Source organism: Bos mutus, chromosome 8 (genome assembly GCF_027580195.1).
Source record: "Bos mutus isolate GX-2022 chromosome 8, NWIPB_WYAK_1.1, whole genome shotgun sequence".
Lineage (NCBI taxonomy): Eukaryota > Metazoa > Chordata > Mammalia > Artiodactyla > Bovidae > Bos > Bos mutus.
In genome coordinates this window covers 104,554,722-104,626,810 of record NC_091624.1, presented here as the reverse complement: position 1 = coordinate 104,626,810, position 72,089 = coordinate 104,554,722, and the positions used below count along the sequence as shown (strand labels likewise).

Genomic DNA, 72,089 nt, shown 5'->3' with positions numbered 1-72,089 from the left:
GTGGTGTCATCTGCATATCTGAGGTTATTGATATTTCTCCCAGCAATCTTGATTCCAGCTTGTGCTTCTTCCAGTCCAGCGTTTCTCATGATGTTCTCTGCGTATAAGTTAAATAAGCAGGGTGACAATATACAGCTTTGACATACTCCTTTTCCTATTTGGAACCAGTCTGTTTTTCCATATCCAGTTCTAACTGTTGCTTCCTGACCTGCATACAGATTTCTCAAGAGACAGGTCAGGTGGTCTTGTGTTCCCATCTCTCTCAGACTTTTCCACAGTTTATTGTGATCCACACAGTCAGAGGCTTTGGCATAGTCAATAAAGCAGAAATAGATGTTTTTCTGGAACTCTCTTGCTTTTTCCATGATCCAGTGGATGTTGGCAATTTGATCTCTTGTTCCTCTGCCTTTCCTAAAACCAGCTTGAACATCAGGAAGTTCACAGTTCACATATTGCTGAAGCCTGGCTTGGAGAATTTTGAGCATTACTTTACTAGCATGTGAGATGAGTGCAATTGTGTGGTAGTTTGAGCATTTTTGGGGATTGCCTTTCTTTGGGATTGGAATGAAAACTGACCTTTTCCAGTCCTGTGGCCACTGCTGAGTTTTCCAAATTTGCTGGCATATTGAGTGCAGCACTTTCATAGCATCATCTTTCAGGATTTGAAATAGCTCAACTGGAATTCCATCACCTCCACTAGCTTTGTTCATAGTGATGCTTTCTAAGGCCCACTTGACTTCACATTCCAGGATGTCTGGCTCTAGGTCAGTGATCACACCATTGTGATTATCTGGGTTGTGCAGATCTTTTTTGTACAATTCTTCTGTGTATTCTTGCCACCTCTTCTTGATATCTTCTGCTTCTGTTATTCCATTTCATTTCTGTCCTTTATCGAGCCCATCTTTGCATGAAATATTCCCTTGGTATCTCTAATTTTCTTGAAGAGATCTCTAGTCTTTCCCATTCTGCTGTTTTCCTCTATTTCTTTGCATTGATTGCTGAGGAAGGTTTTCTTATCTCTCCTTGCTATTCTTTGGAACTCTGCATTCAGATACTTATATCTTTCCTTTGCTCCTTTGCTTTTCGCTTCTCTTCTTTTCACAGCTATTTGTAAGGCCTCCCCAGACAGCCATTTTGCTTTTTTGCATTTCTTTTCCATGGGGATGGTCTTGATCCCTGTCTCCTGTACAATGTCATGAACCTCAGTCCATAGTTCATCAGGCACTCTATCAGATCTAGGCCCTTAAATCTATTTCTCATTTCCACTGTATAATCATAAGGGATTTGATTTAGGTCATACCTGAATGGTCTAGTGATTTTCCCTACTTTCTTCAATTTAAGTCTTAATTTGGTAATAAGGATTTCATGATCTGAGCCACAGTCAGCTCCTGGTCTTGTTTTTGCTGACTATAGAGCTTCTCCATCTTTGGCTGCAAAGAATATAATCAATCTGATTGTGGTGTTGACCATCTGGTGATGTCCATGTGTAGAGTCTTCTCTTGTGTTGTTGGAAGAGGGTGTTTGCTATGATTAGTGCATTTTCTTGGCAAAACTCTATTAGTCTTTGCCCTGCTTCATTCCATATTCCAAGGCCAAATTTGCCTGTTACTCCAGGTGTTTCTTGACTTCCTACTTTTGCATTCCAGTCCCCTATAATGAAAAGGACATGTTTTTTGAGTGTTAGTTCTAAAAGGTCTTGTAGGTCTTCATAGAACCGTTCAACTTCAGCTTCTTCAGCGTTAGTTTACTTCATGGCAAATAGATGGGGAAACAGTGGAAACAGTGACAACTTTATTTCCTCGGGTTCCAACTGCAGATGGTGACTGCAGCCATGAAATGAAAAGACACTTGCTCCTTGGAAGAAAAGCTTGACAAACCTAGACAGCTTATTAAAAAGCAGAGACATTATTTTTCCAACAAAGGTCCATCTGGTCAATGCTGTGGTTTTTCTAGTAGTCATGTATGGATGTGAGAGTTGGACCATAAAGAAAGCTGAGCACTGAAGAATTGATGCTTTTGAACTGTGGTGTTGGATAAACTCTTGAGAGTTCCTTGGACTGCAAGGAGATCAAACCAGTCCATCTAAAGGAAATCAATCCTGAATATTCTTTGGAAGGACTGATGCTGAAGCTGAAACTCCAATGCTTTGGCCACCTACTGTGAAGAACTGACTCATTGGAAAAGACCCTGTTGCTGGGAAAGATTGAAGGCAGGAGGAGAAAGGGACAACAGAGGGTATGATGGTTGGATGACATTACCGACTGGATAAACATGAGTTTGAGCAAGCTCCAGGAGGTGGTGATGGACAGGGAAGCCTAGCCTCATGCAGTTATGGAGTTGCAAGGAGTCGGACATGACTGAGCGGCTGAACTGACTGATGCTTATGTTTCAATGATACTGTCTCTGTCCCAACCTCTCCTTCTTGGCACTCTGTCCCCAAACCTGTTCTCTGTTTCCATCTCCATTGCTGGCCTGCAAATAGAATCATCAATACCATCTTTCTAGATTCCATACACATGTGTTAATATATAATATTTGTCTTTCTCTTTCTGACTTACTTCACCGTATAATAAGCTCTAGATTCATCCACCTCATTAGGACTGACTAAACATCCATGAAAGGTCCCCCACTGCCAAAATAAATTGCAGATCACTTAGAATGAAACACAGGATGCTTCACACCAGCTTTCAACCCTATGTTTCATCCTGAACTCATAAGGAACTGCTTACAGTTTGTTGAACCAACTATGCACTTTCCCTCTCCTTGGAACATCTTCTGCCAAATTCTTGAAAATCTGTTAAAGTTGGGCTCAAGAGTCTTCTTTGTTACAAAGTCTCTCCTTTAAACAGTTTCCATTATAACTTCCTCATCTATCTGGTACATAAATCTGTTACAACCTTTATAATCTGGAATTGTAATTTTTTTCCTCTGCATGCTTGTTTTCCAAACATGATTGTGAGCCCCTTGAAGGAAAACACGCAATTTATTCATCTTTGCTGGCTTGCTTTTTAGGGCTGTGCTTGAAACAAGGAAGTTATCCAATAAATATATGTAACTGAGAGTAGATCTATTCATATTCTTGGCATTTACTATATTAAATGTAATTTAAATTTTAAAATTCACTCAGTGGATATCCTATTTCAGAGCTCTGAGAAAATTATTTCATTTTCCTTACAAATTTCTCTTTAACAGAGCATTATATTAAAGTAAAACAAGTTTGTCTCTTTCTTGAGATAGAAGGACAGGGAAGAATAGAAAAGTCCTTTACTGCTTTAATGTTTAACATGCAGGTTGAAACATCTTTAAAGTAAGATTTGTCACAAGCTGAAACACAACAGGGTTGATTGACTATAAGTTAAACAGGAGAGAGTTAAAGAAAGATTCGTTTTTCACTTTACTGATATTCGGTTTTGTTGTAGAAGGGGAGAAAGGGCTTCCCTGGTGGCTCAGCGGTAAAGAATCTGCCTGCCAATGCATAAGATGCAGGTTGGATTCTTGGACTGGGAAGATCTCCTGGAGAAGGAAATGGTAATCCACTCTAGTATTCTTCCGGGAAAATCCCACGGACAGAAGAGCCTAGCGGGCTACAGTTCATGGCGTCACAAAGAGTCGGACACTACTTAGTGACTAAAACAACAAAATGGGAGACCATCAATAGGGATGGACTTAGGGAAGCTTTAAGAATTCCTCTGGGGCTGACTCAGCCTCTTCTCTTCTATAAAATGCTTCAGGAACCAAGAGAAGGTCAATGAAACAAAGATACTAGCATTTGCCTTAGAAACCTCTACAAATGAGTAGCCTTTTAAAAGAGAAAATTTTAGAACTAGTTACAGATGTAGAGAACAAACTTATGGTTCCCAAGGGGGTGGGAGTGATAAGTTGAGAGATTGGGATGAACATATATACACTAACACATGTAAAATAGATAATAATGAAGACCTATTGCATAGCACAGGAAACTCTATTCAAGAATCTAAGGACCTATATTAGAAAAGACTCTTTTTAAAAAGAGTGAATATATGCAAACTGATTCACTTTGCTGTACATCTGAAACTAACACAATATTGTAAATCAACTACACTCCAATAAAAATTATTTTTGAAAAGGGTTGGAAGTCTGCCATTTCTCTTGGTTCTGGCTTTCCGCCCAATCAAGCCACAGGTTTGCGTGTCTGTGCATGAAGAGCTTGACAAATAGTGTTACTGTTCTTAGTTTATTTTTTTTAAGTTTTAAATATTTTACAGCAATGACAAAAAAAAATAGGACTGTTTGGAATTTGGTAATTGTTGTTAGTCACTCACCACAACTTATAATAAGAAGAAAAACGTAATGGGAAGCAGAGATCACACAGGGCTCTGTCGTCTGTGTGTGAAATGATGCTGAGTGACAGAGCAACCCCGCAACGCTGGCGCCTGACTTGTTTTAGATGTTTTAGGCACAAGAAGAAGGAATAGTCAGGGATCAAGTCCTATCTTGGATGGAACATATTGGATTATGACTGATAAGCCCTCGTCACTAAACAGGTCAGGTAAACCAGCAAGTATTAACAGTAAGCACTTTATGTGATAATCATCTAACCAGTGAGGTATTGGGAACCACAGAAAGGTATTCAATGCTGTGATTATAAGAAAATCTTATTCATTGTTCAGTTGAATCCCAATTCATAATGATGGCAAACATCTGTAGGCAGACAACTAGATTCAGAAATCTATTCCTTATGTTTTTATACTAGGCTAAATATGGAAACCATATTTTTCTGAAATGTATCCAAAAATTTTCCCCAAATTACCTTAAGACTTCCATTATTCCCTCCCTCTTTTCCCAATTTTAAAATTCTTTCACTTGCAGGAATTCTATCTGAAGCATACCCCTGGCATATTCTTTTACTCTCTTCAATATGATGGAGATTTATAGATGAGGATAAAAAGGAAAGAGAAGAAGCAAAAGCCAGGGTGGGGTCGGGGTGGATTTGAGGAAGCCTATAATTTGATAAGGATGAGCCCAGATAAGGCAGGACTGATTAGTAATGGTTTGATTGAGAAAAGTCTGGAATGTTCAGCTGGAGATCTGGATTTTGTGCCTCTGGAAATAGGAGGCAGAAGAGTCTGAGCTGGGAAGTGACCCAAATGGAGCATGTGTTATGTTACACACTCAGTATAGGACTTTGGAGACTTGAGAGCAGTTAATGAGAAAAATAAAAGTAAATTAGCACATGTAAGATATTATGAGAACTTGATTTGGGGCAGTTGAAGTGAATCAGAGGGATGAGAGAAACAAAAGATCATAGACTAGAAAGATCCAACTTTCTGACTCAATTTCATATTCATCCCTATAAAACCCTAGGGGTCTGTGCTATTCCTACAAACTTACAACATCCCCTCATTGATAAGATACAGGAAGAGGAAGCAACCAAAAAAGATCATTTTGCCATAATACTTGAGCAACCATCAGATAAGGATGATAAAATTTCCTTAAGAAAACCGATGCTCAAAACATCCTTCTTTCCAAGGAACCCTCCCATTCCCATGGGCAGGAAGAAGGGAGCAGGCCATTCATCAACTAACATTTTGTGAGCCTTTTGCCACAAAATCTGAATAAAATAATCTTTGTATTTATCCAGTCAGGTGGCCATTATGACGTCCATTTAAGAACATCCTGCCAGAAGCTGAAAGTAGACACTTGGCTGTATGATGGGGGTAGGAGCCACAGAAGCAGCCTGTGTGTAGGGCTACAGAGTTTTGGAAAGCCTCCGTATGTGAAATAAATAGGGGAAACCAGACATTTAAAAAAAGTTAGAAAGGAAGCAAACTAGTGCAGGAAACTCATAACAATCTTTTGTGATTAAGAAAAGTATTACCACGGATCATATTTACTTTGTATACACTTTACTGCAAAGACCATTGCATAGTGCACAGAATAGAAATAAAGTTTAAAAGAGATATAAAACTCTTTTGGTTCAATTTCTCACTTAGGTAGAAATGCTGTGCACGAGATTTATAATGGGGGGCTAGTGGGCATCAGCTTCAACCATCTCACTGAGGAATGAACTGTCTGCTTCCAGGGCAAATGCATTCGATTTGCTATTGTTGTTCAGTCGCTAAGTCGTGTCTGATTCTTTACGACCCAAAAGACGTCAGCAAGGCAGACTCCTCTGTCCTTTGCTATGGCTCAAAGTTTGCTCAAATTCATGTTCATTGAGTCAGTGATGCTATCTAACCATCTTATCTTCTACCATCCCTTTCTCCTTTTGCCTTCAATCTTTCCCAATTTTGAAACAGTCAGGTTCAAACTGGTTCTATGTCTGGTTCTGTTACTTCTTGACTCACATACAGGTTTTTCAGGAGACAGGTGAGGTGGTCTGGTATTCCCATCTCTTTAAGAATTTTCCAGTTTGTTGTGATCCACATAGTCAAAGGCTTTAGCATAGTCAATGAAGCAGAAGTAGGTGTTTTCCTGGAATTTCCTTGCTTTCTCTATGATCCAATGAGTGTTGGCAATTTGATCTCTGGTTCCTCTGCCTTTTCTAAACCCAGCTTGTACCTCTGGAAGTTCTCGGTTCACATACTGCTGAAGCCTAGCTTGAAGGATTTTGAGCATAACCTTGCTAGCATGTGACATGAGCACAATTATATGGTAGTTTGAACATTCTTTGGCATTGCCTTTGTTTGGATTGTAATGAAAACTGACTTTTTCCAGTATCCTAATTCTGATGGTACCTTAAATCGCGTCCCTTAGACTTCTACTTATTTACAGTTCTGTTCCCTGGAGAAAACTTTGTCTATTCTATCTTCCTGACAATAACTCAAGTGAGAATTTTGTCTTAACCTCAGAGGGGAACCAATGGAGGTTGTAAAGAGAAGTGTAGGATGACATATTAGGATTTGCACAAACACCTAATATTGTTCTATTGGGTTCACCATTATATGTACTGTTTTTTTCTTCTTTTGTTTGGACTTATCAAATAATTATTATTAAAATTTCTTCTCAGTTAGATTACCAGTTATATATGATTTATCATATTTTACCCTAGGCATGCTTGATTTGATATCTAATATTAGTGGTTTTAGCAAATTTTAGAAAATATAAATACCTTAAATCTATGTACTCCTTAACATTTGTGCTTTCATATATTTTCATTACAATTTTAATATGATAATTTCACTGATTTAATTTAAATATTAGACCAGATTTAATTATTATACTAACCAACTTGTTGATTTCTGCCATTGTTTTGATGTGGAAGAATTTTTTTGCTAACTCATTGAGAATTTTTGTGTTTATGTTTATTACAGAAAAAGTGTTATTGGTCTATGCTTTTTAAGATAATATCTTTGGCAAGTTTTGGTGAAAATTAATAAAGAAAAACCTCAGGGACTTCCTTGGTGGTCCAGTGGATAAGACTCCATGCTTCCAAAGCAGGAATGCAGGGGGCAAGGGTTCAATCCCTGGTTGGGGAACTAAGATCCCACATGCTATGTAGTACGACCAATAAATAAATAAAACAACAATAACAAAACCTCCTATTAAAAAAAATTAAATTAAAACATAAAGAAAAACCTCACTAAGTCAGAGTCAGGAAGCTGGGGGTGGGGTGGGGTGGGGTGGGGTGGGGGGGTGGAAACTCTCAGGCAGTACCACCGGATGTCAATTACAGGAAGAATCGTTAATCACACATCCCAACAGAAGAATCACCAACAGGAAAGAACCCTCAATCACAGGCCCCAACAGGGAAAGATGTGTGTCTCCTATAGGAAACTGACAACCCCAGTAACTCAGTCAGTGAGAAACCGTCATCACCCTAAACATTCACTTTTCTCCAATAGACTTTTGTTCAAAACAATCCCTTTCAACTTGCCCTTTTCAACTTTCCTTTTCGTTGTGTTGGACTTGCCAACAGCTTTTGCCATAGCTTGTTTTTCCCAAATTGCTGTTTCTCTGATATTCCTGAATAAACCCAATTTTGCTGGTAAAATAATCAGCTATTTCATTTTTAAGATCAATATTTTGAAATCAAGGTTAAGTTGGAATTGACCTCTGGAAGAATCAGTGTAATGTTGGAATTGCTTCCTCCTTAAATATTTGAGAGAATTAACCAGTGAAGTCATCTGAGTAAAGACTTTTTTTATGGGAAATATTTAATTATAGATAAATAAATTGGCTAGTTTGTGATCCCTTTAGTAGTTATCTGACTAATCCAATTTTCTTTCCCTTCTTGTGTCCATTTGAATAAGTTGTATATTTCTAGGTGTTTTCCCATTTAATGTAAATATTCCAATTTACTATTGTAATTTGTTAATAATATCCTTGTACTATCTTTTCATTTTCTAAAGAACCTGTTTTTATTCCTAAAGTTTTATTCGAGAATTTTCATTTTATTTTTAACAGTGTGAAGTGTTTTACTCCCGTTTCACCTAATTTAAACTTCATCGACAGAGTGCTATTGAGTGAAAGAGTAACAGCTATAGCTAACAGTCTTTTGATAAGTTTCAGTTTATTAGTAATAGTCCTGGCAGGAAAGAAATGGCATTCTCTCAAACTGGGCAATTTGAAGTGAGTTTAGTAAAACAATTATTTATAAAGTTATCTGTGGTGTTCAGGGAAACCACAAGGGGTGCGAACTGCAGTGGATTGTTACCAGCCTTAGGCCTGGAGGAGAAGGAAGAGAATGGTCACCAGGACCCATGCATTGTGTGGAGCTGGGGGTGGCGGGGTGGTGGGGAAGGACTCTCTGACAGATGCTGACACCAACAGCTCAGGAATGAAGCCAAGGAAAAGTAGCCTAACCTCACTTTCTTTGGTCTTCCAACCTGTTTTGAGAGCCTCCTGTTGACTGGACCAAATCAGGTGCGGACAGGCAAAGGGTTGTTAGTCTTTATATATATCAGCAACCTAGGATGGCAAACAAGACATTCAACACATTTTGGATAGCCATTCTGTTACACTTCTCAGCAATTGGGACACTCACAGACTCCAAGCAAAGGATAACAAATCCTTTGGCAGGAAAACTGACCTTTCTTTACTTTCAATACAAATTGAAGGAGGAAATAACTGAGTTGTCAGTTAATAGACTTCAAAACAACACTTTTTTGAGGAGAGATTATTGCATGCTTTTGGAATAAAATTCAGAGAGAATTCAAAGACAACAAAAGTCCTTTTATTCCCAGCTATTTATTTACAAAGTTTCTTAAATCTTGAAATTATAATAGGAATAGATTTGATACTGATGCTTATTTTATCTACAAGTACTGTTTATATCTATTCTTGCATACATGAATAATTTCGGGGAAAATCTCAGTTTCCATATACATTTCTAATGTATTGTATTTTTTGAAAGTGGACTTGGATTTTTAATATTTTTTAAAGATTATATATATTAATAATGATGCATTGTGCTTTTAAGAATAATTATTACTTATAAAAATTTAATATACTTGTTATTAATAATTTTAATGTTACCAAATCCAAAGGAAATTTTTACCATCTAGAGCCTTATATGCAAAACAAAAATTAATTTTTAATTTGTGTGTGTGTGTATTTACACTTGTTGCAAAGAGTGATGATCATATAATAATCCCCAGGAAAGAATTCTTTAGGATAAAATGCTATAGAAGATATGAGTATAAGCTAAACAATTAAAAAAAACATAAAAATTATGAAATTTCCAAAAATATTTATTCTTGAATTTTAGAGCAGATGATATGCATAAAGTGGTCATGGTGCTTATTTTTCCCATTGGATATTTTTAAATGCCAATATTTAAAATATGCAAAAGTACATACTTTGTAGTGATTTAAACTTGTATATTTATTCACTTAATAATAATAATAAGAGAATAAACCAATTCACTTAATAAACCAATAAGAGAATTGGTTTATTATAAAAAGATATAACTCAGGAACAGCCAGATGGAACAATGCACAGGACAAGGAAAGAGAAAATGGTGCACAGCTGTTGTGACCTCTCCAGCCTTCTCTCTTCACATTTCCATGTGTTCACCAACCTGGAAGCCATACATCATATATTTTAACTTAAAACTGAGAGCAATATGGCAGAGATGGCTAGCTCTTTACCAAAGATTTATACCCCTCTTTCCAGGGAGTAGTGTTTTGCTGGAAAGTGGGTTCTCTGGCCAGGGTTACACTTCTCAGTTGCACCCCCACCTCTTGCATCTGGAAGGGGGTGTCTGAGCGAGTCTTCAAATGGTTTGTGGCTTGGAGTGCATAAGAAGCAGGTGCATCTGGCTACTCCATGAGTAGACTCTGAGGCTCCGAAAGATGCTGGAGATGGAGGATGGGAGGAAGCTGAATCCTTGACTCAGCCCCTTGGAAGGCTGCCCACTCCACAGTTGTATTAAATCTTTCTGAGAGGAACTCTATCTTATCAAGCCCCCCCCCAGTTTGGGGATTTATCCCTTATAGCTCTGAACACTGCTGCTGCTGCTGCTGCTAAGTCGCTTCAGTCGTGTCCAACTCTGTGCGACCCCATAGACGGCAGCCTACCAGGCCCCGCAGTCCCTGGGATTCTCCAAGCAAGGACACTGGAGTGGGTTGCCATTTCCTTCTCCAATGCATGAAAGTGAAAAGTGAAAGTGAAGTCGTGTCCGACTCTTAGCAACCCCATGGACTGCAGCCTACCAGGCTCCTCCATCCATGGGATTTTCCAGGCAAGAGTACTGGAGTGGGGTGCTGTTGCCTTCTCCAGCTCTGAACACTACCTTAGCTAATTCACTCGGTAGCAGAAGTAGAGCTGCCAAACACAACAACACTAATCAAACAAACCCGAAACGTGTGTCATTGACTTAGCAGGTAGATGGTGCTGCTGCTCAGCTGTGCTCAGCTGTATCCCACTCTTTGCGACCCCATGGACTGTAGCCTGCCAGGCACCTCTGTCCCAGGGACTGAACCCGTGCCTCCTGTGTCTCCTGCACTGGCAAGCGGATTCATTACCACTGTACTACCTGGGAAGCCCCTAGTAGGTGGATACTTAAGACTACAAAACTGAAAAATCCTGTGAAGCAAAGATGAAGCATCTGACAAGTATTTTGTCTTCCCTGACTCCTCAGGCCGATTTCTAGATGAAGAGGTCAGGAGATGGAATGCTAGTGATATCTTTTGGTGCATTCTGGTTACACTTAGCAAGGAATAGAACTAGGAGGTAAGTTCAGGTTGGTTTAGGTTGGTTAGTTTATAGTAAAAACGAAAATAAGGGAGAAGAGAGAATCCAGAAATGTGGAGCCTTTTGGGTTGAAAACTCAACTAGTTTTAGACTCCGAAAATGAAAAGGTCCGATTCAGAAATGTTTTCTGCATTAAAGATCCATTAATGCGGAGTTCTGCCACAAAATATAAGTGTTGAGTTCCCTCCAAGGTGGCTTACCTCAATGTAGCTGCACTTATATTGAAAGAAGAGAAGGAATGGGGAGAAAAAAAAATTATCAGGCTGGAGAATTATGATTATTAATTATGAATAAATATATTTGGGCATTTTTCATACAACTGAAATCAACTGGAAGCAAATAATCAGAAGCCTACACAGTTTTTCAAATTGCTCAGCTAAAGAAATCACAAGCCAGACTTTTTCAACCTTTAACTATTTAAGACTGAAAAAAACCCCTCAGGTTTTGAAACTTGCATTGACAGGATAGCATGAGTGAAAACTATACCACTTCCTAGAAGATCTGGTACCAAAAAAAGAAAAACCAAGAAGCCAAAAAACAAACAAACCATGGAGGATAATACAGGAAAAAGAACTCCCCTTAGGGCAAAGCCAGAGTCCACCTCACTCTCCCCCTTTTCCAGCACAATGATAAAATCATTTAATTACGAATTGACTTGTGGTTTTGGGGTACGGGGAGGATGGGGGGAATGGATAATTAGGGAGTTTGAGATGGTCATGTACACACTGCTATATTTAAAATGGATAACCAACAAGGACCTATTGTACAGCACATGGAACTCTACTCAATATTATGTGGAAGCCTGGATGGGAAGGGAGTTTGGGAAAGAATGGATACACGCATATGTACGGCTGAGTCCCTTCGATCGTATCACATTGTTAATCAGCTCTACCCAAATACAAAAATAAAAAAATTTTTAAAAAATTGTTATTCTCAAATTGAAGACTGCAGTCAAGTCAAGAAAGTTCCCCACTTTGGGGCAAAGATTTCACAGTGCCTGCTTGCAGGGTTTACCATGCCTACTGACCAGTGATCCCATTCTTCCCTTTTCTAAATGAGAGATTTGACTGTAGATTTTCTCTCTGCTCATGACTATAGCGTGTGTGCACAGGCCAGATAAATTGTCCCAGGATCATGAGAAGCCATAGAATCTTAATGGAAACATCAGTGCAGCTACTGGAGATCTGAATTCGAGTTGGATACAGTAACTGCATAGAATTTTAGGATGTTTCTCTGGAATGGGAGTGAATGTATTCAATGTGAGGAACAAGGGATTTACAGACATAGCAGATGTGGCAAAGACAAAAGATGTATTTGTCTCATAAAAATTCATGCTCCCTTTCTATGGTGTAGAGTTGTTTCTGGGAGGCATGCGTGTGTCTGCATCTCCCAGCATCTTTCGCTTTCAGGCAGGGCTTTTCCATTAGTTCTCATCAATGGGCTATGAGTAAAAATAATCACTCTTATTTCTGGGTTGAAATGTTTAAGAAGCAGGGATACCTTCTTCATTTTTTCTTTTCCAGTCCACTGGCTGGATTTGAATGACTCGAGTCCTACACGGTGGGGCGACAAGGCAGAAGCAGTCTAATCCACCTCATGGAAACATGCTTACTGAATATCAACACTGGACTCTTGTGTGACCAAAGGAAAACAATTCTATTATGTTAAATCATGAGCTTCGAGGTTTATCTAAATCCGCTGCTACTCATACTAGATAATTATAATGGACACATAGTTCTAAAAATTATTTTGTGGCTATAGGAACAAATATATATTTATATGTCTCTCCCTGTATATTTCATACACATATGAATTTAAGGACAAACAAAAATTTACTTAAATTTATACATTTAGATTTTAGAAAATGGTGCCTGACTAGCATGCAATTACTTCAGGGCAACCTAAATCTAAGAATTTACCAGTTTATCCTTTTAATTTAAACCCAAGAGGTTAAACATAAAAAATGTGATAGGATTTAATAAGGCAGGCAATGTGTTTTAATTATCATTGTATCCTTGGGGGCTTCCCTGGTGGCTCAGATGGTAAAGAATCCACCTGCAATGCAGGAGACCTGGGGTCAATTCCTGGGTTGGGAAGATCCCCTGGAAGAGGGCGTGGCAACCCACTCCAATATTCTTTCCTGGAGAATCCCCACAGACAAAGGAGCCTGGCAGGCTGCAGTCCATGGGGTCACAAAGAGTCTGACATGACTGAGAAATTAAGCACAGCATAGCACATCCTTCACAGCATCTATACAGTGATGGAAAGACAGTATTTTTTGAGTATAAGATAAAGAAGACAAATGCTTTTATGGATTGGTGATAGGAATTAGTAGTAAATCCATACATCATGCAAGATGACTGCAGGGTCACTAGCTATTGTGGAGCTAGGCCCCAGAACATCACATCATTATAGTCTTATAGAGTTAGTGATATCTTTGGGCTTCCCTAGTGGCTCAGATGATAAAGAATCTGCCTGAAATGCAGGACACCCAGGTTCTATCCCTGGGTTCCGAAGATCCCCTGGAGGAGGGCATGGCAAACTGCTCCAGTATTCTTGCCTGGAGAATTCCACGCCCAGAGGAGCCTGGTGGGCTACAGTACATGGGGTCGCAGAGAGTCAGACACGACTGAGCGACTAACACTTTCACTTTATTCATGGCTCTTAAAAACAACTTTTAGTTGGTGCTAAGTGACAAGCTCAAGTCTATAGCAGGGACAATATCAGGGAAAATATCAAATGTATTTCATGCCTGTCATTTGTCTATTTATTCTCAAATCCATTCCTTTCCACTACACTGCTCAGTTCTGTATCACCAGGGGCTGACCCTGCAAACTACGTGCAAGAAAAAGCTATTCATAAATGATACTTAATTTGTGAAATGCCTTAAATTTTTATTAAATACGTACACTGTCAGACCTTTTCAGTGTCCTAAATTTATACACAGGGCAAAATTAAAAATTATCACATAATCACTTCTATTTTAAATGTTACTGCTGCTGCTGCTGCTAAGCCACTTCAGTCGTGTCCGACTCTGTGCGACCCCATAGACAGCAGCCCACCAGGCTCCCCCGTCCCTGGGATTCTCCAGGCAAGAACACTGGTGTGGATTGCCATTTCCTTCTCCAATGCATGAAAGTGAAAAGTGAAAGTGAAGTCGCTCAGTTGTGTCTGACTCTTAGCGACCCCATGGACTGCAGTCTACCAGGCTGCCCATCCGTGGGATTTTCCAGGCAAGAGTCTGGCGTGGGGTGCCATTGCCTTCTCTACAAGTATATAAAATTATGTTTATATGGGACAACTAAGTGTGTGAGACATTTCAGAGTCATTATCCAATCTCTTAATCTTTTTTCAGTACCCATACATTTTTAGTTTTGCTACCTTGGGAGCCCTACTTCACTTACTAAGAAAAATTTGTTCAAAAAATTTATTTACATTAGGGTTTTCACTGAAAAATTCCATTTAAGATTTCACCACTCCCTTCCCTGGAAATTTAATATTTATTTTTCTTAACCAGTATATACAGCACCATATAACATTATGATTTATTTAAAGTTGTTTATAGAATAAACATTTTAATGTAAAAATAATCTTAAAAAATAGAACACATTCTTTTCAGTTTTACTCAGTATTTGGGTTTAAATGTCTGCATAGTTTATTGATTTAAAAACAATAATTCAAAGCACAATGTATAGTGAAGGCCACCAGTACAAAGACTTCTCCATAAATTAAAAGCTTAAGCTACAGCTTTGAGCATTACAGTGGAAGACAGAGTAAGATAAATGATATTCCTCATACCTATATCACTAACTGGTTTGTTACCGCCACAAGTTATGAACACGATTGTGCCTAATTATACAACTTAACTTTTCTTAGATTTTCACTGATGTTCACTTCTTGGTGTTTTTCAAGTATGTGGACATCTAGACAACAGTTCCTCATATTCAATCCACTCCTTAAAAGTGAAGGTAACAGATCTCTATGGCAGAATTAAAACAGAGCCATAATCTGACAACTCACCAATATCTCTAAGAAATCCATACTAATCTCACATGGATGGATTTTGCTCCACCTGGGAGCTTAAGAGCTAGCAGGCAGAATGAGGTACTTTTCAATATTTCTACAAGGAAATGATTGATTTGGAAATCTTGCATGTCATTATTATTAGCATTAATTATTGCTTGCAAATAGCATTACCCGAAGCAGGTGCATTTAATGATCCTGTCTTAAAATACCTGACAGGGAAAATGGCAAAATACCACAGCTATTTTTACCTCTTGTTATTATGGCTTTGAAAACACAAAAACATCTTCAGTTGAGGCTGTCACAAAATTGGTTTCTTCTCAACATCTCTACATAGAACACTGAGTGACTCATGAAGATTAGAAGAAAAAAAAGTTTTACTAAAAGCAGGCATTTTTGAAATTGGCACAAATAAAGAAGGAATCTGAAAAAAATTACATTTGTATTTCTTTCTTAACAAGTGTGTCTTAAATACAACATTTTAGGAGTACTAACTATGCTTTTTTGCTATAGCTATTAAAAGTTTCATTCCTGAGATTTTTGGAGTCAAAATTTTTAAAGCAAGCACAGAGGAAAAGATGTTTTCACCAGATGGAAGGGTGAACTGTAGATCAGCACCCCAGCCAGTTATTTTTTTTTCATTTTTCCATACATTAGCTTTTTCATTTGGGATATATTCATACAATAATTTACTCCTTACCTACTGGGCCTACATATGCCATGTTCTCAAAGAGCTGAAATAGTCAGCTGAAAGATGGTGCATAAGTAAAAGTTATTGTTACTAAATATTTGCCATTGTAGGTACCTTCCTTCTTTTAAAGTGTGAACATAGAGACAAAATGAGCTTTTTACATCTGCTTTGACTTAAATAACAATTCAAGTATCTCCTTTAAAATGAAGTTCTGAAGAAATTAACATTTATGAATCACAAATTTAAATATATCTTCTGAAAGGCAGAATATTCCTGGAATATCCCTTGTTTAGACTATAAAGATCAAAACCTAGCTTTGGTTCATGTCATATTTTTGATAGTTCCTCATTTTTTAAAGTCTATATACTTAACTAATCATTTAGAGAAAATGAACATCACATGCGTGAAAGGAAGGCTTAAAACAGTAACATTTCACTTAAAAAGCTATATTCAATAGAAGATGGAGTATGTCATTTGTGCTTATTTTCAGTTAAAGCTGACATATAAGATGTTCACTGCATTTTCATGTGAAATGGGCTTGTGTCGTAATCTTGAAAATGAATTCCCTTAGAAGTTGTGATCTTCATAATAGCACCATTCAAAGCATCATCCTCGATGAGTGTTATTAATCCATTGGCAATCATTGAAGGGCTAAATATAAAGGGAAAATCAATATTTTAAAATTAAAGAATAAGCCATAATTGTCACATCACTTTGAGTTATTTTTGAAGTATCTATTACCTTTAACGAATAATTGGGAAATGTATGTTATGCAGCACTGTTACCTGAGTTTTTAATTCAATGAGATATTCACTGAATTATAAATTTCTGTAGATGTCCACACCTAAACTTCTGTTATTTTGATAAGAAGGATTCATAAATTTATCCTTATTATTTACATTGAGTAAATGATTATTTTCCCAACTTTAGCCTACAGAAGAATTTAGGCCTATCAGAAATATTCTTAGAGTAGAAATTTAAAGAATTGTCAGTTTAGTTACTCAGTCGTGTCTGACTCTTTGCCGTCCCATGGACTGCAGAATGCCAGGCCTCCCTGTCCATCACCAACTCCCAGAGCCTACTCAAACTCATGTTCATTGAGTCGGTGATGCCATCCAACCATCTCATCCTCTGTCATCCCCTTCTCCTCCTGCCTTCAATCTTCCCCAGCATCAGGGTCTTTTCCAATAAGTCAGTTCTTCGCATCAGGTGGCCAAAGTATTGGAGTTTCAGCTTCAGCATCAGTCCTTCCAACGACTATTCAGGACTGATTTCCTTTAGGATGGACTGCTTGGATCTCCTTGCAGTCCAAGGGACTCTCAAGAGTCTTCTCCAACATCACAGTTCAAAAGCATCAATTCTTCGGTGCTCAGCTTTCTTTATAGCCCAAGTCTCACATCCATATATGAAGACTGGAAAAACCATAGCCTTGACTAGACGGACCTTTGTTGGCAAAGTAATGTCTCTGCTTTTTAATATGCTGTCTAGGTTGGTCAGAGTTCTTCTTCCAAGGAGCAAGTGCCTTTTAATTTCATGGCTGAAGTCACCATCTGCAGTGATTTTGGAGCCCAAGAAAATAAAGTCACTCACTGTTTCCACTGTTTCTCCATCTATTTGCCATTAAGTGGTGAGACTGGATGCCATGATCTTCGTTTTCTGAATGTTGAGTTTTAAGCCAACTTTTTCACTCTCCTCTTTCACTTTCATCAAGAGGCTTTTTAGTTCTTCTTCACTTTCTGCCATAAGGTTAGTGTCATAACATATCTGAGGTTATTGATGTTTCTACCAGCAATCTTCATTCCAATTTGTGCTTCATCCAGCCCGGCATTTCTCATGACGTACTCTGCATGTAACTTAAATAAGCAGGGTGACACTATACAGCCTTAGCGTACTCCTTTCCTGATTTGGAACCAGTCTGTTGTTCCATGTCCAGTTCTAACTGTTGCTTCTTGACCTGCGTACTGATTTCTCAGGAGGTAGAATTGTAGAAGGAGAAAGAATTTTAGAAGGAGAAAGAATTGTAGCCAACATTTGTTGAATGTCTATTATTTATCTGCTGCTGTTTTAAGTAACTTCCATTTATCAACTTGTTTGTAGACTTTTCAAAGTCCTGTAAGCTTGTTTTACGATCACTCCTATTCTACATGTGGGAAAACTGAGGTACCCAGAGGTTGACAGGTAAGTTTGTGGTCGGTGGTGGAGTCAGGATTTGATACCGATGACTCCATCCTGTGAAATGTCAACTGCTCTAACTCAGACATGGTTAGGAAAGTGGTTGAAGTTAGGGGGCCACATGAAATGTCACAAAGGGTATATTTAAACATTGCTTGAATTCAGGCAGATAAGGTATCACTTCTTCGAAAGACAATTAAACATCACCTTTAAAAAAAATACTTCCTTATGGCTAAAGGTATTAATAATGCATTCTCTACATCTAAAAACAAAATTCATGATATATAACTAAAGTCTATTCAGAAACCCAGAAAAAAGTTTTTTTGCAGAGATTTTGCCAAATCAAAACTTTGAAGCTTGCATGAGTTTCTCAGATGTAAAAGCTAATTTTTTTCCCTTTTGATTGCTCATGTTTAGATAGCCCTTTGCTTTGTCATATTAAAGGAAGATAGGTATAGCTTTACTTACTCCAAAATTCCATAGTATTTCATCATATCCTTGATAGGACCCATGTATTCTATATATTTCCCCATGTTTTCTTCTTTTTCAATGGATTTGAGGATGGGTGTATTAACAAAGCCTGGGCAAATTGCGTTCAGTCTCACACCACTGTTCATGAGATTAGCAGCCATCTGTTAATTGGAAGTAGAAGGTTGCAGGTTTCAGGAGTTTCATAAATGTATCATGTAGGATAAACTGATAATTAAAGCTAGTTAAAAGACTCTGATGTGAAAACCGCTAAACAGCTATCCTTCTAGCTCTATAAAGATGGCTCTGGTAAGGCTGATTGATGGCAGAAAGTAAAGGAATACAAAACTAAAGTGGTAAACTAATTCCCAAAAGCCTCACTTGATTACTTTCTAAAAAATTCAGTATTGTGCACTTCTGAAAATACTTGATTATCTAAAGTACTCTTACCTACTGAACACTGCAGGAAGCTGAAGGTAAGAAGCTAAGGCTTAGGTGGAAAGATGTATCTGTATGACTGAGCCCCTCCACTGTCCACCTGAAACTACCACAACACTGCTAATCAGCTATACCCCACCACACACATAAAAAGCTTAAAATAAAATAAAAAAAGAAGCTAAGGCTTTAGAATTGATATCCCAAGTTTTCTTTGAAATGGGTTGTATTAAAGTATTCTTACTTGCTTAAAAATACATTTAGTGGAAAATTTTAGGACTTTGATTATTCTAAAGACATTTAGTAATTGACACTATCTGGAAGACAATTTTTAAGTATTTTCAGACTAACATCTTTTGGCTTAATTTTCAACCTATAGATTTTATCTGAACTATTTGTAAAACAAAATGTAAGTCGTTTGTAGATTCTTTTTTCTTCCTTGCTAAAATTTACTCTTAAGACCTCAAATCAATACTCACAGCACTTTCAAGTTTATCTGTGGACAAACACAGAGTAGAAAGAAATCTGAGCTGCCTGATGTGGACTAGGGTCAAACAAAACGATGCTCTGCTTTCTCGTTTCAGCTCCTCTACCATAAACACGCATCCTTTTCAGGGTACTTGCCCAGGTTTTTCTCATCTTTATGCTTTTTGTTGGTGATTTTACTATTTGAAATGCCCTCAAGGCATAGTGCTGAAGTGCTGTCTAGTATTTCTAAGTGCAAGAAGGCTGCAATGTGCCTTATGGGAGAAAATACATACATTAGAGGAGCTTCCTTCAGGTGTGAGGTACAAATGCTATTGGCCATGCTATTAATAATACAATACATATTACACACAATACATATTAAATAAGGTGTCTTTAAATATAAATATACTTAATGCTATTGAACAAGACATTGTGACAAGTTCCTTGCAGGAACTTAACCCCAAATTTCCCTTAAAAGCAATAGTTCAGTATCCTCTAATTCAGTGTTTGCAAGTGATTTTACAGAACATAACTAATGAATCATGAGCATCAACTGTACAAGTTCCAGTCTTGTAACTGTAAATGCAACATTTCTGGTCTTTGCTTTGATTTACTTTGCTTCCCTGGTGGCTCAGCAGTAAAGGATCCACCTGCAATGTAGGAGCTGCAGGAGACATGGGTTTGATCCCTGTGTCAGGAAGATCCCCTGCAGGAGGGCATGGCAACCCATGCCAGTTATTCTTGTCTGGAGAATGCCATGGACAGGGGAGCCTGGCGGGCTACAGTACATGGGGTCGCAAAGAGTCTGACACCAGTGAAGCAACTTAGCATGCATGCATGAATGTACTTTGCTTTGTAATGTGTTCATTAAAAGTTGATTTAAAGATTAAGACTTTGCAAGGTAAAATTTCCAATCAGTTTCAATTAACAGTGTGACAGCTGCTCATCTTCCTTTTTTACTGAACATTTACCATTCACCATCTGCTTTCTCTATGCCTATCATTTCTTGCTATTAATGATTTCCTCGTCATCAGGCCCCTCTCTCTGTCTCAACTAGACTAACCACTGCAGAGGTCTCTCAACTGCTCTTTCGTCTTCTACTTTTGTCCTCTCTCATACATTTTCTTTGTTTTGTCTTTTGGCAGCACCACATGGCTTGAGGGATCTTAGTTCCCTGACCAGGGACTGAACCCTCACCCCTGGCAGTGAGAGTGCAGAATCATAACCACTGGATCACCAGGAAATTCCCATACATTCTCTAAATAGTAGCAAGAATGATCCTCTTCACATGGAAATATAATCTTGTCTCTCCTGTGCAGAAAAGACCCAATGACGGCTATACTTAGAATAAAGTCCAAGTTCATGACTTTGATCCATAAGTCGCCTTTGGTCTGGTTCTTGCTTACACCTCCGATCAATCATCCTTCTACTTTACCCTTGTTCATCAGGCTCCACTTAAGCTGTACATTTGTTTTCAATTATTATAAAAAGGTACATCATACTATCAATGCATGTGGTCAGTTACGGCTAAAATATTTTTCTAAGCTCCTCACACATTTACCCTATATCTCTATGGGGAAAGAATCCTTGACAATGCTACCAGGTAAAAGCTAGCCTCACCCCTTTCTCCATCCTCCAGGCTCTGACTCATTTTTACCATATCGTCAAGATAAGTAATGCCTTGAGCATTTAAGGAAGTCTTATAGTTAATGGTTTTTTAATTTGGAGTCAATTTCAAAAATAAAGGCTATCTTTTTGTTTTTTTAATCCTTAAGGATTTTTTCAGTAACCTGTGTTTAGAATCTACTTCATGTTAAAATAATCTACTCTATAGTTGGTCCTTTATGTTACCTGGAAACTATTTTTAATAATAAATAAGGATGAGATGGTTAGCTAGTATCACCAACTCAAAGGACATTAATTTCACTATTTCACTAGTATCACCAACTCAAAGGACATTAATTTCACTATTTCTGGGAAATAGTGAAAGGCCAAGGAAGTCTGGCATGCTGCAGTCCATGGGATCACAGAGAGTCAGATGTGGCTTAGTGACTGAACAACAACACTGAAGTATAATTTACTTTTCTATCTTTAAATGTATCAAAAAAATTTTTAAAGCAAATTTTGTTGTTTTTTTTTTTTTTTCATAAAAATGTAAACATACAACACACTCTACCTGCACTTTTTCTGCCCCCTTTTTTTTTGATCATACCATGCAGCATGTGTGATCTTAGTTCCTTGACCAAAGATTGAACCCATGCCCCCTGCATTGGAAGCGAGGAATTTCAACAACTGGACCACCAGGGAAGTCCCTAAATGTACTGAATTTTAACTCTGTTCCCCTCTACTTTATAGAGCTCATCTGTCACATTTGCCCAGAAAGAGAAAGAGAGATTGTGGCTGTGTTCTCACCGCTGCCGAGCGTGTGAATCCAACTATGCCATGTTTTGAAGCACAATAAACAGGCTGCTGTGCAACAGGCATGAGCCCTGAAACAGACAAATAAAAACCAAAAACAATTTTATTTAAAAAAAGCAGACAAACCTCAACAATTGCTGTGAAAATAAATAATCTGTGCCTGTTCCATTTTAAGATTAATCTTAGAGAATACTCTAAGGTCATCATTGGACAACTTTGTAAAACTCACTAGTCCTAGCATCATATACTTCTAGCATGACCTCTGCTCTATTGTTCTGAATTTACAGTTGGTAAGTTACAGCCTAGAGATACAGGCAAGGGTGATATAAAAGTTTATCTGCCTCCCTGACAAAGTCAAGAAAAGTTGACCTTATCTAAAACACCAAAAGAATCATCTTGAAATCCAGTAAGTTATTATCTAATTTTCAGTTTTTAAGCCTGGATTTTAAAAAGTGTATATTCTACATTTTTTAAGGCTGAAGGAATTTAGATAGCTTAAGCAGGATTTGGAGGGTTTTATTTGTCTTCATTTTAAGTTGGTCAGCGTTTCTCTGCCCTGAACTGCCCTGAAAGATGCCTCTAAGTGTTGAAGAAAATTAAAAATTAACTTCTTTTGATTCGGAGGTAGCAGATGCCTAGATCTCATTCCATGACTTAGGAAAAGAAAACCAGAAACAAAAATGTTTGATCCTATTTTATTTCCTTTCATAATTACATGCTCAACAACAGAATTCAAGCAATTTTACAATTGGCTTAATTTTCCATAGACATGCAATAGTAACTGTTCAAATATATGATTAAATTCACAGTCCAGGAAAAGATAGCATTGTAGCATATATAGTATCTTTTCTCGCCTACCTCCCAGCCCAACAGCACCTCCCACCCAAAGAAACGAAAAAAGAAAAACAAACTTTACTGTAGATATTTGTACTATCAAACATTTTTTTTTGAAAATTTTTTTTCTGTTTTATGGGAGTACAGCCAATTAACAATGTTGTGATAGTTTCAGGAAAACAGTGAAGGGTCTCAGCCATACATATACATGTATCCAGGAGAAGGCAATGGCACCCCACTCCAGGACTCTTGCCTGGAAAATCCCATGGACGGAGGAGCCAGGTAGGCTGCAGTCCATGGGGTCGCTAAGAGTTGGGCACGACTGAGTGACTTCACTTTTACTTTTCATTTTCATGCTTTGGAGAAGGAAATGGCAACCCACTCCAGTGTTCTTGCCTGGAGAATCCCAGGAATGGGGGAGCCTGGTGGGCTGCCGTCTATGGGGGGTCGCACAGAGTCGGACACGACTGAAGTGACTTAGCAGCAGCATTCTTCCCCAAACTCCCCTGGATGGGAGGGGATTTGGAGGGAGACAGTAGGTCCTTGTTGGTTATCAATTTCAAATATAGCAGTATGTACATGTCCATCACAAACTCCCTAACACAGGGAGGCCTGGCATGCTGTGATTCATGGGGTTGCAAAGAGTCGGACACGACTGAGCGACTGAACTGAACTGAACTGAACTATCCCTTCTCCCATCCTTCCCCCGAGCAACCTTAAGTCCGTGCTCTATGTCTGTGAATCTGTTTTCCAAGTAAGTTCACTTTTATTTCTCCTAATTGTCAATTCTCTATCTCAATCAACAGTGAAACTTAATTACAGCCATTTTTCTATCTTGGCTTTTAACTTCCTGAGCTAACGTGCTCTATCATTTTTAAAATTTGTGCCTTCTCCAAATCAGGAAGCAGTAATCCCTGATTACTATAATGTTATTACTATCAAATATCATGCTACTACTACTAAATGATTCTGCTGAGACGTGCTCACCTCCACCCAGCTAACTAGTCCCAGAACACGACGGATGGATCATGAGCCGGTTATGCCAAAGTTCAGCGAACCTTAACCACTTCCTGGGTGCCTGCCAGGTCTCAATTTATGAAGTATGTTTGCTCAAGAGCAGTTTAAATCCCTGGGATGGTAGATCACACAGAGTGCATCCACCCAGTGATCTCAAAGCATGGAACATGTGGTTCTCCTTTTCGTTTTGTTTTTGTTCAGTAACATGTGCAAGTTAATTAAGGTCTTCAGTGTCAGTCAACAAGAAAGAATTAATGATTCTTTCACAGATGTATTAGGCATTCAGGTGTATTAAGAGATCAAGATAAAGCAAATAAACAGGTACAGTCAGACACTTCTTCTCGTTCTTGTAAGTTAGTTACTGTTCTACTGTCTCCCTCAATGTTTATGAGGCCAAGGCAATGGTTGAAGGTGGTGTTCACAGACAGCAGGAAATGCAGAGTGAACCTGAATCAGAGATGAGCTAGTTGACAGCCACAAAACCCAGAAGGACTCTGTTCACAGATGTTGTCAAAGATGAAGGTGGAGTGAATTTCTGTTACATATGTGGGAGCAGTGAACTTCCGAACCCAAACTAGTTCTAAGTGTCACAGCAGTGAAGGAGATCTAATATTGTTGTGTTGCTTCTAAGGAGCAAGCTGCGAAACGCACTTTGCTTTAAAGGTATATTGGAGACGCAATCAGAATTTGTCTGCATCTTTGAAGTGGCGCTTGGTCTTGTAACTCTCCTAGCATTCCAGTGATATTTTCACTGTGATCCTGCGAAATGTTTCCTCTTGCTCTGCTTTCACTTTCTGGTATTAGATCAAAGGCTGCATAAATCCTTTTCAGACATTCAAAAACCAAACATCCTTTTAAGATATTTTTACAGCTTGGTGGTATAACTGGCATAAAATAAACTGCACATATTTAAAGTGTGTGGTTTGATAAGTTTTGACATATGTCGACACCCACGAAACCATGACCACAATCAAGATAGGAACACAAACATCCCCCAAAAGTTTCCTTGTGCGTACTCTGTCATCCCTTCCTTCTGCCTTTCCCTCCCCTCTAAGCAACCACTGATCTGTTCTGCGTCACTATAGATTAGAAGTTTATATAAATATAAGCACACAATGTAAACTTTTCTATCTGGATTCTTTCAGGATAATTCTTATGGGATTCATCCCATGTTGTAATGTCTATCAATAGCTCATTTCTCTTTCTTTCTTTTTCTGAATAGTATTACACTGTAAGGGTATACCTATCAATTGCGTATACCTTGCTCTTTTGATAGATATATTCAGTTCGGAGGATGATAAAAGAAAGAAAATTCTATTTTTCAATTATTTTATTTAGGCAAGTTGTAGTTAACTTAGTTAAATAGTTTTTCTTTATCTCCCACTACATGCAGATTTTAACTATTGCTTTTTACGTTTCGAACAGCTAAAGATCCTACAGGGTTTTGTCCCCAGCTTGCCAACTGACTTTCAATGTTGACATTTGCTCTTTCTCCCTCAGTTTGCTGCTTTGGAAAGGAAGGCTAAAGGGAGAGAGAAAAGTGTTGTTTTTTTTTTTTTTTGACAATGACTTTAACTGAGGTTGAAATGTTTCAGAAATCCAACATTTTCTCTTGGATCTCACGATCCAAGTATAAACATTATTTCTGTTGCAGTCAACTTCAGTGTTGGTTAACCATACTCTGTTACTGACCTTAGACTCACAGCACTAACATATACTCATATATGGTTTCTACATGCTTCACATAAAAATCTGTTCTGAGGCTAGAAATAAGGGTCAGCACAGAGAATTGTTCAGGGTGTGTCCAATATGACTCTGGGATCACCACTCACATGGTAGTTTGTAGAAATTGTGCCCCACAGAGTTCCTGCAGTTTATAACCTGCACAACCATGCACGGAAGCCCTCTGTGGTAGAGGAAGATGAACCAGTGGAGGTAGGAAGAAAACAAGTTAAGCATCGTGTCATAGAAATTAAAGATGGAAATATTTTAAGAAGCCTATATTGGTTACTTTTATCAAGTGCAGAATCGAAAGAGAATCACTTTTCTTTGAGATATTAACAAGTCTCAAAATCTCTCATCTAAAAATTGTAGCTGTCACCCAAAAGTAAATAAAAATAAAAAACTGGTGCCAAAAAATCCATGATGAACAACAACAAAAAATCAAACTTAAATAAATAAAAATAGTAGCCCTCTTGGTTTCACCTCTCTCCAGCTACCTCTGCGTAGCTCCATAGTTCACCCTAATCAGGCTTTCATCTGACCAATCCAGTCAAACAGATCTTGTGGAGGTTGCCAGTGACCTATGTCTGCTAAGGCTAAGCCTTCATCTTCCTGGACACTTTCCTCAGCAGCAACCAACACAGTGAATTAAGCTCTCCTCAAAACACTTCCCTGCTTTCGCTGGTGTCCTTCTGCCTCACGCTTGCTAGCAGTTCCTCCTCCTCCTCAACCAGACCCAGGAATAGGCTGGAGGACCCAAGAGCTGACCTTGGCCCTCTCTGCCTTTTAAAATAATTTTTTTTATTTATTTATTTTTGGCTGCCTTGGGTCTTCCTTGCTGCGTGGGCTTTCTCTAGACTCAGAGAGTGGGAGCCACCGTCTAGTGTACAGGCTTCTCACTGCAGTATCTTCTCTTGTTGCAGAAATTGGATCTAGGTGCATAAGCTCTATGGTTGCAGCTCCTGGGCTCTAGAGCATGGCTCAAAAGCTGTGGTGCACAGCTTAGTTGCTCCAAGGCATGTGGGATTCTTCCTAGACCAGAGGTCAAACCCATGTGCCTGCATTGGCAGGAAGATGCTTTACCACTCACTGAGCTACCAAGGAAGTCCCTCTCTTTCTATGCACACTTTTCCCCTATGTGACTTTATCCACTCTTGTGGATGAAATTCATTCTCTCAATGTCTCTTTCATTCTCCCTCTCTCACACAAACACACATGATTTTTAAATTTAAATTCCACATTTCCAGCCAGGATCTCTTCCTCTGTCTCGAGACTTCCCATTAGTTTTCTTCCCTTAAAACACAGTGTGTGCTAATTCAAAAGCTTTTATAGGAGTGAATTCATTTTAGAAATATGTGTTTGGTACCAATTAGGTGCCAAATAGAATGAAAACATGTTTTAAATTGTTAGTTATAAATGTATAAAAACAAGGGAAGGATCACCATTTGACCAGAATGTCGTCTCTTATATTATTTAACCATTTAAAAATGTCCTTTTAATTGAATTTGTTGAGAGGAATTACAGGAGTTTGGATCTGGGGTGCCAGAGTAGCTGATCTCAAATCCTGAATCCACCACAGTGAGCTCTACCTTTGGAGGGGTTACTTCTGGATACTGTGGTGTTTTCCTTGTGTGAACTTGAGGAGTAATAGTAGCCATTGTGAGTCCTAAATGAGCTAATTTACACAAAATACTTAAAACTGTGCGTACCACATAAGAAGTTCTACCTACCATTTGCTGTTATTTTTCTATAAATGCAAATAAAATTTTAAGATGAAACATCTCAAAGTCTTGTTTTATTAATTAGTTTACCTGTTTCTCCACAGTGCACCTTTTTATGAAAATGTATCTTTTACACTAAAATGCCACAAATCTGGTACAGGATCCTAACTGGATTTGGTTTCTGACCCTTGGCCAACTGTGGACTGTTGCTAATCCTAATTCAAAAGTCTTTACAGAGTGCCTTCATTTAAGAACTATGTATTCTCAGTAACTTTAAATACAAAGGATAATGAAGTAGTATTTCAAATATGCTCTGTTGAAATGCGTAAACCAAACCGGAGGGCCCCTTGTGCAGGGGTAGGGTAGAACTTTGATATTCAACCAGCCAGATGACCCCATCTGACTTCACAGGGAGTTCTGCCAGTATAATGACTGCAGGCGCAGTTGCTGGAATGAATTTAGATATTTTAAAATCTTGCAAATTAATTCCCATATGCACAGAGAGATTCTTTTGTCTTCATGTTAAAGGATTTAAGAATAACAAAACAAGGATTGTGACCAGGAGAGAACAGTCTCTAAAGAAATGTCATTTTGTTGGACGTTGTGGGGAATCCTCAATTGTGCTTAAAAATAGATGTCTTAAATTATAAAAAAGTTAGGAAGAAACTTTTAATGCTTATTTATTCTAGGCCCAGCACTGTGCAAGTTTACTTAAAGAACTGCAAAATGGCTCTCTCCAAAATAGAACACGTCTAATTAGTAGCAGGCTTATGTCTGTCATAACTGAGATTAAGAAAAATAACATCAACAAAGCAAGACATTCTATCCATGAAACAGAGAAATATTTTCTACAACCACTCAGGATAATAACACCAAATGACACAAACTGATGGAATAACGATCAAAAAATGTTTAAATACTTGGAAATTAAACATGCAGTTACAGAATAAAGTCATTCATAAAGATAAAATATCATTTCCATTTCCACATTAGTTCTTCTACCTTTAACACTCTTTCTACCCATATTTACAAAAGATAGCTTCACTATCTACATTTCACGGAGAGTACAAAGCTCAAAAGCACCATTTCACTGGTGCAAAAAACTGAAATATGCTCAGATGGCAATTGTACTGAATCCATGAACATACTTGCTTTTAAGTGGATAGAAACCATGTAAAATAAACTATACAGAAGTGTTAAAGGAATTCGACTTAGGAAAGTAAATTCAGAGTCTAAACATACTGATGTCTTTGCATGATAAACTTTGGGCTCAGCAGCTAACTCTTCACATTTTCTACCCATCTCACAGTGTCTACCTATCTCTCTGCATTTGACCACCACTTCTCTAATAGAAGGGGAAGCGAGAACTAGTGAGAATGCATTTATCTATGTTTATGCAGAAAGCTAACTGAAGTAACTGGTGGATGTCTTCATTATATGATCTTTCACACAGTAGAACACCTTATCTGATGCTGCTATTTCCCCCTCAGTCTCATGCCTGCCATTAACAAATCATGCTTTGAAATGTGCCATGACATAAAAAGTGGCATAAATTTTCACAAAATGACTACATCTTCATAATAAAAATCTTTCCAAAAGGTAACTTCAGTAGCACTTTCCAGGGATTGTTAATTCTCAGAAAGTTGCCCCTAATATCCCATCAAAATGCCCCTTCCTAAAAGTTCAGTTATTGCCTATGCTGGGTTTAGAGGAAACCAAGATGAGCTTTTTAAGCCACTCGAAGAATGTCCCTGTGCAAACTTGGGGGCCAAGGACTGGCATCATAATTGCAGGACCCGCCCCAGAGTAGAATTTACCTCTAAACAAAGGTAATATCTTTCATATTGAATTCTGAAAGACTATTCATTTCCTTAACAGTCTTCCCCACCCCCAACACACTTGCTGCTGCTGCTGCTAAGTCACTTCAGTCATGTCTGACTCTGTGCGACCCCATAGACGGCAGCCCACCAGGCTCCCCGGTCCCTGAGATTCTCCAGGCAAGAACGCTGGAGTGGGTTGCTATTTCCTTCTCCAATGCATGAAAGTGAAAAGTGAAAGTGAAGTCACTCAGTCATGTCCAACTCTTCGCGACCTCATGGACTGCAGCCTACAAGGCTCCTCTGTCCATGGGATTTTCTAGGCAAGAGTACTGGAGTGGGGTGCCATTGCCTTCTCCGCCCAACACGGCTAGGAAATGCTAAATTTTTTATCCATTTCTCAAAGGCCAATATATAAATATTTGACCTTTCCTACTGACTCATTCTAGTGTGTGTCTTCTTAATAATTTTAAGTCATAAGACAGCAAAATGGCACCATGAAAATGTTCTTTGGTACTAAAGGAGGGAGGTGGCTCTTTGGATCAGTGAAGATCCAGATAATGCAGAGTCATCCATTGTACAAGATACACTAAAATCGTTGTTGTTCAGTCTCTAAGTCGTGTCCAATTCTGCGATTCCAAGGACTGCAGCATGCCAAGCTTCTTTGTCCTTCACTGTCTCCCTAAGTTTGCTCAAACTCATGTCCATTGCTTTCTTTACTAATTCTCACCACTTTAACCAAGTTATGCAACTTGTTCAAGATGAGTTGTTCAACTATAAATTGTAGATAATTAAACAGGCTTCTATTGTAGGGAACTGTGAAAGTTAAATGTGACATTGTACAGCCAATGGTTTATCACAATGCCCGGCATTTGTGGATATGACAGGAACTTGGCATTTGCTAAATATGTTAGTTCCCCTTCTTTAAAGCAAGAAGAGTTACAGAGGGTTGTACCATGTGATAACCTGAAATTTCTGGTCTGTTGTGACATTGCAGCCCAAATGCTTCTCTTCAGGCCATGTGAATCTTAAAGACTTTCACTGCTTATTATGTTTCTGCTTCATCTATGCCATGATAACTAATGGGTTGGCCAAAAAAGTTTATTTGGGTTTTTCCATAAGACGTAACAGAAAAACCCAAATGAACTTTTTTGGCCAGCCCAATATTTAGTGCTACATACTTACAAGAGACACTGACATATAGCTCCTGGGGTATAAAGTTTGCTTTCATACCCCAATACCTTTCTGTAGATGTTCAACACGTTTGGTTAACTTGAATGTGTTATTTAAAGTGGTAACCTTAGCACTTTTACTGTAACACAACAAATTATATTGTTCTAGATATGACATGGAAGAAAAGTTATGACCAACCTAGATAGCATATTGAAAAGCAGAGACATTACTTTGTCAACAAAGGTCCGTCTAGTCTAGGCTATGGTTTTTCCTATGGTCATGTATGGATGTGAGAGTTGGACTGTGAAGAAGGCTGAACACCGAAGAATTGATGCTTTTGAACTGTGGTGTTGGAGAAGACTCTTGAGAGTCCCTTGGACTGCAAGGAGATCCAATCAGTCCATTCTGAAGGAGATCAGCCCTGGGTACTCTTTGGAAGGAATGATGCTAAAGCTGAAACTCCAGTACTTTGGGCACCTCATGCGAAGAGTTGACTCATTGGCAAAGACTCTGATGCTGGGAGGGATTGGGGGCAGGAGGAGAAGGGGACGACAGAGGATGAGATGGCTGGATGACATCACTGACTCGATGGATGTGAGTCTCACATGAGTCTGAGTGAACTCCAGGAGTTGGTGATGGACGGGGAGGCCTGGTGTGCTGCAATTCATGGGGTCGCAAAGAGTCGGACATGACTGAGCGACTGAACTGAACTGAGATATGACATAACTCAAATGGGTATGTCACTGGGCTAGTATTTAGCTACAAAAATTCTAAGATATCCAAATATTTTCACAGGACTCTTAATGTTTTCAATTCAGTGATATGACCTTCATAGTGTCACTCACAAAATGCCACTGAGTGCCTTATTTCTGAAGCACATAGATCACCTGCAGGAAACACCAAGACTGTGGTAGCTGAGCAGCCGGGAGCAGGTTTGGTGGGCTGATTCCTTTTCCTATGACGACTTCTCTTTTCCCACTATTTGAGTAACTAAGTATAAAGAAGCATACTTGACTCCTATTGGATGTCTTGGGCTTCCCAGACAGCTTATTAGTAAAGACCCACCTCCCAATGCAGGAGGCATGAGTTTGATCCCTGGGTTGGGAAGATCATCTGGAGGAAGAAATGGCAACCCACTCCAGTATTCTTGCCTGGAGAATCCCATGGACAGAGAAGCCTGGCGGGCTACAGTCCACAGGGTCACAAAGAGTCAGACACAACTGAGCACTCACGCACACATATATGGGATGTCTTATGGGAGCAGAGCTGTTTGATTATCTGCATTAAACCAGACTTTGCTCTTCTCTGATGTTCAACTTTTCTTGCTTAATAATTAAGGATGAATGTGGCAAACTGAGTGCAGGTTTATATATTAGATTTATAGATGAAAGCTCATACAGAAGAGTCTATGTGGTTAACAGAGATTGGAACAACTTCCCTGGCTCCAGACTGGAGACACCTTTCCCTCAACACAGCAAAGAATCACTCTCTACTGTAACTACTCCTCTGTTTGTTAAACTTATTAATTGCATCTGATATTCTGTCTGCGTCAGTGGTCATTACTCATTAACTCCTCTGCCCAAACCAGTGTGTCAACTTGAGGTTTTACTATGACACTAAATGATTCCACTGGATCTGGACACGAGATCATGGGATGGACTCTGGTTGGACTGAATAGTACCCATTATTCCTTCAACAGAGAGAGCAGTAGGGGAAAGAGGAAAGGTCTATAGGGAAGGAACATCTGGAAAACACAGGAAGCAAGCACTAGAACTACTTTTCCTATGATTTCATTTGTCAGTTATATCTCATATAAGCTGAGAAGTAAAAACAAACAAACAAAACTTTGACTCTGGTAATTCTCAAAGACTTTTTTGGTCAGCTGACGTCTGCCAACATGCTCTGACTTCAAGGGCACAAAATTTTTGATACTAATTCTGAGGAAAGTGTGAAGATGTGAGACAGCTACAATTTATTCTCTGCTATACTATTACAAAATCTTGTATTTTTATCAAACTGATTTCATTAAGGGAAGATCAGAGGCTCATAATGAGTGGATAAAACACAAAACAGTACATTTTTATTCTTTCTGAGATGAGAGAACCTCAGTGTCAAAGCCAAGGGTCAGAGGAGGGCTAGCAGGGGTTGCCCAGATGGGTCAGAGGCAACAAGGAAATGGTGTTAGATGTTGCAGGTATGGAAGATGGGCATTATGAAGGTACCCAGACAAGTGTAATGGACAGAGATGAACTAATGAACCATCACCAGGGGAATTACCCTGCTTATCGGGAGGAATAACAGAAGGAGAATCATTTTGGATTGCTCTGATTTTCACTAGATTGTAAGAGTATCAGAAAGTAACTCAAAGGCAGAATGGTATCCTCATTGAATTTCCATCCATTCATTGCTTTGTCTACATGACTAGCAAAAGATTCACACATGCTTCCCAATATTAACTCTGGGATAATGAATAAGAGTTCATTAACACTCAGGATAAGAAGTGTGACAAACCAAGCTCTTAGCCAAGAAAGGCGAGTGGACATCTAAATTGCTCTTCTGTTTGGCATGTTTTGACTTGTGACATTGGTAATCTCCCCACATGGTTCCAGGGCTTTACTCTGTGTGTGTCAAACAGGGCAAAAGCTTAAGCTTTCACTGAAGGTTGAGTAAGTAGTCCTGAGATTAAAATAGTGCCCAGGAGTCCTGAATATACTGGGACATCACACTGGCTTAATTAAGCTACAGGACTTCAGTTTCTCTTTCTTTATAGTTAGGCTAAGAGAGACATGGAAACAGACACAGATTTAACAAACTTATAGACAGAAGAGATAGAAAATCTCCTATCAGGCTGCTATTATGAGAATTCCAACTCCCAAGCTTCCTTGCATGTAAGATTGTGCAAGATACTTATTATGCTCTCCAGTCTAGGCTCCCTTATCTTCAAGATGGAGATTATAGAAACTACTGCACAGGGCTGTTGAGAGAATTAAATGAGATAAGGACTTCCCTAGTGGCTTAGTCAGTAGAGAATCCACCTGCAATGTGGGAGACCTAGGTTCGATCCCTGGGTTGGGAAGATCCCCTGGAGAAGGGCATGGTAACCCATTCCAGTATGCTTGCCTGGAGAATCCCGATGGACAGAGGAGCCTGGTGGGCTACCATCCATGGAGTCACAAAGAGTCGGACACGACTGAGTGACTAAGCACAGCACAAGGTGTCCATAGTATTTAGAAGAGTATCCTGTAAATGGTGAGTGCTCAGTTAAAGTTAATTGCTGTTATATGTTTAAATAATTTCATTGGATAAGAGGCAGTACTACATTGCATTTCTCTACTCATGCTCTTGGGGGAAATTGAGCCTCTTCTGCTACAGAATCTCTCCCAGAGAATCCTATATTGTTCAACACTGAGGGCTTCTAGTCCTCTTGAGACTGAAATCAGTGCCTCCAATGATACAAGGTCAAGGGTCTCCCACTATATGGCATTCATGGTTCTCAAAGTGTTACTAGACCTCTTAACTTTAAGAAGGAATTCATGGAATTACCTTTTGATTGCCACCATAGGTTCTTTTCCACGTTTATATTTTAATAAACTATTAAACATTTTTCTTAATTCTCCAATCATTTATATATTTTTCTTAGGATTTTATTTCAAAGGTGTATAGATTTAGCCTTGACAATTTCCCTTTAGGATTCCAGTCTCTGAGAATCTAAACTTCAGCCCTCTCTAGGATCAAACATGTCTTTTAAGTACTTCCCATGCTTTCACCTTTTTCTTGGACTTGAAATATTATAATTTGTAAGTAGATGTCACATTAGGAAAACTAACCAGATTACCCTGAACAGTTTATATAACTATATTTATAATAACTCCAGAGATGTCATTTTTGTCTTGAAGCAACACAGAAAATGAAATGCTAGTTTATTTTTGAGAATCTCTAAAGAAGGAGATGTCTACATTTCTACTTGGGTGAAGTTCACAGTGGTTTAAGCACTATCTGACAATGATTCCCAATGGAATGAGAAAAACGCAGAGCCTCAGACAGGTATGTGATCACAGGCACCTCTAATGCTGATGCTTGCAATGGTACTAGAGCTGAGAGGTGGAGAACAGGAAGTGGGCACACTGTTCTGCCATTACCACAATAACTGAATCCAACCTGATGACTGAAGAAAGTCTCGTTTTTGGACAGATAGTTTAGACTTGGTGTCAATATTGGTCAGGTTTCTAAAATTTCATGACTCCACTTGAACTATTCAAGAACCATTCATGATGATTTTCCTAGAATTTTCAAAGTGAAGTCTTTTGCTCCAAAAGTTCCTGCCAAAAGGATTATAGCTGCTGCTGTGCTGTGCTGAGTTGTGCTCGACTCTTTGTAATCCCATGGACTGTAGCCTACCAGGCTCCTCTGTCCATGGAATTCTCCAGGCAATAATATTGGAGTGGGTTGCCATTTCTTATTCCAGGGTATCTTCCCAACCCAGGGATCAAACCTGCATCTCTAGTGTTTCCTGCATTGGCAGTGGGTTCTTTACCACTGTGCCACCTGGGAAACCCTAATGGTTTATGGCTTATACCAAGTAAAATGATATCAGCTGATCGCAAGTCACATAGCCCTGAATAAAACACAATTTGAATGGCATATTGTGGAAAGAATGATCAGCTCTCTGCTGATGTCCACCCTTAGGCACACAACTTGCTTGCATTTCCTAGACTCCCAGCTTCAGCCAGCCTGGTTTTCCAAAAGGCTGCGTACAGAAAAGGTTTCCTGCAGCGAGCATCTTGCCCTAGGTTGATCCAGGAGTGAGGAATAAGTTTGTGCTATATTTAAGCCACTACCCATTTGGGTCTATTTATGAAAGAAGTTTAGCACTGGAGGGAGGTGGAGTATGGCATCTCAAAGTATGTCACCTGGGCATAAGGGTGACTTTTGAGCTAAAGGCACTTGTAAAACAGCAGGTGCAAGGGAACACTTTAATTTCTCTTTTCTTCCTGAAAACAGGACACAGAACTTCCATGTAAAAGATGCTGTCCCAGTCCCAGGAGGAAGGAAACTTTATCATCAGAGACTGGTGTCAAGGAGAAGAGACATCTATACAGATCTTGTTAAAATAACTCTTATATTTCTTGAGTCTCCTCAATATTTTAGTTACTTTCCTGCAAATGCCTCGCTTCACTCAACCCAGTTTACAAACACTGAGGTTTCACCATTTCTTTGGATCTTCATTTTTCCCCTGGGGGCTCTCGTGGACATGTGAGAACCTGTATGCTTTGCTCCTCTGCTGATCTATCTTATGTCAATTTAATTCTTGCACTGGGCTAGAGACACTGAGAAAGAGATGAAGTTTGGTTTCCCCCACAGTATATCCCAACTAACTATATATGCCGTATTTTATAATTATACACTCTTACTACCATCACACATGAGTAGAGATACCTTAACTTCATTTTAGTCCTTTTTAGTTCAACAAAGGTGTTTTTACAAACTTTACTGTTTAGGAATCTCACAATAACCTTTGACAAATAGCAATGCTAGGAAAATATATATGTATAGTCAAAGCTATGGCTTTGTCAGTAGTCATGTTTGGATGTAAGAACTGTACCATAAAGAAGGCCGAATGCCAAAGAATTGATGCTATTGAATTAGGATTCCAGTCTCTGAGAATCTAAACTAAAGTCCTCTCTAGGATCAAATATGTCTTTTAAGTATTGCCCATGCCTTCACCTTTTTCTGGAGAAAAAGATCTTCTCCACCTTGTGCTGGAGACTTTTGAGAGTCCCTAGAACTGCAAGGAGACCAATCCAGTTGATCCTAAAGGAAATCAACCCTGAAATTTCATTGCAAGGATTGCTGCTGAAGCTGAAACTCTAATACTTTGGCCACCTGATACAAAGACAACTCATTGGAAAAGAACTTGATGCTGGAAAAGATTGAAGGCAAAAGGAGAAGGGGGCAGCAGAGAATGAAATGGCTAGATAGCATTATTGACTCAATGGACATGAATTAGAGCAAACTCTGGAAGACAGCGGAGGTCAGAGGAGTCTGGTGTGCTACAGTCCTTGGGTTTGAAAGAGTCAGATACGACTTAATGACTAAACAACAACATGTTTCTTGAAAACAGCACTGTATTAAGTAACTTTAAAGTCACAACTTAAAACAAAAGAAAGAAATTTTGAGTTCAAACTTTTGATATTATGAAACAGAAAATCCCATAGAACCAGTAAAAAGAAAAGTAAACCAAGTTGCCATTTCAAACCTGAGTTGGTAATAAATACACTTTGAAGAGATATTTCTGTGGTCCAAAAGACCAATAAGAAATCATTATTAACATCATAATTGTCCTTACCTGCTAACGAGGACATATTAATAATGATGCCACCTTCGCCTCCATTTTGCTTGCTCATGTAATCCAAGCCCAGGTAGGTTCCACTGATCACAGAAACCTAGTCCAGGGGCAGAAATAGGAAAAGCAACAGAACCATTATATTTTATGATATAGTCACACCCCAACGTTTCTATTGCTATCTCAGACACTGATGGAGATTTCTGCAAAAGTTATCAATGAAAGGTTATGAAATGGCTGTGTTTTGGTTTTAAGCCAGTAATTAACTCTTTTGTTTGCCTAAACTTGTAGAGCTCATCACATTTCTGCAAAACTTCACTTAGTTGCCCAATTTCTGAGATTTTATGATAAATGTTACATTGCAACAGTATCTTATTAACTTTCATTAATTCATAGCATCTTCAAGAATTCTATATATTCTTTTTCTCTTCTAAATCGTGGATACAAAATTTATTCACCCTGTTTAGCCCATAGTTCTCTTGCCCAGGTATTCTGTGGCACATCCATCTGCTGTTTCATTCTCTTGCCTCTTGGAATATATCATAGTGGATACCCTTGATTGCCTGTATAGTTCTCATTTCCTTCTTTTTTGTATTTGTACCTACTTCTTCATGTAATACAAAGGAAGGCAGTCTCCCTTGCTTTAGTGCAGACAGTGGTTAATCTAATTGAGTCACAGAAATCCCATTCACCTTGCCTGTGACTGGTTTAGGAGATAAAAGTGACCCATTTCCCAGCCAGTAAGACCAGAGAAGGAGTCAGCCGCAAGTGGGGTCCAGATTGGGGAGGGTGATGAAGGAGGATGCTACAGAGAAATTTTTCAGTGCTTTTAAGAAAACCAAATGATTGCATTACTCCTTTTTCATTGCTTTGTACGCAGGGAATGGCAGGGACATTACTTTGAAAAGCAGAGATATTATTTTGCCAACAAAGGCTCAGTTCAGTTGCTCACTCATGTCCGACTCTTTGCAACCTTGTGGACTGCAGTACAGAAGGCTTCCCTGTCCATTACCAATACCCCAGAGCTTGCTCAATCTCATGTCCATCCAGTAAGTGATGCCATCCAACCACCTCAACCTCTGTCATCCCCTTCTCCTCCCACCTTTCCCAGCATCAGGGTCTTTCCAATGAGTCAGTTCTTCGCATCAGGTGGCCAAAGTAATGAAGTTTCAGCTTCAGCATCAGTCCTTCCAATGAATATTCAGCACTGATTTTCTTTAGGATGGACTGGTTGGATCTCCTTGCAGTCCAAGGGACTCTCAAGAGTCTTCTCCAAAATCACAGTTCAAAAATATCAATTCTTCAGTGCTCAGCTTTCTTTAGAGTCCAACTCTCTATCCATACATAACTACTGGAAAAACCATAGCTTTGACTAGATGAACCTTTGTCAGCAAAGTAACATCTCTGCTTTCCAATATGTTATCTAGAATGCTCATAGCTTTTCTTCCAAGGAGCAAGTGTCTTTAAATTTCATGGTTGCTGTCACCATCTGCAGTGGTTTTGGAGCCCCCAAAAAGAAAGTCTCTCACAGTTTCCACTGTTTCCCCATCTATTTGCCATGAAGTAATGGGACCAGATGCCATGATCTTAGTATTCTGAATGTTGAGCTTTAAGCCAACTTTTTCACTCTCCTCTTTCACTTTCATCAAGAGGCTCTTTAGTTCTTCTTCACTTTCTGCCTTAAGGGTGGTGTCATCTGCATATCTGAGGTTATTGATATTTCTCCCAGCAACCTTGATTCCAACTTGTGCTTCATCCAGCCTGGCATTTCTCATGAGGTACTCTGAATATTAGTTAAATAAGTAGGGTAACAATATACAGCCTTGACAGACTCCTATCTCAATTTTGAACCAGTCTATTGTTCCAAGTTCGGTTCTAACTGTTGCTTCTTGACCTGCATACAGATTTCTCAGAAGGCAGGTCAGGTGGTCTCATATTCCCATCTCTTTAAGAATTTTCCAGTTTGTTGTGATCCACACAGTCAAAGGCTTTGGCATAGTCAATAAAGCAGAAGTAGATGTTTTTCTGGAACTCTCTTGCTTTTTCTATGATCCAACGGATGTTGGCACTTTGATCTCTGGTTCCTCTGCCTTTTCTAAATCCAGCTTGAACATCTGGAAGTTCACGGTTTACATACTATTGAAGCCTGGCTTGGAGAATTTTGAGCATTACTTTGCTAGCATGTGAAATGAGTGCAATTGTGTGGTAGTTTGAACATTCTTTGGCATTGCCTTTCTTTGGGATTAGAATGAAAACTGACCTTTTCCAGTAGTCATGTATGGATGTGAGAGTTGGAACATAAAGAAGGCTGACTACTGAAGAATTGATGCTTTTGAACTGTAGTGTTGGAGAAGACTCTTGAGAATCCCTTGGATTGAAAAGAGATCAAACCAGTTAGTCCTAATGAAAATCAGTTCTGAATATTCATTGGAAGGACTGATGCTGATGATGAAGTGCCAATACTTTGGCCACTTGATGCAAAGAACCAACTAATTGGAAAAAACCCTGATGCTGGGAAAGATTGTAGGCAGGAGGAGAAGGGGATGACAGAGGATGAGATGATTGGATGGCATCACTGACTCAATGAACATGTGTTTGAGCAAACTCTGGGAGTTGGTGACGGACAGGGAAGCCTGCCATGCTGCAGTCCACGAGGTGGCAAAGAGTTGGACATGTCTGAGTGACTGAACAACAACAATGGCTGGAATGAAGTTATAGAGATAGCATCCTTAAGAGGGAACCACCATGAACAATGGCAGATGGGAGAGATGACAGGGACTGTCCTGATGATATCACAGAGCTGCAGCATCAAGCAGCCCTGACTCAGTGTCCTGTGAGATCACATAGCTGTTTCACCTAGACTGAGTGGGGGATTATTGTTCCCTGGACACATGGTCTTCAGTAATGAAATCACTTAATTTTGTTCATCACTCTTGCAGCTACCTTTTTGATAGCTTATTCTTAGTACTGACACCCACATATAGGCACCTTTTCGGTATTATTGTAACATTTAAGAATTAATTGGCACTTCCATGGTGGTCCAGTGGTTAAGAATCTGCCTTGTAGTGCAGAACACACTGGTTTTCCCCCTGGTCCTGAAAGATCCCACACGCCACAGAGCAACTAAGCCCATGTGCCCAACTTCTGAGCCTGTGCTCCATGACAAGAAAAGCCTGTGCACTGTAACCAGAGACAGCCCCTGCTCTCCACAATTAGAGAAAGCCTGCGTGCAGCAACAAAAACCCAGCACAACCAAAAATAAATAAATAAATAAGAACTAACCACTATCAAAAGCAACTTGTGACATGCAACGTATTTGAAACCTTACATTCCCTTTTAGATTTAAGAACGCCTCTCCCTTCCAACTTAGACTTTTAAGAGAAAATTTCCTTTTGACATCTTAATTCCTATGACTTTCATTTTTCACAATACTGCAAAGAAAACAATGTAACAGAGAATGGGATAACGAGTCTGAACCTGAGGGCATATATTGATGGTAACCTTCTTTTTATTTTAAAAATTCCTTGTGGAGTTTTCTTGACAAGCATCCAGAGTTGCCTCTATACCTAACAGTAGTTTTAGCACAAAGAAGTAAACTGAAGATTCTATTCACTCAAGCCATACATCAGTGTGATATTAAGCAAACTCAGGGAGAATGCATAAAACTTGCACGTGATTCCCTTTTAAAAGGAAAAAAAAAAAACTTCAGTGGTTTATATAAGAAGGATTAACAAATGTACATGGCTGGAATTACTGAAGTCAGATTCTGTGTGTTTCTGACCAGGTCTCTAGCATGTCTGAACAGAACCTCTGTTTATGTGTATTGACACTACTCTTTTATTCTCAGGTATTTACAGCTTTGCTGACACCTGTTTTGGGTTTTCAACATCTACATGAGGCAGCCAGATAGAAGATTGGGGAATGTTTTTTTAAAAGCCAGATTTATTTCCTGGTTTTTGATGGAGGAGGAAAAATAATGGTCGTGCCATCTATTATCAGGTTAAGAATTGAGTAATTTTTCAAATGAAAGTATTCTTCAAATAAATCTACAAGAAAAAAACCTTAATGTTTTAGCTGAACATATATGATATTTTCACCTCTTTTCCTTTACTATGACAATCTCTTCCACATCCCAGATCATATATTAAGGAAAATTCAATGTCTAATTTTACATGTGGTTAGTCACTAAGTTGTGTCCGACTCTTTGCAAACCCATGGACTGCAGCCTGACAGGTTCTTCTGTCCATGGGAATTCTCCAGGCAAGAATACTGGAGTGAGTTGCCATGCCCTCCACAGGATCTTTCCAACCCAGGGATCTAACCCAGTCTCCAGCATTGCAGGTGGATTCTTTACCAACTGAGCCACCAGGGAAGCCCTAATTTTACATAGTGAGAATAAGTAAAAACTTGACTATTGACAAAATAATCTAATGAGCACATGCTTACTCAATATTTTTGGTTATGAAGAGAGAATTTTTATATGTATACTGAAATTACAATTGTTTAGTATTCCAAATCTTAAAGTACTTTTTTTCATGAATTAAGGCATTCTGTAACTTAAAAATCACTCTCATAAATCCCCCTATCCTGGAAATAATTCTCTAGTAATAAAGATAAATGGATAAATGAACTTAACTCCTCTCATTAAGCATCATGTCTTCTATTATACACACATATATGTATAGATAGGCTTCCCTGGGGGCTCAGCAGAAAAAAAAAACCACCTGCAATGCAGAAGACCCAGGAGATGTGGGTTTAATCCCTGGTTTGGGAAGATCCCATGGAGGGGAGCATGGGCTTCCCTGGTGGCTCAGACAGTAAAGAAGAATCTGTCCGCAATGCAGGAGACCTGGGTTTGATTGCCAGGTCGGGAAGATCCCTGGAGAAGAAAATGGCTACCCACTCCAGTATTCTTGTCTGGAGAATTCCATGGACAGAGGAACCACAGAGTCACAGAGTCAGACACAACAGAGCAACGCACAGACACATATATGTATATATGTTCCATTTATATTTGTATGTGTGTGTGTGTTTACTACTGAAATTTTCTAATCTGTTATTTCCTTTATCTCATTTCCCTCCACTCTGGAGTTGCTTTCAGTTTATTTATGGTTCTTGTGCTACATAGTAAGTAAAGCAATTATAAAAAATTCTGTCATATAATCATAAAACTCTACCTTTTAGGTTCTTGTTTTTCCTCCAGTCAGTTTTTAAGGGATACTAATAGACATGATCATTTTTTCTGAAATCTATTTTCATCTTTTTTTTTCTTCCATGTTCAATCTTTCAAAATTTCTGCTTATTTAGGGGGTAAATATGATTTTGTTCCCCCTTGCAGAAGCTACTTATAATTCAGGAAGCCTTGACTAACTAACTAAAATAGTTCTATAGGATCTTTAGATATGATAGAGATGCAATAACAGAAAGTAGTTATTAATTTAAGTTGTAATCAGCATGCTTGGGAGCCAAGAAAAAGGAGTATGCTTGACAACAGGGTTTCAATCTGTTTCCTCAACTCTTCATTAGAGGCAGAGTAGAGCAGAAAAGTCTACCTCATTTAGAAATGAGATGGTGGGAATGAAGAAAATGTGACTTCATACAAATTATGCTTTACTGAAGTTTAACCAACTTTAGAGGTAAAAGGATTATTTTCATCTTTTCCCAATCTGGGAAATACAAAATCAGAAAAATGAAATAAAAATTCATAAACTTTAAAAAATATTTTATTTATTTTACTTTTATTTATTTCTTCGGCTGTTCTGGGTCTTAGTTACGGCATGTGGGCTCTAGTTCCCTGACCAGAGATCAAACCTCGGCCCCCTGCATTGGGAGCATGGATGCTTACCTATAGGACCATCAGGGAAGTCCCGAAAGTTCATGAGTTTTAAATTCAGGTATAGAACAAATCCTTTTAAAGAATCCCCAGTGATAGCCATCAATTTTATTTAATTTTTATTTGAATATACTAGTGGAGTCAATACAAGTTAGTCATATGCCCAAATTAAGTCCTAAGTCCCACCCAAGTGTGAATGAGTTATTTAGGTTTATTAAAGTTTCAAATAGTGAAATAAATACATTACCAAATGACTTAATCAGTATTCAAATACTTTATCAGTATTAAGTCTACCTCTGCTCAATGGCCAGACCAACAGATAGTTATGTAAAAATTATTTCTTTCCTGAATGTTCCTTGTGAGTCTGAGCAGCTATAAATAAGGCTCCTGTGGCTGATTTCAGTCTGAAAAGGAAGGACAGAGAAGTCTAATGGGAAAAAAAAGACTGGGAAGAGGTTTACTGGAGCTCTTGTGTGGGACACATGGTGAGAACCACTGTCTGAAGAATGAAGAAGGGATAAATTTGGTAAGGAATAAAAGTGGAAGGATAGACGATACTGTTTGCAACACTGATGTAATAGGAAACCATACAAACATTGTACTGAACACAAAAATGAATATCTGTGTCTGCAAAATATCACAGGATAGCGGTTTATTTTTCTAATACATTTTAATTGAACATCTACTAAGCATACAAAACAAAAATGTTCTGCCTTGAAAGAACTTACAGCATATTATCATACGTTGTACATGTATCAAAATAATTCTAATAAAATTTCAAAAACTGATACGCCCTATGAGGATAAGTTATGTTGTATAAGCTTTCAGAAGAGGGAATGATATGTGGTGAGGTTCTTTAACTAACTGGTGACTCTCTGACATGGACAAGAATATGGAAAAAACATGGAAAAGACCACACACAGAATTGTAAAATTCAAGGAAGCAAATTATATTCAGTGCAGAATTGAAAAAAAAGTATTATACACTAACCACACACAAATATTTGCATTCTACTACCAGAGATAATCAAGTTAGGAGGACAATGATTAGTCAGACTCTAATCTACTCTTGCAATGCGTATTGTAGGTAGCAGTGAAGGAACTTGTTTTTAAGTTATATATGGGTGACAAAGGTTATAGCTTGTTCTCTTTCTGTAACATTAAACAAATGTCATCAGTCTCTGGAGTTAAGCTAAGGAGTGGCCTCTGTCAGCAGACTTCAAAGAAAAGTAAAGGCCAGCTGAGTTTCAATGAGGAAGAATCCTGGAGAGTGAGCTATAACCAAAGGGGACAAATAAAATTCCCGTCTTCCAGAATTCTCTATTTGCAGATACTGCAAGAACTTCCCAGCTTGGAGCAGATGTTTATTCACCTGTGTATTTATTATAATAAAGCAAACATGCCCTCTCTGCTGGATGAAAACAGATCATTAGAATCCAATCCTATCCCCCCTGTGATATCTCTTCACTATTTTCATGTTTCTTTATATTAACTCTAATCATTGCACACGTTTTCTGACAGCTGATTTCTCAGAGAAAAGACACAGTAGATACCCATTATGAATGAACTGAATATGGAAAATTTACATCCTAGGGACCTCTATCTATAAAATATCTGGAGTTTTACAGATTAAACTAAAAATCATAGTGATACACAAGGGAAAGTACTGTTGTGTGATTTTTTTTTTATTAGTATAGCTCAATTTAAAAAATTTGGTCACTTTATGTGGTTTCAGAGAGTGGCATAAGTTCATAAAAATATATCTTCTTTAAATTCCTGAAGTTTCCAATTGGTTGCATGTTCAAAAAAAATTTTTTTAAGTCTGGCAACCAAAGGATATACTGAAGTATGGTTCACAATCAGTCAGGGATAACCACCAAAGAGTACACATAAAATGTACTATTTTCTTACCAGCCAAAGAAAATTAAGGCTATCCAGTGGAATTTAAGGTAAGAATGGAAACAGAACATAGACAAAAAGAAAATTTAGTGAACATGAAGCATGAACTAAAGCAAAAGGAATAAATCCTAACAGAAGAGTAAAAATAAATGAGTGGCTTAAATTCACAAATATAAAAAGTAAAAAGTTCTAGGATGTGATTTGAAAAATAAGATTTTACATTATACTGTTAGCAAGAGACAAAATTAACATAAAAGGTTATTTTCATTTTCAAAATTAAGAAACAGAAAAAAGTATGCCTAGGTAAATGAGAATCAAAAGAAAACATGGATGCCAATTTTATATCTGGAAATAGAAAACACATGAAAATTCCCAGGTTGCAATAGGGTTATAACTTGAAAAAGTCAACAGTCGATAAATTATGATCACCAGCCATTTATGCAGAATTAAAACTGACAGGATGACTGAAAGAGGTAGGCGAATTGACAATTGTCATTTGAGATATAACTACATCCTATTCAGAAACAGACCAATGAAGGAGATAAAGTAAGCACAGGAATAACTGACAGCCAAATCAAATAGAAATATTTTCAGAAAATGATAAGATCTTATCATTCACAACAGAGACACAAATGTAAAATTAAATTAGATGTTAACTAAGCAAAATCAATGGTGTTAGACATTGATACACTGTAATAAAGTAAGATTTAGCCAAGAGATCTAACTATGGTTCACAGAATGAAAATATTTCATTTTACTTAACTATACTATTTGTGTAAAGTAGAAGAAAATCAAAGAGTTGTCTCAACTTAGAAACAGCAGTTGTGAGGTCTCTAAACGTACACACATCAGAAACATTTTGAGAGACACTTAACAAACACCTTTTAAAGTTATTTATAATACCATACACAAAAATAAACTCAAAATGGATTAAAGATCTCAATGTAAGACCAGAAACTATAAAACTCCTAGAGGAGAACATAGGCAAAACACTCTCCGACATACATCACAGCAGGATCCTCTATGACCCACCTCCCAGAATATTGGAAATAAAAGCAAAAATAAACAAATGGGACCTAATTAAACTTAAAAGCTTCTGCACAACAAAGGAAACTATGAGCAAGGTGAAAAGACAGCCTTCAGAATGGGAGAAAATAATAGCAAATGAAGCAACGGACAAACAACTAATCTCAAAAATATACAAGCAACTCCTACAGCTCAACTCCAGAAAAATAAATGACCCAATCAAAAAATGGGCCAAAGAACTAAATAGACATTTCTCCAAAAAAGACATACAGATGGCTAACAAACACATGAAAAGATGCTCAACATCACTCATTATCAGAGAAATGCAAATCAAAACCACTATGAGGTACCATTTCACGCCAGTTAGAATGGCTGCAATCCATAAGTCTACAAGCAATAAATGCTGGAGAGGGTGTGGAGAAAAGGGAACTCTCTTACACTGTTGGTGGGAATGCAAACTAGTACAGCCACTATGGAGAACAGTGTGGAGATTCCTTAAAAAACTGGAAATAGAACTGCCTTATGATCCAGCAATCCCACTGCTGGGCATACACACTGAGGAAACCAGAAGGAAAAGAGACACGTGTACCCCAATGTTCATCGCAGCACTGTTTATAATAGCCAGGACATGGAAGCAACCTAGATGCCCATCAGCAGATGAATGGATAAGAAAGCTGTGGCACATATACACAATGGAGTATTACTCAGCCATTAAAAAGAATACATTTGAATCAGTTCTAATGAGATGGATGAAACTGGAACCTATTATACAGAGTGAAGTAAGCCAGAAAGAAAAACACCAATACAGTATACTAACGCATATATATGGAATTTAGAAAGATGGTAACAATAACCCTGTGTACGAGACAGCAAAAGAGACACTGATGTATAGATCTGTCTTATGGACTCTGTGGGAGAGGGAGAGGGTGGGGAGATTTGGGAGAATGGCATTGAAACATGTATAATATCATGTATGAAACGAGTCGCCAGTCCAGGTTCGATGCACGATACTGGATGCTTGGGGCTGGTGCACTGGGATGACCCAGAGGGAGGGTATGAGGAGGGAGGAGGGAGGAGGGTTCAGGATGGGGAACACAGGTATACCTGTGGCAGATTCATTTTGATATTTGGCAAAACTAATACAATATTGTAAAGTTTAAAAATAAAATAAAATTTAAAAAAATTAAAAAATAGTTATTTTGAAACATGATACCCAGGAATGCTTGAGACAAATCTTAGATAGAACTAGAAGGAGGGTGTTTGCATTTTAAAATAGTACCTTTTGATCTGGGTCAAAGGATTTTAGGGATCTGTCAAGCTTGGGGTGCAACTCTGTACCTTAAAAAAAGTAGTGCTCACAGATTACCTTTTTTCGCGAGTTAGGGTAATTTTCATCAATTCTATCAAGTTATTACAGTTAAGTCATTACTCATGAGAATGTCAATTCAAGTCAAATATTTATGGACTAAGCACTATCTTCAGGATATCATGTTGATTAGTGAGGGAAGAACAAAGAAAAACATGACATGGTACCTATTTTTAAGAAGTTGGATATGGTGAAGTAGGGAGCACTCCCTATGTGTTTATATACACACCGTGGCCCCTCTGCACTTTACACATGCCTGCTTTGCAAAACTAATAAAAAAGATTACCAAATAAAAGAAATTACCAAGGGCATAGTGACCCCATGCCCAGCCCAGCTCTGACATCTGGCTTTAGCTAAAGTTTCAGTATTTCTAAACCCCAGTGGTTTATGTCATGTGTTTATAAAATGGGATAATCTGTAAGCTTGTAATACAATGCAGAAAAAAAATTTTATTTCCTAATTCTATATTTTCACAGTTCATGAAATAATTAAATTATCATCAAACATTGTAGAAATGATACACATACATGCACACACACACATACACTGACATTAATAATAAAAATCTTAATTATTACAAAGTACAATGGTCACTTTAGCCTTTGTAGTCCTGGAATTAAATTTAAGTTTTTAAATAAATAATGTAAAGCAGAAATTGGAAAGATTTTTTCTGAAAAAACTCAAATGGTAAACATTTTAGGCATTGTGTATCACAGGGCCACTGTCACCATTATTCAGCTCTATTGTTGTAGCAGAAAAGTAGCCAGGGACAACATGTGCATAAACCACCTTGGCTGTGTGCGATAAAGCTTTACAGACACTGAAATTTGAATTTCATATATTTATACATTTCATTTTTTTCTTCTTTTCTTACTATTTTTTCAACTATTAAAACACGTAAAGCCCATTTGTAGCTTGCAGGTCATACAAAAACAGGTGGCAGGCTAGTTTGGCTGGAGATCATAGTTTGACAACTATTAAGTTATTTGATAAATGATGGTTTTTTTCCTATTTCCTTTAATATTTTAAGACAGATTTATTTTCATAATTGGAAATCTCAAATGTCTTCCTATTTGTGAAAGGAAGTGCTTTTTTCCCCTAGCTTTTTGTAAATTCCCTTTTTCTAAATTGTAGGTCATTATATTGTTTCCATGGAAAAAAACTCTTTTTTCCTTTTAAGATATCCTTTTATGAAATAATTGTAGAGAATGAACATGGTTTAGACAGCTTACCAAATTAATCTGCAGAGTTTTTTCCCAGTTTTTCTCATTATTCACTCCAGCATTATTGACCAAGATGTCCAGCTTTCCAAAGTGGTCTACAACTTTCCTAAAAGTGTCTAATAAAAAAAGAAGACATTATAGATCTGTTCTTATTTTGCCCAGACACATTTATCACAGTATATGCCCTGAAATGATGTTTTAACTTATGCAGTCTTCTGGTGAAAATTACACTCTTAGACTGTGGCTTATTGCCTTGCTTCTCAGTGTGGTTTGCGAGCCAGCACCATCAATCAGAATTACCTGGGAACCTGTCAAAAATGCAGAATCAGTGGTCACCACAGACCTACAGAATCAGAATCTTAACCTTAGTAAGATCCATAGACAATTTGTATGCACATTAAAGTTCTGTAAGCAGTACCTCAATGGAGTAAATTTTAGAGAGCTGAGGACCCTGTGCTAAGTGCTCTTGGAAGTCAGTTTGGGCAGCCAGCATCTCTGTCCCTAAGAAGTTACTGAAGTCCTGTGGCTTAGCCTCTGACAAACATCCTTTTAAAAATAAGCCATATTATCTTCAGAAAGTGTCATATTAAGCACTCGTGTATTCAGATCCATTACGACCATTTCCATGCATCTAGTACCTAGTGGGCTTCCCAGGCAGTGCTAGTAGTAAAGAACCTGCCTGCAAATATAGGAGGCACAAGAGATGTGGGTTCGATGGGGAGAAGGGCATGGCAGCCCACTTCAGCATTCTTGCCTGGAGAATCCCATGGACAGAGGAGCCTGTAGGGCTACGGTCCACAGGACACAAAGAGTTGGACATGACTTAAGTGACTTAGCAGGTACGCACACACTCTTCAGAACTCCACAACCACCTTACAGGAAATTAGGTTGTCAAATACTAATGGCTTCTCACTTCTGGGCTCAAGCAACTTACAATCTAGGTTTTGCTGACATTTAAATGCTGTGGCACCCTTTATACTTTGTCTAAACTCTTCCTGTTGCTTTTTTTTTTTTCCATCTGTAGGTCATCTCCAAGAACTTTTTCACCTCTGTATTTTTATGATTTCAGTGACATCTCTTGGGCCATGTGTCTACATAGTTTTGAAAGTTGTAGGCCACACTAAATTCTGAAACTGGAAGAGCCAATGCCAAGTTTTCCTAAAATGCAAATAAACATTGATATCCAGAAAACATGTGGCTTTCTCATTGACCATCATGCCTTCTCCTGGTCACTCATTATGTGTCTGGTTTCCTCCTCCACAATCAGTTATCCTTAAGGAACATGTTTACAGCCAAGGTACTAATTTTAAATACTGGGAAGCAAAACAATTAAGGTTAAATGTCATGTGCCAAACTATATAAATTCAGACAGAAATAGCTTTCAGATGACCTCTACTGTTCCCTATTCTATCAGCATGGCTGTTGGGATTTGACATGACTTTACCCTTGAAGAAAAATACCCTGTGCAATCAGCAAAACTTTTTCCTCTGGCAAAATACATTCCTCTGGCACTGTGTTTACAGGTCTCTTCTGCTCACACTTATAATCCATGTTATGGGTCTTTATAAAATTTTCAGAGTTTAATTACATAATTTCCTTTAAAACAATTTCCCTGAACAATTTGTTTCCTTCGAACATACCACTTCATTTTCAGTCTTTCACAGAACACTCCAACATTTAAAAAAAAAAATTACACACAGACTCATCCATTTTAAGAAGAGAAGTACTAAAGTGACTTTCATGAAAGTTTTTTGATCCGTTAATTAAAGATGTGCCTAACAAATTTTTTCACTTAGTCTTCAAAAAAAAAAAAAAACTTGTGAAATACAAATGTTCTATTTTCTCATTTTTCCTCGAAATACACGTATTTTCTCATACAGATCTGTTGGACTTCTAAATGATCAAATCTGGTTTTTTTTTGGTCTACACCAATACTATTTCTAGATTGGTCAAGTAGATCCATCTGTCTTAATCAAGTAGATAGAAACAGGAAAGCATTGAGGAAAGTCTGATAGAAACTTTTCTTCTGCAATTCTAACTCTGCAATACAACTATTACTGTTTTTAAAGTATTTCATAGGGGAAAAATCAGGGAGAACATCTGGTCAAAAGCATCCAGCACAGCTGTGATGACAACCCTTGACCTTGCATTCTAGCATGTTCCAAGGAGAAACACTGCCACATTTGATTGCCATTGGATTCTGCCGTCTTCCAGCTTTCTGGGAGAAGTAGTACGCCGTAATCCCCTAGCCTACTTTATCTTTCTAAGTTCCATTTGCAAGCTCAATCATTTAATAACTACTGAAGCAGCACTATCTTGGAATACACCAAGGAATTTTGATTACATTATGTGCTGCCAAATGACTAAAAGAAAAGGATTTCTCAAACATGCTTGGCTTTTCTTCCTCCTTAGTTTTTTTATGTCTATTGGGATGTCAGATATCCCTTCCTCCTTAGTTTTTTTTATGTCTATTGTGATGTCAGGAGCAGTCGGCTATCTCTTGGAGCTCGGAGGTAGCTGCTCTGCAGGAGGTAGCCCCTCTGCAGGAGATAGCCCCTCTGCAGAAGGTAGCCTGCCGCCACCCCAAGCTGGCTCTCTGGCGCAGGCTGCCTTCAGGTTGCTACTTGCTCAAGGCGCGCTCCGCGCTGATGGATTGATTTTCCCCTCGCTTACCTCTCAGTTGTTCCTGATCGGCCACATCGCACTGAATAAAGAGAGTCTTCTGAGGTTCAAACTGCTCATCCAGGGCGGCTTTACACTTGACACCTGCTTCGAGATTCCAATCGACCAGCGCTACCTACGGACAAAAGGGGAGGAATCGAGATCCTTCGCGCCTGGTAAAACTGACAGACAGACCGACAATACAGAGACAACAGGAAGCTCCTCGTTTGGACTTGAGATCGGGCAGTTTACAGATCGGGTTCTCTGCCAGCGCATTCGAAGTCCGCTGGAGTGCGCCAGCCTGGACAGCTCTGGAGGCGGCAAGGAGAGCACCGGGTCGCTCACTCTCCGGGACCTCGACTGGAGAGCGGGTCTCGGGTGGGCAGTGCGCCTCGCCGCGCTTACCTTGGCGCCCTTGAGCAGCAGCGCCTCGGCGAAGGCTCGCCCGATGCCCTGGGCCGCGCCAGTCACCAGCGCCACTTTGCCGTTCACGTGCATGTCGCCGCCTGCGCTCGGTGGGCAAGCTCAGCGTCTCCGCGCTGCCGCGGCTTTTAAGGACCCTGCGCGCGCGCATGTGTGGCCGGGCCGCGCTCGCCTGCCAGTGGGCGGGGATGAAGCTGTCAAGCCGCGCCGGCACCCAGGACTGTGTCACCTGGCCCTAAGCACTCGGCCCGTCGATCTTTGCCTTCCTGACTCGTAGCCGAGCCTAGGAGCCTCCCCCTGCACTAGGGCATGAGACATACAGTAAATAAACAGCTCTGCCTCTGTGGAGCTTGTAACCTAACTAGCTGGGGAGATGATGATTTGGACGCAGGCTGGCTGGTTAAAGAGCAAGCAGAAAGGTTACTCCCCAAGAAGAGATCCCTTCCGTGCGCTGAAGACCACCCCATAAAAGGAGGGCAGAGGAGAAGCTGAAGAACTTGGATTCCTCCTCTGTGCCCAGATCTTCCTCCCCCACCCCACTCTCCCCCAACACCCCCACCCTCCAAAAAATAGAAAAAGAAGGAACAAAGCAAAAAAACAAAAACAATAAAGCACAATTTTAGGGACTGCCCTTTTGTCTTAATCTAAGTTTTTAAATTCTTATCTCATGGACATCGAAGTGGGGATGGAGGGAGCAAAGGTGACTAACACCGTTTTTAGGTTTCTTCTTTTATTTTTTTCCTTACTGAACTGTGCTCTGAACAGAAACCCATGGATCCTGTCTTTCAAGGATGGAACTTTTAGGAGTCTTGTTGACACTCGTGTTTCAGATCAGTGTCAATTCTGGGTCACCCTGAGAGTGCCCAGCAAGAACTGTCATCACTGACTGCACTGGGCTTCCAGCCTTGCTGTCAGCCTGGTGAGGCGCAGGTTCAATGGAATGTTTGCTGGTTGAGTCATACTCGTTCTGGAGGCTTCCAGTTAAGTATGGGACCGAGGTTCCTGGTCCTCCTGAGCTTGAGCTGTTGCATTAAGATGCATTCAGTTGGGAGTATTCCGCTGACTTTGTCTTTCTGTCTTTCCTGTTGTCATCTGCAGGCTTCAGTTCTAGTTCTGTAAACTGAATACCTGCCCGGCATTTATTTTCATGATCAAAGAAATCTAAGTACTTGGGGAGACAGAGGTCAGGCAAAAAGCTTACACAACAGGGATGAATCCTTTGCGTACTTCTTTGTTGCTCCCAAGGGGCAGCAGATTAGGTAACTGGCACGCAGGCATGTATGGGGAGGTTGTGTGAAATATATGTTGTCAGCACACCACTGGAACAGAAGACTTTATATTGAAAGAGAACAGCAGAGGATTTAAAAAAAAAATTAAAAGGAAGCAAAGGAAAACCCAAACCTCTAGAAGCACGTACAGAACATAGCAGAAAGGAAATGTTTTTCTTTATCAGGAAAGAACTAACATAAGAGCCAGAGAAGGAGCCGCTGGAGTGACACAGGGACGTGTTGGAAAAGCATATGGAAAAAGAGTTTCAGGGAATAAAGGAGTTATTACTAACGCAAAGTACTCTGATAAGCACAGGGAAAGAAGGATGAAGAAATACTTTAAAATTTTCCAGATAATAATTGGTGTCAGTATATTTGCCTTTTAAATTTGATTTTTGTTCATCATGGATTTTTTAAATCAATGTTTATGTTTACTTATATTTTGGCCACATCCTGTGGCTTGTGGGATCTTAGTTCCTCAACCACGGATCAAACCCATGCCGCTGCAGTGGGAACACAAAGTCTTAACCACTGGACCCCCAGGGAAGTCCCGGCGTCAGTATATTTAGATGGCACAGAAACCAAATGCTGAAATTTAAGGACAAAAATGATGACAAGGTGAACATTGCAGAGGTTTAAGACCAACATGACATGGAAAGCAATAGATTGCACGGTGTTGGAAAGACTAGTAAGCAGATGAGTTATTCTTTTAAGAAAGGACAGGGATGGATTCAGGTTAAAAGCCAGTCAGTGAGAGTGAAAAACAGGAGAATAGAAGCAGAAAGGGGGTGGGTGGGTGCATGGGTGGGTGGGTACATCAGCTGGAGATTCAGACAAAGCTGGTTTGGGTCTTGTCTCTCTGCTCCTGCCTGATTGTGTGACCTTGAGCTAGTTGCTTCAACTCTGTGTTTCAGAGCCCTTATTGGTAAGTAGCAGTTCCTATCAGACTTTAGGGACAATGAAATTAGGTCAGGCATAAATTGATAACAATTTTAGCTCATATGAGATGGAGAAAACTGTGAGAAACAGTTTTATTAGTAGAAAGGAAAGACTGTGAATTCGAGCACAGTTAGTAACCTCCACGGCTTTCCTTCCCCTTGGTTTCCATGGTGACTGTCTTTGTTCAGACCCTTTATACTTTCTCTTCTGACACAAATAGCAGTTAGACTCCTGAATTATTTCTTTGCCTCCAGATAGCATTGACATATATACACTACCATGTGTGAAACAGATAGCTAGTGGGAACCTGCTGTATAGCACAGGGAGCTCAACTCAGTGCTCTGTGGTGACCTAGAGAGGTGGGATGGCGAGTAGGGTGGGAGGGAGGTTCAAAGGGAGGAGATATATGTATACATATAGCTGATTCACATTGTTGTACAGAAGAAACTAACACAACACTGTAAAGCAATTATCCTCCAATTAAAAAAAAAAAAAAAACAATTTAGTTTCCACACTCCTTCCAATAAAAATCCTAAAACACAAATCTGATTATGTTTAGACATTCTTATGTTTAAAACCCTTAAAATATCTCAATCCTTGGCATGGCACGGGAGGCATTCCACACCCCTTATCTTTCTTGTAGCTCCTCTTTGCAGCCTGGGAAGCTGCATCCATTAAAAAACTGACCTCAGGGTCAGGCCTTTGGCATACCAGTACAGTATCTGCTCACCCAAGCATAGTCCTCTCCTACCTTCTTCACTCGTCTTCCTACTGAGCTGAAGAACTACAGTGGAAACACCGCTCACATTATTATAATTACCTTCCTGTCTCTGAGTGTCTTCAAGGACAGCTGTGTCCTGAGCATTCAGGGCAGGACCACCCAAAGTGAGTACTGAGTAAATGTTAGTAGTTTAGTGTTAGTCACTTGGTCATGTCTGACTCTTTGGACCCCATGGACTGAAGCCTGCCAGGTTCCTCTGTCCATGGAGTTCTCCATGCAAGTATATTGGAGTAGATAGCCATTCCCTTTCCCTTCTCAAAGGGAATCTTCCATACTCAGGGATCGAATCCAGATCTCTTGCACTGCAGGCAGATTCTTTACCATCTTTACCACCAAGATTGTATGAAGAAAAATAATAAGTGTGATATGTGAGATAAATGTGAGATCTGTGTTCGAGAAAAGACAGAAAATTTGAATTAGATGGTGAAAATTCCTATATAATGTGATTACTTTTTTACACAACTTAAACATAAGATTGGAAAAAAAAATGCATGGGTGTTATATCTTTGGAGAAGAATGTGTTGAAATCTTATTATATTTTATATGAAAGGTACATTTTCACTTAAAACTATCTATAGGATATTATGTATATTTGAAAATCAAAAAAGGTACTCTTTATTCAGTAAACAAATCCTCCATTCCTCTATGACTTTTTGATAAACATTTCTCATCTTCTGTGCTCCTAACATTATTTAATTTCATTTACATTAACTTACTGTGATTCTATCATCAATGTAATTTATGTAATTAAAAACATAATTCTTAGTTAAAATTAGGCTAAATCTGAAACAAACCATATTCATATGATTTTTGAAAGCATTCCTATTGATAGGTTATGCTTTAGTTTGTTGTACAAAGTCCTCTTAAAATAAAAAACAAAAATTAAGAGTCAAATTAAGAGGATTATTTTTTCTTTAATGCAATTGTAAGTATTAGGTTATGACCAACATAGAGAGCATCTTAAAAAACAGAGACATTACTTTGCCAACAAAGGTCCATCTAGTCAAAGCTATGGTTTTTTCCAGTAGTCATGTATGGATGTGAGAGTTGGACTATAAAAAAAACTGAGCGCCGAAGAATTGATGCTTTTGAACTGTGGTGTTGGAGAAGACTCTTCAGAGTCCCTTGGACTGCAAGGAGATCCAAGAACTCCATCCTAAAGGAAATCAGTCCTGAATATTCATTGGAAGGACTGATGCGGAAGCTGAAACTCCAATACTTTGGCCACCTGATACAAAGAACTGACTTATTGGAAAAGACCCTGATGCTGGGAAAGACTGAAGGCGGGAGGAGAAGGGGACGACAGAGGCTGAGATGGTTGGATGGCATCACCGATTCAATGCACATGAATTTGAGTAAACTCTGGGAGTTGGTGATGGACAGGGAGGCCTGGCATGCTGCAGTCCATGGGGTCACAAAGAGTTGGACATGACTGAGCGACTGAACTGAACTGAAGTATTAGGTATTTACTCAGAGGCAGGCATTCCATAAAGGCTAAATGTACAGCCTCTGGAATCCAGCTCCACCAACTACTCCTGTGTGACTCTGGGAAAGTGACTTAACTTTTCTGAATCTCAGCTTCCTCCTCAGTAAAATGAAGCTGATGATAGTACCTATTTCAAAAACTTGTTATGAAGACTATACCAAATTGAATATATATAAGTCAAGTGCTTAAGCCAGTGACTGACACATAGCAAGTGTTATGTAAATGCTATTATCATGAAGCACTGTACGTATATAATTGCATTTATTATTTACAACCAAACCATGAGGCAGTTATTATTGTGTTATTTTACAGATGAGGAAAACCAGTTTGGGGAGGTTAGGGAATTTGGCCAAGGTCACTTATCTCGAAAATTGAAGGAGGTGACTTTGACTCTAAGTGTGGCTGACTCCTGAGTGGTGCTTCTTCTTCTTTTTTTTTTTCAATTAAACTTTTTATTTTTTTGAAAGTATTGTAACTGAGCAGTACTTGTCACCATGATTGAATAGTGATTTCTTTAAGAAACACAAATAGACTTTAGTTCAAATCAGAGTTCCTTGTTCACTTTATATTTTCACACAGGCATGAGACTTTGTTTGCTCAGCTCTGACTTGTCGAGATGGGCCAGTCTCCACTTGATTTTCCTTTGTCCTGTTCTAGAGGTGAGCACAGACATCCCAAAAGCACCTAGTCACAGGCCCCAGCTTAGACAGAGGCAGATCAGTCACTTAAAAGCCTATTTAATTTATAAATGATCACATATAAATCAATAGAGAAATAGGCTTATTCTTTATTGAAACTGAAGGGCCTTACTGAAACAAGCCAATTTCTGCTGATATTGGCATCAAGGATTCTTTTCTTGGCTTTGTCTCTGAGACAAGCTACAGTAGAGGGGTTGACCACTTTTGAATATCTACTGCATTCTTATTCTTCTGCATATTATCTCATTTAATCCTTTTTCCAATCTTGCAAAGTAAATATCACACTATCCTCATTTTACAGATGAAGAAACTGAGCTCATGGAAGACAAATAATCTGACTTAAGATCAGACTTGGAGATTTAGCAACACTTCTGGGTTCAAGCCTTTGCTCCTTCTACCAAACTCAGCTCTCACAGAGATGCACTTTCAAATGTCATCTCTATCTTTGTGCTGATGGTATGATCTTGGGCTGGTTACTCAATCTGTGTGGTCCTAAGTGTCCTGGGCTGTTATGTGGAGAATAAATTGGCATTCATGAAGCACCCATTACAGGGCCTGCCCTGTATATGTTGACCAATGAATGAATCCTTGTTATTAGGTTCTTCCTTGATGTTCATATTTATTTCTAGATTTAGAGGTAAAGACAGTTGAAAATGGAAAAATAATGATTATATGGGTAGATTTTCAGCTCCAGAATGCAAGTTAAATATTTCTAACTTTTCATAATGTACGAGTCTGCTCGGATTGCCATAATAAAACACCATAGACTCTGTGGCTTCAACAACAGATATTTATTTCTCACAGCTCTGGAAGCTGGAAGTCCAAGATCAATCAAGGTGTTCAGTTCAGTTCAGTTCAGTCGCTCAGTCGTGTCCGACTCTTTGCGACCCGATGAATCTCAGCACTCCAGGCCTCCCTGTCCATCACCAACTCCCAGAGTTCACTCAGACTCACGTCCAACGAGTCAGTGATGCCATCCAGCCATCTCATCCTCTGTCGTCCCCTTCTCCTCCTGCCCCCAATCCCTCCCAGCATCAGAGTCTTTTCCAATGAGTCAACTCTTTGCATGAGGTCGCCAAAGTACTGGAGTTTCAGCTTTAGCATCATTCCTTCCAAAGAAATCCCAGGGCTTATCTCCTTCAGAATGGACTGGCTGGATCTCCTTGCAGACCAAGGGACTCTCAAGAGTCTTTTCCAACACCACAGTTCAAAAGCATCAATTCTTCGGCACTCAGCCTTCTTCACAGTCCAACTCTCACATCCATACATGACCACAGGAAAAACCATAGCCTTGACTAGACGAACCTTTGCAGGAGTGATTTCTTCCGAGGCCTCTCTCCTGGGCCTGCAAACGGCCACCTTCTCCCTGTGTCCTGACATCGTCTTTCTCTGTGCGTTACCTGATGTTACCCTGTGTGTCCCAATCTCTGGTTCTTATACAGATAATAATTAGATTAGGGCCCCATAATTATGGCCTTTACTTTAACTTAATCCCTCCTTTAAAAAACCCTATCTCTAAATACAATCACATTTTGAGGTCCTAGGGTTTAGGGTTCCAACAGATGAATTTATGGTTGGTGGGAGGAGAGAGTTCATCCCATAACAGGTTTTCCAGTTTGAAAATGGAATTCCATTTATTGACTCTACCAAACTGGGGAACCTTGTAATCTACATGGCATTTGAGGCTGAGTTAGTCTTGTGACTTGTAATTGACAAGGCATCACATTTTTCTGTGGGCGTTAAGACCTGGAAGGCAAAGGAAATGGGAGAAGGAGAGTTAAATGGTCAAGGTCACAGCTGCTAAATGCTCACTTGGTGGTGATCTATGATGGAGGTATAGGGAGCAGAAAAGGAAATTCCTCACTTGGTGATGATGGTGGGGGTTGAAGTAATGGCAGAAGGTAAGGCCAGATCCCAGGAACCTTTTAAGTAATAAAATGAACATCAGATTTCACTCTCGGACATTGACAAGTCACTGAATGGCCTTAAAAACCAGAGATTGCTCTCAGATTTAAGTGTTTAAAAGTTTATCTTTAGGAAAATTATTTTTAATGTTGGTTAAATGTTTGATGGAGGGGATGTACTACAATGATGTACCAACAATTCCTCAGCTGTTGAAAGCTAAATTCATCTCCACTTTTCAGTTAATGCTATGATGAATAAAGATTATTAGACAACAAATGCTGAAAAATTAGAGAATCTTCTGATATAGCAGTAAGCTGGAATCCTAATGGAATGGAGTGCTAAACTCTAAATACAGCCAACACCCAAATCTTGATTAAAAATTATGTCTATTGCTTGTGAAAATGGAACTGTTAGAAAATCTATCAATGCTTTAATGGTGACAGTTTTTTAGTGGTGAGATTTGGGGTAATTGCTATTTCCTTTTTTACCATGCTGTCTACTAAAGAGAATATATATATATAGTAACAACAATTTGAAATACTTTTTCATTGCTTTATGATTTTATGTAGTGGAATATAGTCCAAATGAAAGATTCATTAAGCATTTTAAAAAGTTTATCTTGATTCCATTTGGAGAATGAGTTGAAGTTGAGGGCAAGGGAATAAGATCAACTGTATTTATCTTGTTTTACACTGACAGAATCTAGGGGTTTGGGAGGAACAGTTCTGGTGGAGACAGCAAGAGAAGAGAAGATTCCTTCATGACACTGACCACAAGAATCCACCTGGCAAGATAGAATCAGGAGGATGCGTGTCAGTGAAACCTCCTGGGACAGCCACCTAGTCACATTTCCATTGAATTGTTTCCTGTTTTTGAGTTTGTAGCACTCTTGATAAATGACAAAAAATATGTTGTGTATGTATAATGCTGGATGTTAGGGCTTATACATCTGGTTTTTAATCTTGGGGAAGGAAATTTTCTTGGTACTTGGCTGAGCTGCTTTATCTTTGGAATATTATTTATTCTTTTTGAATTTTTAGGTAGTGTCCTAGAAAATTATTTAAGACTAGCCCTTTCCTTAAAATTTCTTATTTATTTTTACTGAAGCATATTTGCTGTATAATATTATGTAAGCCACGGTGTTCAATATAGTGATTCACAGCTTTCAGGATTGTTCTCCATTTATTAGTTATAAAATATTGGCTGTATACTCCCTGCATTGTACAACATACCCTGTAGCTTATTTTATACCTAGTGGTTTGTATGTTTTTATTTGGAAATTTAACCATTCTAGTCACAGAAGGGTAATCAGATTAGCCTTTTCTAGTGCCATAGTATGATGGGGAAAATGAGAGGCAAGTTTCCTGCACTGAGGGTTTTCTATGCAATTTTTAGACCCTCCCATGCACCGTGGAGAAAACACTTCCCCACTCTTTAGGTTCTCCAGTAGGAGGACTTACCAGACAGGGAGACTATGAAAGGTTCTAGCAAAACTGGCCTGTGCCTCACTATGCTCAAATACACAAGCAAAGTCTTCTTTGGAGGAAAGATTTAAGAGTTCAGAAGTGTATATGTTGCTCATGTTCCATTGGTGATCTGAGATTTTTTTTTGGTTGTCAAAAAGGGCCCTGCTCTTTAGCACCTAGTAATGGTTTTTGTGTTATTGTTCAGTCGTTCAGTCATGTCCTACTCTTTGTGACCCCATAGACTGCAACATGTCAGGCTTCCCTGTCCTTCACCATCTCCCAGAGCTTGCTCAAACTCAAGTCCATCGAGTCTGTGATGCCATACAACCATCTCATCCTCTGTTGTCCCCTTCCCCTCCTGCCTTCAGGACTTCCCAGCATGTGGGTCTTTTCCGATGAGTCAGTTCTTTGCATCAGGTGGCCACAGTATTGGAGCTTTAGCTTCAGCACCAGTCCTTCCAATGAATATTCATGACTGACTTCCTTTAGGATTGACTAGTTTGATCTCCCTGCAGTCCAAGGGACTCTCAAGAGTTTTCTCTGACACCACAGTTCAAAAGCATCAATTCTTCGATGGTCAGCCTTCTAGTAATGGTAGAGGACAACTTTCAGAGATATCTAGTGCCTAGACTTGCAAGGGACTTTTAAAATGCGTGATTTCCCATGTTTTGTAAATTTGGGGTCAGGGCGTTAAGGCAATCGATTTAATGGCCTTTATAAATGAAGGTTGAAAAATATTCCTCAGTGAAGCTATTTTTGGTTCTGAGAGTTAGAATATACAACAGAAAACCAAATTCAGAAACTTCTAGGATCTATGACTTGGAAGCCTGGAGAATTTGCCCCTCTGTAGGCTTTGTGGGTATTTGCAAAGTGAATCCTCAGTTTTCTGGTCCTGAAGATTAGGGCTTGGGGAGATGGGAGAGCTCCTCCCTAATCCCCCCATCTTCTTCCTTCTCTCTTTCTCTGCCTCTTTCCTCGCCTTTGCCCTGTACTCCAATTCAGGCTTAGAATTCCTTGAAAATAGGGAACAAAGAATGGAGGCAGGACAGGGAACAGGGTACCAAGTGGACTTCTTCCTTGGTTTGGAGGCTTTGCATGTGCAGGTTCGGGACAGGTCCCTCACTGTCCCATGAGTCCTGGCTAAGGTGGAAGATGGGAGCAGCCATCATGGAGAGTGGGGCAGACAAGTTTCAGGGGTTCACATATGTCCATCCCACCTACCACATGCTCTCTGCTCTTGAAATATTGGTGAAGATCAGTGACACATGACAGCAACACAGAGTCATTTGAATGAAAAAAATAGGTTGAACTCGATATAGCATTTGGAAGTACTACAAAATTCGAAGTGTATGTCTCAGTTATCTTGGATCTAATACCACTAACACATAATATATATTAGGATATGGAATCAGGACAAGCCATCTCTATACCAGAGGCCTACGATCAGACATCTATTTCAAATAGGGACAACTAGGTTAACTTTTATTTTGGAAAAAAAAAAAACAAAACATAATAAAGTCTTTGATCCAGAGCCATTAATATTTATGAACTGACTTCCTCAAGATGCTCTAAAGATAAAGGCTAGTTATGTGCTGTATAATTTATTGGTTACATTTCAGGAACATTCTCTTATTGATCTGGGAACACAGTGGAATTTCTGGAGCTCTATCTGACCAAAGAAGCCTTCTACATTCTCATTTGCTCTTTGACTCACAAAAGGCCATAAATAATTGGAGAAGTTAGGCAAGTGTATTTTTCCAGACACCCCTTAAATTGTTGTCGTTTGTTTAATTTTGTTTTAAAATATATCTGGACACACCTAAATAACTCAAACAATCAGGCTCTTTAATTGAAAACTGATACTGAGGTTGTCTTTTCAAGACTTTAACCTTTGGGAAAATATGCTAGCTTGCTTTCCCTCTGCTTTGGAATTTAGCTTTCTTAATTGCTGTCAAATTTTGGAACCGATAAGGTGAGACCTTATATTATGCTGTCTAAATAACAATGGAAGCTAATAATGGAAAAATTCTTGTTGACAGGCACTATGGGTTTTAACTGTAACTATGCAAGTAACCTGGGTATCTTGTGGAATTAAGGTCAATAGTCTGGCTTAGAAAGTGAGAGAGAGAGGACAGAGGCAGAAGCTGAAAGAAGACGGAAGGAAGGAAAGAGGGAAGGAAGGGAGGAAAGGAGGGAGAAAAGATGGATGGAAGGAAAAAATTTCAAAAGAAGGGGGATGTAATTAGATAAAATTAAAATCCAAATAGTTTGGCTGGGTTTCCCAGTAACTTTTTTTTTTTTCACAGAATGATAGATTTATTTAAAAAAATTTTTCCCAAACTTTAAACTTTTTATTTTGTTTTGGGGTATAGCTGATTAACAATGTTGTGGTAATTTCAGGTGAACAACAATGGGACTCAGCCATACGTATGTGCTCTGTGTGCATCCTGAGTTGCTTCAGTAGTGTTGGACTCTTTGCAACCCTGTGGACTGTAACCACCAGGTTCTTCTGTCCATGGGATTCTCCAGACAAGAATACTGGAGTGGGTTGCTATACCCTCCTCTAGGGAATCTTCCCAACCCAGGGATTTGAACCCGCATCTCTTATGTCTATTGCATTGGCAGGCGGGTTCTTTACCACTAGTGCTGCCTGGAAAGTCCAGCCATACATATATATGGATCCATTCTCCCTCAAACCCCACTTCCGTCCAGACTGGCTATCACCAAAAAAAAAAAAAAATTCACAAATAACAAATGCTAGAGAGGGTGTGGAGAGACGGGAACCCTCCTATGCTGTTGATACAAATGTAAATTTGTTCAACTGCTATGGAGAACCGTATGGAGGTTTCTTAAAAAACTAAAAATAAAGCTACCATATGATCTAGAAATCCCACTCCTGGAGTATATATCTGAAGAAACACATGTTCCAAAGGATAAATGCACCCCACTTCTCACTGCAGCACTGTTTACAATAGCCAAGACATGGAAGTAACCTAAATGTCCATCAACAGATGAATGGATAAAGAAGATGTGGTACATATATACATTGGAATATTACTCAGTCGTTAAAAAGAATGAAATAATGCCATTTGCAGCAATATGGATGGTCCTGGTAACTCTTAAATGAAAGCAATAAGAAAATGTGACTGATTTGAAGTAATGAATAAAATGACATTTAAATGAACCAGAAAGAGGTGAACTAGATCTCCCTTATTACTGGGAACTAGTGAGATGACAGTCAAGACTGGAATACGGCAGGCTAAAAGCTTCCTTGTATTAGATCTCTAAGAACAGGGACAGGGGAGTAGACAGCATGTTCATAATTTAAATTCCAAGAAGGTAAAGAAGAAATAATTGGTCCAAGAAAGAAGGAACAAGAATATTCAATTCAATTTCACCTAAAGCTACTGTTCCCATTTATAGTCAGACTCTGCTGCCTAGTGGTGAGGATTTGAAAAAATGAGTGAATGAGTCATGACTTTAAATAACTTACTCCCTGGGAGCCGTGAGTAGAGCAGGTGGGCAACACTCGCCCAGAAGGAAGACAGGAAGACAGGATGATGGGGTAGTGGATTGTGTCTCTTTTCAACTGAAAGAGCAAGGCATGTGAAATATATTTGGTTTTACTCATTCTCAATCTCAAGAGAGATGAAGCAAAAAGAGGAAAAGTGCAACAATGTTGCGTTCTAATCTAAAAGGAAGAACTGATTTGTATACTGAGATTTTGTAATAAGTTAGGCCTCTTGTGTTCACATTGGACAAAGAAAGAAATGCTAGAATCAGAATCAGTCTTGAGACTTCCCTGGTGGTCCAGTGGCAGACTCAGAGTCTGTTTCTGTTTTGTAAATAAGTTCATTTGTATCATTTCTTTTTAGATTTTGCATACAAGGGATGTCATACACTATTTCTCCTTCATTGTGACTTACTTCACCCAGTATGACAGTCTCTAGATCCATCCGTTTTGCTGCAAATGGCATTATCTCGTTCTTTTAAATGGCTGAGTAATATTTCATTGTATATATGTACCCATCTTCTTTATTTAACAGCATTATTTTAATGACACACATTACTCCATGAAAGGAAATATCTTATTATTGGATATTTCAATTATTTGCATTTTTACTTAAAAAAACCCTTTCTAATTATTTCCTTAATTTAAATTCCAAAAAGTAAAAGTTCTGAGTTAGGATATACCAGATTAAATTTCCAAAAATGTGATACCAATGTATACTCCCACCAACTGGTATAAAAGTGACCATTTTCCTACTAGCTAATGCTGTCACACTTTTAAATCTTTGCTAAATTTGAGCAAAAAAATTTATATAGCTGGTTGTTGGTTGTATTTGAATGTGTATATCTTGATTGCTAGTGTAGTTGGGTATTTTTTGTATGTTTATTGGTCAAATTTAATTTTTGGTGAATTGTAAACTCCTTCACATTATTCATTTTTGGTCATAGTTTAAATATTTGTATTTTGTGTGATAGCTACTCAGGTTATGAAATTACATTTTAAAAATACACTCTGAAGAGGTTATGCATTAAGTGACAGGATGTCTGGACTTATAAGTAAAATAACCCTGTAAGGTGGTGGAGACTGATGATGCAAGAATGGCTGTGAGATGCCAGTCAGGGAAGGACTAGGGCTTCATAACAGGGTCCTCACCATTTGTATGGACATATCAATATCCACTGCAAGTGAATGTCCACTCTGAGCGTCCCTGCACCAACAATCTTACAAGTCACAAAGGATGGATTTAAAAAGGCTCAAAAGAGACTTTTGGTGTCAAAGATTTAAGCATGTATCAAAACATCAAATTATACATTTAAAATCTGCAGCTTTCTCTGTAATAGCCCCAAACTGGAAGGAGACCCAATGTCCATCAACAGCTAAGTAGATGAACAAGTAGTAGTATATCCAAACAGGAGAATACTACTCAACAACAGAAATAAGAAACTATTCACATAAATACTGTTTTTGAACCTGAAAATAATTATGAAGCATGAAGAAAACCAAAATTTTTTTAAAGCAAACGTTATGATTCCAGTCATGGAAAATTCTAGAAAGTTTAAATGAGTTTATTGTCAAAGAAAGTAAGTCAGTGGATTCCCAGAGGGCTGGTGAGGGCAGGATGAGATTATAAAAGGGCACAGGGTGAATATCGGGGCAATGGATGTGCTCGTTAGAATGGTTACAATGGTTTCATGGATTTATATGTACCTCATACAAATCCCAGAGAAGGCAATGGCACCCCACTCCAGTACTCTTGCCTGGAAAATCCCATGGGCGGAGGAGCCTGGTGGGCTGAAGTCCTTGGGGTCGCTAAGAGTCCGGCACGACTGAGCGACTTCACTTTCACTTTTCACTTTCCTGTATTGGAGAAGGAAATGGCAACCCACTCCAGTGTTCTTTGCCCAGAGAATCCCAGGGACGGGGGAGCCTGGTGGGCTGCCGTCTATGGGGTCGCACAGAGTCGGACACGACTGAAGTGACTTAGCAGTAGCAGTAGCATACAAATCCAACTGTACACTTTAATTATGTGCAGTCTATAGCATGTCAGATGTCAATAGAACTTTTAAAAAGTGATTCAGTATAAGTTTCTATCTATATTTTTTCCAGAAACCAGAGGCTTTGGCAAGCTTATAATTACTTGACCTTCTGCCTCTCCGTGCCTTGGGAAGAGCAACCCTCCTTAGTAGCTGGCCACATTGGCAAGCAGTAAAAATCATCTCTATCTGAGTCAACAAAACTCTGGCTGCATGATAAAAGACTATAGGATTTCTCTCTCCTCTATCTTCATTTTCTCGACTGTGCAGCAGTAGCCTTAAGGTGAACAGTCTGGACGCTATGAGAGTAAACAAACCCTTATTTGCTCTGTGATCTCAGTTCCTGGAAGAGTCCTAGTATGGGGTGTACACACTCATCTCTTATAGACTTAGTCACTGGGACAACTGTGGATGCACTTTCAGAAAAGGCACCTTCTCTCTAGTTCAGGGCAGTCAGCTCCAGACCTATTAATCATATGCAGTGTCTCTGCACCAATTATGGTTTCAGCCTGGCCCCTGTCAATAACAAGTGATTCTAGCAAACCAAATTCTGGACATCAAGGTGCACGCTCCTTTGCAGTATCCGGGAACGCTCTCCTCCTGTGTATGCCGGGTGTTATGTGACATCCCCTGAGGAAAAGAGAATCAATTCATCCTTCTCCTGAAAGCACTAGAGACTGTCACAGCTTCCCCCTCCACAGGGTGACCTCTGGACCCTCAAAAAACCATGGCTTCCGGAACACAAAATAGTACCACAGAGCCCTGTAATCTTTCCTAGGTGGGGTTTATCAGCAACTCAAATTAGATTGAAACTGAAAGAACATACATTTTTTTGCAACTTGCCAGCAATATCCAGTCTGGGTCTTATTTTCCAAAATGGGGTCAGAACCATGCCCTAACTAGTCAGAAAGGAGGAACGAGCTGTTCCTAAGAGGTAGGTTAGGTAATCAGATGCACTTTTGACTTTTGATATTTTCAAATTACAATGGGCTTATTGGGACACAACCCCATCATAAGTCGAGAGAAATCTGTGTAGTTACTGATCTTCATCAGAGGAGCAAAGACAATATAATGGCTTAAAGATAGTCTTTTCAACAAACAGTGCTGGGACAGCTGGAACACGTTTTTTCATGTGCAAAATAATGAACAGGCACAGACCCTTCACAAAAATTAACTTAAAATGGATCACAGGCTTACATGTAAAATGCAAAACTATAAACTCCCTGGAAGGTAAAATAGGTGGATATGTAGGTTGACCTTGGGTTTGATAATAAATCTGTACATCCAGCATGATCCACGAAAGAACTGATTAGCTGGACATATGAGGTTTCCAAACTTGCACCTCCAAATCTTCAGGCATTCTGCTTGCCTACCTGGCATCTCATTTTCTCTGATCCTCATCTTTTCTGGGCTTCCCAGGTAGCACAGTGGTAAAGAATCTGCCTGCAATGCAGGAGACATGGATTCAATCCCTGAGACAGGAAGATCCCCTGGAGTTGGAAATAGAAACTCAATCCAGTATACTTGCCTGGAAAACTTCATGGACAGAGGAGGCTGGTGGGCTACAGTCCATGGGGTTACAGAGAGTCAGACATGACTGAGCAACTGAGCATGCACACACATATTTTCTAGGATCCACAACCCATTAGTGCATTACCTTCTTGCCAATTACCTAAGCACCAATGTTCATCTACTGGATCTGTAATGACAAATCCATCCAACTTCTCTATTTTCAAATTCAGGCTGCTCGGGTCCTACGAGGGCGTCAACTCTAATGATAAGAGTGACCCTCTTGGCAATCCTCTCTCTCATGCCCAACTCTTTGCTGTCCTCTCATACTCAGGTGTAATAATTCAAAGTATCTGCTAACCCTTCTATCTCTATACTTTTCCTTTTACTGTCAGGAGGAGACCTTATAACTTCCCTGAAAGCCTAAACTGTTATTATCATAATATTATTATCTTATTATCTCTCTTATTATTATCACACCCATGACTTTTTATTCCTTTTTCCTTGCATTCAGATCACACTAGCAATGTCACGTCTTTGGCATAACTCTAATTTTTCCATCTGTACTTTATTTTTTTTAATTTTTTTTTTTTTACTTTACAATATTGTATTGGTTTTGCCATACATCAACATGAATCCGCCAAGGGTGTACACGTGCTCCCCATCCTGAACCCCCCTCCCACCTCCCTCCCTGTACCATCCCTCTGGGTCATCCCAGTGCACCAGCCCCAAGCATCCTGTATCATGCATGGAACCTGGACTGGTGATTCATTTCTTATATGATATTATACATGTTTCAATGTCATTCTCCCAAATCATCCCACCCTCGCCTTCTCCCACAGAGTCCATAAGACTATTCTATACATCTGTGTCTCTTTTGCTGTCTCGCATACAGGATTATTGTTACCATCTTTCTAAATTCCATATATATGCGTTAGTATACTGTAATGGTGTTTTTCTTTCTGGCTTACTTCACTCTGTATAATAGGCTCCAGTTTCATCCACCTCATTAGAACTGATTCAAATGTATTCTTTTTAATGGCTGAGTAATACTCCATTGTATATATGTACCACAGCTTTCTTATCCATTCATCTGCTGATGGACATCTAGGTTGCTTCCATGTCCTGGCTATTATAAACAGTGCTGCGATGAACATTGGGGTACACGTGTCTTTTGGGTACACGTGTCGTCTTTTTCAATTCTGGTTTCCTCGGTGTGTATGCCCAGCAGTGGGATTGCTGGGTCACAAAGCAGTTCTATTTCCAGTTTTTTGAGGAATCTCCACACTGTTCTCCATAGTGGCTGTACTAGTTTGCTTTCCCACCAGTAGTGTAAGAGGGTTTCTTTTTCTCCACACCCTCTCCAGCATTTATTGCTTGTAGACTTTTGGATCACAGCCATTCTGACTGGCATGAAATGGTACCTCATTGTGGTTTTGATTTGCATTTTTCCGATAATGAGTGATGTTGAGCATCTTTTCATGTGTTTGTTAGCCATATGTATGTCTTCTTTGGAGAAATGTCTGTTTAGTTCTTTGGCCCATTTTTTACTAGAGCTAATCAATGAATATAGTAAAGTTACAGGATATAAAATCAACACACAGAAATCCCTTGTATTCCTATACACTAATAATGAGAAAATAGAAAGAGAAATTAAGGAAACAATTCCATTCACCATTGCAACGAAAAGAATAAATTACTTAGGAATGTATCTTCCTAAGGAAACTAAAGACCTATATATAGAAAACTATAAAACACTGGTGAAAGAAATCAAAGAGGACACTAATAGATGGAGAAATATACCATGTTCATGGATCGGAAGAATCAATATAGTGAAAATGAGTATACTACCCAAAGCAATCTATAGATGCAATGTAATCCCTATCAAGTTACCAATGGTATTTTTCACAGAGCTAGAACAAATAATTTCAAAATTTGTATGGAAATACAAAAAACCTCAAATAGCCACCTGTACTTTAAAATCCAGTCCTTTCCTCTTCATGGCAATGTTAGTTCACCATTTATCTGCTTTCTTTCCCCCTTATATTCAGTTCCTCTTTCTCCGTTGGCATCAATCCTATGTGAACATTTTAGAAAAAAAAAAAAATCTGTTGCTGCCACATTGGCTCAGCAGTAAAGAATTTGCCTGTAATGCAGCAGACCTCAGTTCAATCCCTGGGTCTGGAAGATCCCCTGGAGAAGTAAATGGCAACCCACTTCAGTATTCTTGCCTGTAGAATCCCATGGACAGAGGAGCTGGTAGGCTACAGTCCCTTTGCAAAGAGTTGAACATGACTTACTAACTAAACAGCAACAATAACAATTTTGATATTGGTATATACTAATTATCTTAAATTACTTCCTATTTATTCTTTGATCCATTAAAATTGATTGAAGAATATAAAATTTCTTTTTACATTTATAAAAATAAATACAAAATTATTAATTTACAATAAAAAGTATTTTTATTGTCTGTCTTACCTAATTCTGGCAGGGATGCACCACAAGGGCAGGCGTTTGGGTCTTTTGGTTCTGATGTAGCCCAAGCCCAAAAGCGCATAAAAGAGCTCCTTTCTTTCAAAAAATTCCATTTCTTGGGACATAATAGACCCTCAAAAAATATTTTTTGAGCAAGCAAATGGATGGTGGATCCCAAGCTAGACTCCCCACTGAGAGTGGGGAGAGGAAACAGAACTGTCCTAAATTTCCCTTGAGGTGACAACAATACCCACACCACAGGCCCGTGCACATTTCAGTCTCGATCACATTTACTTATCTTACCCACCTGACCCTCTTTATAACTTACCTATTGAAACATTTTCTTGTCCTGAATTTTCCTGACCTTGCACTCTGCGTTTTTCCCCTCCAATTTTTGAGTCTTTTCATGGTTCTTTGCAAAGTCTTTTATTGATCTGTTGAAGTCAACTTCTAAATGTTAACACCTTCTCTTGTTTTCACACATTATGCAGACTCCCTGGTTATGCATATGCATTTTCTGGCATCAGTTTTATCTAAATATAGACCATTTTCAAATCTAAAGTCCAGTTCTTGAACCTGAAATTTCCTCTATATAGATCACTCTCCCCTTCTCACCTCGAACTTCAGAATTAGGTCCTGCTCATGTGTGCTGTGTCTCTATCACTTCCCCAAATCAGAAATCATTGTGATACACTTAGTATTTCTTCATCTCTTGTTCCCTTTCCTAATCATTTTTCTTATCCAGTCAATTCAACTCTGCAATATTTTCAGAATGACAATAAGAGCAATAGGTATGTGAATACTTTCTACTCACTAACAATCTTAAATTTACCCATTATTGTAGAAATTATTATGCTGTAGTATAATTGTTCATTGGTCCCTTTCACTCAAGAAAGTGTAAATTCCTTAGTGATAAGAATGTTCTCTTTTATATTCCCAGCTTCTTGCACCTGGTCTGGAAGTTATGTAATTAAAAACATTTGTTGGAAGGATAAGAGATTCTAGATAAATTATTCAGTTCAGTTCAGTCGCTCAGTCGTGTCTGACTCTTTGCGACTCCATGAATCACAGCACAACAGGCCTCCCTGTCCATCACCAACTCCTGGAGTTCACTCAAACTCATGTCCATTGAGTCAGTAATGCCATCCAGCTATCTCATCCTCTGTCATCCCCTTCTCCTCCTGCCCCCAATCCCTCCCAGCATCAGAGTCTTTTCCATAGTCATGAGGTGGCCAAAGTACTGGAGTTTCAGCTTTAGCATCAGTCCTTCCAATGAACACCCATGACTGATCTCCTTTAGAATGGACTGGTTGGATCTCCTTGCAGTCCAAGGGACTCTCAAGAGTCTTCAACACCACAGTTCAAAAGCATCAATTCTTTGGCACTCAGCTTTCTTCACAGTCCAACTCTCACATCCATACATGACCACTGGAAAATTATAATCCTATTTAATTGTTTCAGTATTTTTGAGCTTAATAGTATGGAGTACATAATAGCCGAAAGTGTATATGGGTCAGATTTTAAAGATTTATTTTGATAGATTTGATAGATATATATTTTGATATATATTGCTGACAGTTTCAGCAATATAGATTCGAGTCAATATATATATATACATATATATGTGTGTGTGTGTGTATATATATATATATATATATATATATATATATATATATTTTTGAGGGACTTCCCTGATGGCTCAGTGATAAAGAATCCACCTGCCAATGCAGGAGACATGGGTTCAAACCCTGGTCCAGGAACATCCTACATTTCATGGATCAACTAAGCTTGTGTGCCCCAACTATAGAGCCTCTGCTCTAGATCTCAGGAGCCTAAACTACTGAGCCCACGTGCTGCAACTCCTGAAATCCGAGCACCCCAGAGCCGGTGCTCCACACAAGAGAAGCCACCTCAATGAAAGGCCCATGCACTGCAATAGAGATTAGAAAACCCCCACTCACCCCTCACCCCCAGCTCACTGCAACTAGAGGAAGAGCCCATGCAGCAACAAAGGTCCAGGACAGTCAAAAATAAATAAATATTGGCATACATATTATTTGAATATAATCTATTAGTGTAATAAATTCATTATACAGGTTATTAAAAAGTTCACATAGAATCCTCAAATACTACTACAACTAAACATGGAACTCTTCCCTTGCAAAAACATCCACTGTGAACATTAGCAGGCTGCTGACAGGCAGAAAAGCATGTTTAGAAGCAGGGAAGTTTCCCTAAGGAGAGACTTGCTTTGCCAAGTAATGATTATTGGCAGTGTGTCAGAAATGTAAAGAATCTGAGATAGTCAAAATATAGCTTGGCCAAATTAATCTTAATATGCTGACACTGGAGTTTTTAAATACTCTAATGGCAGTCGTAAAGTTTAAGAAAAAAATTTAACACAATTAGGGATGTGAAACAAAACCGTGACCCCCACCCCTTACGCATTCTATTTTTCAGGACATCTTCTAAGTGAGTAGATTTGAATTTTTAGAGCACTTTCAGGTTTGCAGAAAAATTGAACAGGAAGTAGAATTCCCATGTAGCACAATGGAAACAAATTATCTGAAGAGGTGGATAAGTGGAGGGTAGTTCAGTGTTTCCCAGAGGAAATGATTTTTAAGCTGGGTTCTGAGAGGATGGGGTTTTGCCAGAACGAAAGAGTCATCCATCTCTTCTACTCTGACAATTCCAGGGGCCATTTATACCATGTTTCACACACACCACAACTGGAAAACCACACCCCTTCTGTATCTCCTTGATACAATCTGGGATTATAGCGACAATGTTACCTGGATACAGGACAAATTGAAACAAGAGAGCAGGATTTAAAAGTCTTGCAGTACATATGCAAATCATGATGTTATTGGCCCAATCTGCATGTACTTTGACTTGGTTTTCTGTCGCTGATGATATATTTGTGATAAATACAGCTGGAATCCTTTAAGGATGTCAGAGATTATAAAAGAAAGTCACCTGTCACACAAAGAAGCTAAACATATGACCTTTAGCCCTATGCCAGAATAAACTGTTAAATGGCTTAAGGGTTGTTTGTTCAAACATAAATATATGTACAATATATATCCAAAAATATTCCTGATTTTTCCT

General features: G+C 38.9%; 1 protein-coding gene across 2 annotated transcripts; it reads right to left on the bottom strand.

Annotated features, from left to right (window-relative positions):
• Nucleotides 1-14,806: 14,806 nt before the first annotated feature.
• Nucleotides 14,807-51,232, bottom strand: HPGD (15-hydroxyprostaglandin dehydrogenase). Of its 2 annotated transcripts, XM_005892181.3 has the most exons (7): nt 50,890-51,159; nt 50,497-50,620; nt 47,833-47,939; nt 36,481-36,577; nt 21,845-21,921; nt 18,530-18,693; nt 14,807-16,540 (listed from the first exon to the last, which is right to left on the bottom strand). In XM_005892181.3, the coding sequence occupies exons 1-7, from the start codon at nt 50,980-50,982 to the stop codon at nt 16,402-16,404; spliced, it is 801 nt and encodes a 266-aa protein (XP_005892243.1). In that variant the 5' UTR covers nt 50,983-51,159; the 3' UTR covers nt 14,807-16,401. The 2 variants fall into 2 exon arrangements, with proteins under 2 accessions (XP_005892243.1, XP_005892244.1); XM_005892182.2 differs by lacking the exon at nt 18,530-18,693 and having other exon boundaries at nt 50,890-51,232.
• Nucleotides 51,233-72,089: the final 20,857 nt, after the last annotated feature.

Coding starts and splice junctions, on each gene's coding strand:
- HPGD (XM_005892181.3), bottom strand. CDS start 50,982: ATGCACGTGAACGGCAAAGTGGCGCTGGTGACTGGCGCGGCCCAGGGC. Junction 21,922..36,480: donor TAATATGTCCTCGTTAGCAG/GTAAGGACAATT, acceptor TGTCTGTTTCAG/GGCTCATGCCTGTTGCACAG. Junction 16,541..18,529: donor AAATACTATGGAATTTTGGA/GTAAGTAAAGCT, acceptor CTTTATATTTAG/CCCTTCAATGATTGCCAATG.